Raw genomic sequence first — 71,837 nt, 5'->3', positions numbered from 1 at the left:
GCCGACCCAAAATCTAGCGAACCAACTTCCCCAAGCTGGATGGCGGTAATCGACGCTCCAAGGAAACATCAAATTAACCAATCCCCAATGCACTGTTTCGTGAATTCACAAGTGGAATCCCAAATTGGTTTTCCTTAGCATCTAGGGTTTGCTCAATGCACATGGTAACAACAAGATCCGCAAGAAACCGTTCGATTAGATTGGAAAACGCGTTTTGTAGATCAAAGAGCGGCGTTCACCTGTCGGCCGCGGTGACCTTGCTGCGGCGTGTCCCCAGCTGTGTCCAGTGGCGGCCGGGGGCGCACACGGCAGGGAGATGCACGGCTGGCGGCGGCAGCAAGCTGCAGGGGGCGCTGCAGCGGCCAGCGGTAACCTCGCCAGCTAATGAACTCGACGGAGACGGCGCTTCCCGTCCGCCCCGCGGCTACAGCGCGCCCGCGCGACACTTGGCTCGGAAGCGACGGTGGTGGCGGCGGACCGGAGGCGCGGGCGGTGGCCCTTCAGCCCGTCCCCGTCCCCCTCTCTCGCGAAGGAAGAGTATAGGATGCGGTAGAAAGGCAGCGCGCAAGAGGAAAGGCGGAAGGAAAGGAAACAAGGCAAAAAGTTTCATCAATATACTACGGTGTTTATACGTGAGATATACTATACGAGAAAAAGAAATGCATGCAAAATATGGGCTTATTTTTTGTGGTTTTGGGCCCGAATTTTTTCTTTTTGTGCAGCGTATAATATCTCGTAGTACTAAGAGAAAATCTATTTGTCTCAAAAAAAAACTAAGATAAAATCTATACATGTCCATGTAAAAAAAAAGTCAGCTTTTTTTGAAACTTTTAACTATCATCTTGTAGCCTCAAAAAAAACTAAGATAAAATCTATACATGTCCATGTAAAAAAAGTCAACTTTTTTTGAAACTTTTAACTATCTTGTAGCCTTTCAAAATAAAGTGATCCAATGCACCCATGCGAAAGGATACGTACTTATTTGTTTGGTCCTTTTTGGAATGCAAGGTGGGATAAATGCAGGAACTGAATGTTATTTCTTTGACGTTTTTTTATAGCGTTTTGAACGTGAAATAGCAGGTCGTGATTGTGTGCATACTCCATAAATTTTGCAAGAATTTATTTTTAAGGAGATAGAAGAGGAAAGATAAACACAAGTGTCGAACTTCTTAAAGGCAGTGAAAGCATGAGGTTTGAGCGGAATACTCCAAAAAGGTGAAGGAAAGAAAGTATTCATATAGGATTTTTCAAACCTTTAGAATACTCGCAGATATCTTCTTTTATTTAGGGTAGTGGGATTACTTTAGTTGGGGATGTCGGGGTATGTCGGGTACTATTGACTTGATCCTCGCAAGAACTCACCCAAGCGGCGCTATCTGAGGCGGCTCACCGAAAGATTGTCGCAACTGAGGCCGTCAAGGCGGCCTTCACTTCTCTTCCCACCATAAAAGGGGCTTCTGCGTTGGTGGAAGGCGACCAAGGGGGTCCCAGCGCACCCAAGGCTATCTTTAAATTCAAGCCAGAGTTGCTCGGCACCAAGGGGGTGCATATTAGAAGAAGAAATATCCTTCAATGAAGACTTTTTTCTAGAATATTCGGAGATTTGGCCATACAGGGCGCCGAACCCAACTGAAGCTTATATTGTTAGCGAGAACATATATTGCATTGCTCTCCAAAAGCATCGAGATTGATTTTTCTTTCTTTGAGTTCAGAACCATTGATCCTCTTGAAAAAAATGACTGGCAATGGGTGTTGGCTAATGGCCATTCAGGAGGCCTTCTACTAGGCATCAGCAGATAGTCCTGTAAGGTGTCGTGCTGGATCTTGGGGAGTTTCTTTCTTAGTTCTTCCATCAAGACAATTGCCACACATAAATCTTGGGAGTCTTTCGAGTCATCCACTCACTTTCTATAGCCTTTTTGGTGGAAATCAAAACCAAGATTAATAGCTCAAACTTCTCAGTGATCGTGGGCGAGAATTTTAACCTCATTAAGGAGGCAGCAGATAAGAATTTGAACAACATCTACTAGTAACACACCAACAGGTTCAATGCGGCCATTGCTAACTTGGCCCTCGGAGAAATCCATCATGCGGCGTGGGGATTACTTGGACAAACATGCAACTTGCCCCAATTCGTTTGGTCATGGACGGAATTTCTGTCTATGCCAACTGGGAAGTCGATTACCCTCTCTCTTCAAGAAGGAAACAATGTTAAGCGTCAATATCATCAAATTCAACCACCAGATCCTGGATTCTAGGTTTTCACCCTAAAGAGCATCCCTAAGCATATTCGAGCAATATCTTTAACATGATAATGATGCAAAAGCATCGCCATTATCAGGTATAACCAACTTGGGTCAGGCCTAGGGTTTTCACCCCATAGCTACAGACTAGATACTCGAGAAGCACCACAAATAGAAGTTGAGTGTTCTCACCACCACTTTTTCGCGATCCCATTAGCTACATGTGTTGGGCTAGAAATCCCACTTCCTCCATGATACGTCTCCATCGTATCTATAATTTTTGATTGTTCCATGCCAATATTATACAACTTTCATATACTTTTGGCAACTTTTTATACTATTTTTGGGACTAACATATTGATCCAGTGCCCAGTGCCAGTTCCTATTTGTTGCATGTTTTTTGTTTCGCAGAATATCCATATCAAACGGAGTCCAAACGGGATAATAACTGACGGAGATTTTTTTGTAATATATATGATTTTTGGGAAGAAAAATCCACGTGAGACGATGCCCGAGGGGGCCACGAGGCAGGGGGGCGCCCCTGACCCTCGTGGCCACCCCGTAATGCGGTTGATGCCCTTCTTTCGCCGCAAGAAAGCTAATATCCGGATAGAGATCGTGTTAAAATTTCAGCCCAATCAGAGTTACGGATCTCCGGGAATATAAAAAACGGTGAAAGGGTGGAATCTGAGAACGCAGAAACAGAGAGAGACAGAGAGACAAATCCAATCTCGAAGGGGCTCTCGCCCCTCCCACGCCATGGAGGCCAAGGACCAGAGGGGAAACCCTTCTCCCATCTAGGGAGGAGGTCAAGGAAGAAGAAGAAGGAGGGGGGCTCTCCCCCTCGCTTCCGGTGGCGCCGGAGTGCCACCGGGGGCCATCATCATCACCGCAATCTTCACCAACAACTTCACCACCATCATCACCAACTCTTCCCCCCTCTATGCAGCGGTGTAACCCCTCTCTTACCCGTTGTAATCTCTACTTAAACATGGTGCTCAACGCTATATATTATTTCCCAATGATGTATGGCTATCCTATGATGTTTGAGTAGATCTGTTTTGTTCTATGGGTTATTTGATGATCGTGATTGGTTTGAGTTGCATGTTTTATTATTGGTGTTGTCCTATGGTGCTCTCCGTGTCACGCAAGCGTGAGGGATTCCTGCTGTAGGGTGTTGCAATACGTTCATGATTCGCTTATAGTGGGTTGCGTGAGTGACTAAAACACAAACCCGAGTAAGGGGGTTGTTGCGTATGGGATAAAAAGGACTTGATGCTTTAATGATATGGTTGGGTTTTACCTTAATGATCTTTAGTAGTTGCGGATGCTTTCTAGAGTTCCAATCATAAGTGCATATGATCCAAGTAGAGAAAGTATGTTAGCTTATGCCTCTCCCTCATATAAAATTGAAATAATGATTACCGGTCTAGTTATCGATTGTCTAGGGACAAATAACTTTCTCGTAACAAAAAGCTCTTTACTAAAACTAACTTAGTTGTGTATTTATCTAAATAGCCCCTACTTTTTATTTAAATGCTCTTTATTATCTTGCAAACCTATCCAACAACGCCTACAAAGTACTTCTAGTTTCATACTTGTTCTAGGTAAAGCGAACGTCAAGTGTGCGTAGAGTTGTATCGGTGGTCGATAGAACTTGAGGGAATATTTGTTCTGCCTTTAGCTCCTAGTTGGGTTCGACACTCTTACTTATCGAAAACTGTTGCGATCCCCTATACTTGTGGGTTATCAAGACCTTTTTCTGGTGACGTTGCCGGGGAGCCATAGCGTGTGGTGAATATTCTCGTGTGTGTGCTTGTTTGCTTTATCACTAAGTAATTTTTATTTGCTGTTCTTAGTTGTTCTTTATCTTTAGTTATGGATATGGAACACGAAATACCAAAAAAATTAGGTGTACTTTCTGCTCATGGAGATGGGGAACCTCCTAAAACCCTCGATGCTGGTTATGTGAAAGATATTATGTACTACTTTAATAATCCTGAGAAAACCCCATTCAATTATGTAATGGGAGTAATGTTGGATCAACGTGAATACTTTAGGGATTACCGCTTGACTCAAAAAGGGAAACTATTATGGGATCAAATTCATATATTGAAGTGGTATGCTAGGCAACTATGCTTGAGATATGATTATACTTGTTGCTCTAGGATGAAGGCTCCACACCTTCCCTTTTTATGCGAATTTAATGATAATAAAACCTTAGCTTCTCATGCTAATGGTATATATGATTACTATGATGTGGAACAAATAGAAGAATTTGTTGCTTTTATGGGTGCTTATGAAATTGAATCTATGTTTAAAGAGTTTGAAGATTTTGATGATTCGGTTTATAGACCTGAAAATTTAGATATCCTTAAATATTGCTATGAGAATTATGAATACAATTCTGATATTAATGCACTTATTGAGAAAGTCTCTGCTGTCCAAGAAGAGAATAATATTTTGCAGGAATCTATGGAAGAAGAAGTTGATGAAACTGTGAGATCACTGGATGAAAAAGATGAGGAGGAGATCGAAGAACAAAAGGAGGAAGAGCGGATTGATCACCCGTGCCCACCTTCTAATGAGAGTAACTCTTCAACTCATACATTGTTTAATTCCCCTTCATGCTTACCGAAGGATGAATGCTATGATAATTGCTATGATCTCGTTGATTCTTTTGAAATATCCCTTTTTGATGATGCTTGCTATGCTTGTGGCCAAGATGCGAATATGAATTATGCTTATGGAGATGAACTTGCTATAGTTCCTTATGTTAAACATGAAATTGTTGCTATTGCACCCACGCATGATAGTCCTATTATCTTTTCGAATTCTCCCAACTACACTATATCGGAGAAGTTTACCCTTATTAAGGATTATATTGATGGGTTGCCTTATACCGTTGCACATGATGATTTTGATGAATATAATATGCATGTGCTTGCTGCTCCTACTTGCAATTATTATGAGAGAGGGACTATATCTCCACCTCTCTATGTTTCCCACATGATAAAATTGCAAGAAACTATTTATACTATGCATTGTCCTTTATTTTGTGTGCATGAATTGTTCTTTTATGACATGCCGATGCATAGGAAGAGAGTTAGACTTCGTTGTTGCATGATATATGTTACTTTGTGAAGGAAATATGCCCTAGAGGCAATAATAAAGTTATTATTTATTTCATTATTTCATGATAAATGTTTATTATTCATGCTAGAATTGTATTAACCGGAAACATAATACATGTGTGAATACATAGACAAACAGAGTGTCACTAGTATGCCTCTACTTGACTAGCTCGTTGATCAAATATGGTTAAGTTTCCTAACCATAGACATGAGTTGTAATTTGATTAACGGGATCACATCATTAGGAGAATGATGTGATTGACTTGACCCATTCCGTTAGCTTAGCACTTGATCGTTTAGTTTGTTGCTATTGCTTTCTTCATGACTTATACATGTTCCTATTGTTGGAAATATGACCTAGAGGCAATAATAAATTGATTATTATTATATTTCCTTGTTCATGATAATCGTTTATTATCCATGCTAGAATTGTATTGATAGGAAACTCAGATACATGTGTGGATACATAGACAACCCCATGTCCCTAGTAAGCCTCTAGTTGACTAGCTCGTTGATCAATAGATGGTTACGGTTTCCTGACCATGGACATTGGATGTCGTTGATAACGGGATCACATCATTAGGAGAATGATGTGATGGACAAGACCCAATCCTAAGCATAGCACAAGATCGTGTAGTTCGCATGCTAAAGCTTTTCTAATGTCAAGTATCATTTCCTTAGACCATGAGATTGTGCAACTCCCGGATACCGTAGGAATACTTTGGGTGTGCCAAACGGCACAACGTAACTGGGTGGCTATAAAGGTGCACTACGGGTATCTCCGAAAGTGTCTGTTGGGTTGGCACGAATCGAGACTAGGATTTGTCACTCCGTGTGACGGAGAGGTATCTCTGGGCCCACTCGGTAGGACATCATCATAATGTGCACAATGTGACCAAGGAGTTGATCACGGGATGATGTGTTACGGAACGAGTAAAGAGACTTGCCGGTAACGAGATTGAACAAGGTATCGAGATACCGATGATCGAATCTCGAGCAAGTACAATACCGCTAGACAAAGGGAATTGTATACGGGATTGATCGAATCCTCGACATCGTGGTTCATCCGATGAGATCATCGTGGAACATGTGGGAACCAACATGGGTATCCAGATCCCGCTGTTGGTTATTGACCGGAGAACGTCTCGGTCATGTCTGCATGGTTCCCGAACCCGTAGGGTCTACACACTTAAGGTTTGATGACGCTAGGGTTATAGGGAATAGATATACGTGGTTACCGAATGTTGTTCGGAGTCCCGGATGAGATCCCGGACGTCACGAGGAGTCCCGGAGTGGTCCGTAGGTAAAGATTTATATATGGGAAGTCTTGTTTTGGTCACCGGAAAAGTTTCTGGTTTTATCGGTAACGTACCGGAACCACCGGGAGGGTCCCGGGGGTCCACCAAGTGGGCCACCAGTCCCGGAGGGCTGCATGGGCCAAGTGTGGGAGGGGACTAGCCCTAGGTGGGCTGGTGCGCCCCCCCCACCAAGGCCCAAGGCACAAGGGAGAGTGGAAGGGGGCAAACCCTAGGCTCAGATGGGCCTAAGGCCCACCTAGTGGTGCGCCCCCCTCTCTCCCCCCTTGCCCGCCCCCCTAGATGGGATCTAGGGCTGGCCGCCACCCCTAGGGGTGGAAACCTAGGTGGGGGCGCAGCCCCTCCCCTCCCCTATATATACTTGAGGTTTTGGGCTCCCATACACATGAGTTCCTCTCCTTCTTGGCGCAGCCCTACCCCTCTCCCTCCTCGTCTCTTGCGGTGCTTGGCGAAGCCCTGCTGGAGTACCACGCTCCTCCACCACCACCACGCCGTTGTGCTACTGTTGGATGGATTCTTCCTCAACCTCTCCCTCTCTCCTTGCTAGATCAAGGCATGGGAGACGTCACCGGGCTGTACGTGTGTTGAACGCGGAGGTGCCGTCCGTTCGGCACTAGGATCTCCGGTGATTTGGATCACGACGAGTACGACTCCTTCAACCCCGTTCTCTTGAACGCTTCCGCATAGCGATCTACAAGGGTACGTAGATGCACTCTCCTTCCCCTCATTGCTGGTTTCTCCATAGATAGATCTTGGTGACACGTAGGAAAATTTTGAATTTCTGCTACGTTCCCCAACACCTATGACTATGAGATTATGCAACTCCCGTTTACCGGAGGAACACTTTGTGTGCCACCAAACGCCACAACGTAATTGGGTGATTATAAAGGTGCTCTACAAGTGTCTCCAAAGGTACTTGTTGAGTTGGCGTATTTTGAGATTAGGATTTGTCACTCCGATTGTCGGAGAGGTATCTTTGGGCCCACTCGGTAATGCACATCACTATAAGCCTTGCAAGTATTGCAACTAATGAGTTAGTTGCGGGATGATGTATTATGAAACGAGTAAAGAGACTTGCCGGTAACGAGATTGAACTAGGTATTGAGATACCGACGATCGAATCTCGGGCAAGTAACATACTGATGGCAAAGGGAACAACATATGTTGTTATGCGGTCTGACCGATAAAGATCTTCGTATAATATGTAGGAACCAATATGGGAATCCAGGTCCCGCTATTGGTTATTGACCAGAGAGGTGTCTCGATCATGTCTACATAGTTCTCGAACCCGTAGGGCCCGCACGCTTAATGTTCGTTGATGATATAATACTGTATGAGTTATGTATGTTGATGATCGCATGTTGTTCGGAGTCCGAGATGAGATCATGGACATGACGAGGAACTCCGGAATGGTCCGGAGATAAAGTTTGATATATGGGATAATAGTGTTTGGTCACCGAAGGGTTCCGGAATTCACCGGAAGGGGTTCCGGATGTTTCCCGAAATGTTTGGGTACGAGAACACTTTATTTGGGCCAAAGGGGAAAGCCCACAAGGTTTTTGGAAAGCGCAAAAGGAAGTTTTGCGGAGTCCAGGGGCCAGATGCTAGGGTCCCTGGCGTCTGGGTCCAGACGCCAGGAACCCTGGCGTCTGGCCCTGGAGTCCGAGAAGGACTCTTGCCTTTCGGGTGAAACCGACTTTGTGGAGGCTTTTACTCCAAGTTTCGACCCCAAGGCTCAACATATAAATAGAGGGGCAGGGCTAGCACCCAAGACACATCAAGAAACACCAAGCTGTGTGCCGGCAACCCCGTCCCCTCTAGTTTATCCTCCGTCCTAGTTTTCGTAGTGCTTAGGCGAAGCCCTGCGGAGATTGTTCTTCACCAACACCGTCACCACGCCGTCGTGCTGCCGGAACTCATATACTACTTCGCCCCTCTTGCTAGATTGAGAAGGCGAGGACGTCACCAAGATGAGTTTTCTGTTGAAGTTTTGTGTGGATGAAGTGTTCGATGATCGAGAAGGTCTCGATGTGAGAAGAAGGAAGAGAGGCAGGAGCTCAAGCTTGGGGATGCCCGAGGCACCCCAAGTAAATATTCAAGGATACTCAAGCGTCTAAGCTTGGGGATGCCCCGGAAGGCATCCCCTCTTTCTTCAACAAGTATCGGTATGTTTTCGGATTCATTTCGTTCATGCGATATGTGCAATCTTGGAGCGTCTTTTGCATTTAGTTTTCATTTTTATTTTATGCACCATGCTGGTATGAGATAGTCCTTGGTTGATTTATAGAATGCTCTATGCACTTCACTTATATCTTTTGAGTATGGCTTTATAGAATGCTTCATGTGCTTCACTTATATCATTTGAAGTTTGGATTGCCTGTTTCCCTTTACATAGAAAACCACCATTTGTAGAATGCTATTTTGCTTCACTTATATTTGTTAGAGCGTGGGCATATATTTTGTAGAAAGAATTAATCTCGCTTTCTTCACTTATATCTATTTAGAGAGATGACAGGAATTGGTCATTCACATGGTTAGTCGTAAAATCCTACATAAAACATGTAGATCACTGAATATGATATGTTTGATTCCTTGCAATAGTTTTGCGATATAAAGATGGTGATATTAGAGTCATGCTAGTGGGTAGTTGTGGATTAGTAGAAATATTTGTGTTGAGGTTTGTGATTCCCATAGCATGCACGTATGGTGAACCGTTATGTAACGAAGTTGGAGCATGATTTATTTATTGATTGTCTTCCTTATGAGTGGCGGTCGGGGACGAGCGATGGTCTTTTCCTACCAATCTATCCCCCTAGGAGCATGCGCGTAGTACTTTGTTTCGATGATTAATAGATTTTTTCAATAAGTATGTGAGTTCTTCATGACTAATGTTGAGTCCATGGATTGTACGCACTCTCACCCTTCCACCATTGCTAGCCTCTCTAGTATCGCGCAACTTTCGCCGGTACCATAAACCCACCATATACCTTCCTCAAAACAGCCACCATACCTACCTATCATGGCATTTCCATAGCCATTCCGGATATATTGCCATGCAACTTCCATCATCATCATATACATGACTTGAGCATTTATTGTCATATTGCTTTGCATGATTGTAAGATAGCTAGCATGATGTTTTCATGTCTTGTCCGTTTTTTATGTCATTGCTATGCTAGATCATTGCACATCCCGGTACACCGGCAGAGGCATTCATATAGAGTCATATCTTTGTTCTAGTATCGTGTTGTGATATTGAGTTGTAAGTAAATAAAAGTGTGATGATCATCATTATTAGAGCATTGCCCCAGTGAGGAAAGGATGATGGAGACTATGATTCCCCCACAAGTCGGGATGAGACTCCGAACGAAAAAAAAGAGAAAGGCTAAAAAAAAGAGAAGGCCCAAAAAAAGAGAAAATAAAAGAAAATAAAAAATGAGAGAAAAAGAGAGAAGGGGCAATGTTACTATCCTTTTACCACACTTGTGCTTCAAAGTAGCACCATGTTCTTCATATAGAGAGTCTCTTGAGTTATCACTTTCATATACTAGTGGGAATTTTCATTATAGAACTTGGCTTGTATATTCCGATGATGGGCTTCCTCAAATGCCCGAGGTCTTCATGAGCAAGCAAGTTGGATGCACACCCACTTAGTTTCAGTTGGAGCTTTCATACACGTATAGCTCTAGTGCATCCGTTGCATGGCAATCCCTACTCACTCACATTGATATCTATTGATGGGAATCTCCATAGCCCATTGATACGCCTAGTTGATGTGAGACTATCTTCTCCTTTTTGTCTTCTCCACAACCATCATTCTATTCCACCTATAGTGCTATGTCCATGGCTCACGCTCATGTATTGCGTGAAAGTTGAAAAGGTTTGAGAACGTCAAAAGTATGAAACAATTGCTTGGCTTGTCGTCGGGGTTGTGCATGATGTGAATATTTTGTGTGGTGAAGATGGAGCATAGCCAGACTATATGATTTTGTAGGGATAACTTTCTTTGGTCATGTTATTTTGAAAAGACATGATTGCTTTATTAGTAGGCTTGAAGTATTATTGTTTTATGTCAAATGATAGACTATTGCTTTGAATCACTCGTGTCTTAATATTCATGCCATGATTAGATATGTGATCAAGATTATGCTAGGTAGCATTCAACATAAAAAATTATCTTTTTTATCATTTACCTACTCGAGGACGAGCAGGAATTAAGCTTGGGGATGTTGATACGTCTCCGTCGTATCTATAATTTTTGATTGTTCCATGCCCATATTATACAACTTTCATATACTTTTGGCGACTTTTTATACTATTTTTGAGACTAACATATTGATCCAGTGCCCAGTGCCAGTTCCTGTTTGATGCATGTTTTTTGTTTCGCAGAATATCCATATCAAACAGAGTCCAAACGGGATAAAAACTAATGGAGATTTTTTTTGGAATATATATATGATTTTTGGGAAGAAAAATCCACGCGAGACGATGCCCGAGGAGGCCACGAGGCAGGGGGGCGCCCCTGACCCTTGTGGCCACCCCGTAATGCGGTTGATGCACTTCTTTCGCCGCAAGAAAGCTAATATCCGGATAGAGATCGTGTTAAAATTTCAGCCCAATCGGAGTTACGGATCTCCGGGAATATAAGAAACGGTGAAAGGGTGGAATCTGAGAACGCAGAAACAGAGAGAGAGAGAGAGAGAGAGAGAGAGAGAGAAATCCAATCTCGGAGAGGCTCTCGCCCCTCCCATGCCATGGAGGCCAAGGACCAGAGGGGAAACCCTTCTCCCATCTAGGGAGGAGGTCAAGGAAGAAGAAGAAGGAGGGGGCCCTCTCCCCCTCGCTTCTGGTGGCGCCGGAGTGCCACCGGGGGCCATCATCATCACCGCAATCTTCACTAACAACTTCACCACCATCATCACCAAATCTTCCCCCTTCTATGCAGCGGTGTAACCCCTCTCTTACCCGCTGTAATCTCTACTTAAACATGGTGCTCAACGCTATATATTATTTCCCAATGATGTATGGCTATCCTATGATATTTGAGTAGATCTGTTTTGTCCTATGGGTTATTTGATGATCGTGATTGGTTTGAGTTGCATGTTTTATTATTGGTGTTGTCCTATGGTGCTCTCCGTGTCACGCAAGCGTGAGGGATTTCCACTGTAGGGTGTTGCAATACGTTCATGATTCGCTAATAATGGGTTGCGTGAGTGACTAAAACACAAACCCGAGTAAGGGGGTTGTTGCGTATGGGATAAAGAGGACTTGATGCTTTAATGCTATGGTTGGGTTTTACCTTAATGATCTTTAGTAGTTGCGGATGCTTGCTAGAGTTCCAATCATAAGTGCATATGATCCAAGTAGAGAAAGTATGTTAGCTTATGCCTCTCCCTCATATAAAATTGCAATAATGATTACCGGTCTAGTTATCGATTGCCTAGGGACAAATAACTTTCTCATAACAAAAAGCTCTTTACTAAAACTAACTTAGTTGTGTCTTTATCTAAACAGCCCCTACTTTTTATTTAAATGCTCTTTATTATCTTGCAAACCTATCCAACAACACCTACAAAGTACTTCTAGTTTCATACTTGTTCTAGGTAAAGCGAACGTCAAGCGTGCGTAGAGTTGTATCGGTGGTCGATAGAACTTGAGGGAATATTTGTTCTGCCTTTAGCTCCTCGTTGGGTTCGACACTCTTACTTATCAAAAACTGTTGCGATCCCCTATACTTGTGGGTTATCACTCCACTAGACAACCATACCCGATTCAAACTCAAGACCTCATGTATTGCCTGACACACAGCTTACCACCCCACCTACACAGCACATGTGACTTTGGATGGGATGCTTTCCTTTTGAACAAGCCAATGGAGGACTTTTAGTCCGGGTTGGTGTTATCAACCTGGACTAAAGGTAGACCCTTTAGTCCGGGTTAGTTTTATCAACCAGGACTAAAGCGTCGAGGCCGTTAGTCCCGGTTGGTATCACCAACCGGGACTAGAGGTCACAAAAGAACCGGGACTAAAGGTGGTCGTGCCCCCGTCCGCTCCTAGCCATTGGGACCGAGACTAGTGGTCCCATTAGTCCTGGGCCAGATACCAACCAGGACTAGAGGTCACAAAAGAACCGGGGCTAAAGGTGGTCGTGCCCCCGTCCGCTCCTAGCCATTGGGACCGAGACTAGTGGTCCCATTAGTCCTGGGCCAAAACCAGACCGAGACTAGTGGTCCCATTAGTCCCGGGCCAAAACCAGACCAGGACTAGTGGTCCCATTAGTCTCGGGCCAAAACCAGACCGTGACTAATGCTCGAGATGAAAGGCCTATTTTCTACCAATGACCATTGAAGGCAAACTGAACGAAGTGAGAGCCACCAAAGCACACAAAGGAGCCTTTCGATTGCATCCCTCAACCTTGCCAGTGCAAGCCACCAGTTGCGGTCATCGGATCCGGATAGAGGAACCCTCACAAGGACCCTTCGGTGGCCACTGCAATCTTCAATTTGAGAGGACGGTCAGTGATGCGGTCTGTTGCGGGGCGGCGCAGGCCACATGGAGGGAGCCACCTGATAGTGACCCGACTAGGGGGTCTCTCACCATGTCAACTCCCGACCTAGTGGGCCGGGCCGAGGATTCCCTTTGTCGGTTCCATCCCGGGCCACTTTGGGTGGCCCATGGTGATCTACAAGGACAACCAAGAAGTCGTGTCGTTCAAGACAAGGACTCCTTATCCATGGAGGACCCCTCTCCACCAACGTAATCTCTTGGACTCCCTAGGCCTCCGGTAACTTATATAAACCGAGGTTGGGCTTAGTCAATATAGAACACAATCTCAACACACAACGATCTCGAGGTAGATCATCTCTACTTTGTATTCCACCCAAACTCAATAAAACACAAAGCAAGACGCGGAGTTTTATCTATCCGGAGAGCTGGTGGGTTGTTGTAGTAGTACTACCTATCCAAACTGCCCCCTCTCCCCCCCCCCCGTGTCGCTCTCCCGAGGGCGACTCGGGGGCGACCTAGGGTTCCCTCACGCCACCACCTCCCCCTTTCCCCCCTCCTCGCCACTGCCGGAGGCGGTCGCCGGGGCCCCTTGAGTGATTACTTGAAAAGAGATATTGCACCGGTAGAATTAAATGGCTTGAATGAGATAACATCCTCGAAAGAGCTTGAACGAAAGCAGAGTGGAAAACACGAATCATCGAGATATCTTGAGCACTCCGGAACAATAGAATAACGAGCGTGGAATGACTGAATATAAGGTGCACTGGCATGAGAAAACATTTGAAATACGGAAAAGAATATGAACAACACCGAAAGCTTGAATTGGATCCACCGGGGAAGAAAAAGAACAAATAATGATAACTTGAAGCTCCGTTAGTATCTTCTTGAGAATCACCGGATAAGAACATTGACGGAAAGAACGAAGATACTTCACAACCATAAGATGGATACTTGATAAAGAAATCTTAGTCCTTGAAGAAAAAGGGTGGGTGGGCGGGAAAAACAAAGGCAACTTGGAGACGGATGAAACAAACAACGTTGAGAGCTTAGATTGAATCTTGCAGATGTTGAAAATGGACGGATCCACTTGAAGAGAAGCACACCGGTTGAAAATGATTGGCAAGACAATCTCGATGATCAAGAAGGATTAGTATTCACATAGGAATATGAGAACACCACTTAGACAAGGGATGGAATCAACATTTGACTTCGAATCAAATCGAATACCACAAATCAAAACAAAACAAAGGATTGGCTTGCAGAATAAGCCGGAACAAACATATGATAGAGATTTCGTCCGAAGTTTTCGTGGTGGGGCCTACACGGGCTCGATCGTACAGCACCATCATGTACAAGGCAGTGCACATGACATACGAAGCGTCCCCGAGTCGGCATAGCCAAGGACTCTTTAGGACACAACGAGACCACTGTAAAACCAACCATGGATAGGCGGAGCACTAGACGTCGAACCCCAATATCATATCATACATCTGTCGGAAAGATATCCTAAGAGCTACTTGAATTCCCACTTATAAACTCCCGAAATTTTCCGGTTATGCAATCAGGTGTTGGGGATACAGGGGAAGCACAATATCTCACCCAAAACTAGCAAATCCTACATCCAGCTGTATCCATCCTTCAACACATAACCAAGAAACCTTCGGAAATCGTTTACCTCAACCTTCGAAAAGCATCCGTTATACGAGTTATGGCAATACTCCCGAACTCCCGCCCCAGTACTGGGTGGCGTCGAGGTTATCTCACTAACAACTGCATAAAAGAGATTTTCGATGTCGGTGAAACTAAACTCGGGTATTCCAGAACTGCAACGATAAAATTGTGACGACAACACCTCGGAGCTCAACTCCCCGAGACACTGCCACAACCCCTAAATGTCAGGAGGCACCAAGAACAATGTTCTCGTCACAAAACCATCGGAACGATTCCAAGATACCCGCGTGATCCTAAATTTTTTTTAGTGAAATTTGAGAAGAGAAGAGTCAAAACTATACGTCAGGATGCCTCACCAGAGCGACGAAGGGACTGAGGAGTAAAAAGAATTCCTAACTCTCCGATATATATAATTCATGAATGACTCAAAACATTTTTCTAGACTCAACAATGCCAGTGATTCGATCAAGCAGGGGGCTCCTAAGGTCGGGGAAGGCTCTGATACCAACTTGTAATGCCCTCGATGCGGCTATATCTCCCACGTGTCGAAGCACGACTTAGAGGCATAACCACATTGAAAGCAATGTCGCAAGTGAGGTAATCTTCACAACAACCCCTGTAATACATAAGGGAAGGAGATACATAGTTGGCTTACAATCGCCACTTCACACAATTACATGAATAAAGCATTACATCATCCAAATACACTCAAGGTCCGACTACGGAACCAAAATAAAAGAAGACTACCCCAAATGCTACACAGATCCCCGATCGTCCCAACTGGGCTCCACTACTGATCAACTGGAAAACGGAACAACATAAAGAACAAGATCTTCATCGAGCTCCTCCTTGAGCTTGGTTGCGTCACCTGCTCGGTAACACTGGCACCTGCAAACTGGTTTTGGAAGTATCTGTGAGTCACGGGGACTCAGCAATCTCACACCCTCACGATCAAGACTATTTAAGCTTATAGGAAGGGTAAAAGGTATGAGGTGGAGCTGCAGCAAGCGACTAGCATATATGGTGGCTACCATACGCAAATGAGAGCGAGAAGAGAAGGCAAAAGCACGGTCGAACAACTATGATCAAGAAGTGATCCTAGAACAACCTACGTCAAGCATTACTCCAACACCGTGTTCACTTCCCGGACTCCGATGAGAAGAGATCATCACGGTTACACACGCGGTTGATGTATTTTAATTAAGATAAACTTCAGGTTTTCTACAACCGGACATTAACAAATTCCCATCTGCCCATAATCACGGGCACGTCTTTCGAAAGTTCAAATCCCTGCAGGGGTGTCCCAACTTAGCCCATCACAAGCTCTTGTGGTCAACGAAGGATATTCCTTCTCCCAAGACAATCCGATCAGACTCGGCATCCCGGTTACAAGACATCCTCGACAATGGTAAAACAAGTCCAGCAACACCGCCCGAATGTGCCGACAAATCCCTATAGGAGCTGCACATATCTTGTTCTCAGGGCACACTCAGATGGGACATCCTACGAGTAAAACCAACCCTCAAGTTGCCCCAAGATGGCCCCACAGTCTACTCAGTCGGACCAACACTCAGAGGAGCACTGGCCCAGGGGGGTTTAAATAAAGATGACCCTTGAGTCTGCAGAACCCAAGGGAAAGAAAAGGCTAGGTGGCGAATGGTAAAACCAATGTTGGGCATTGCTGGAGGAGTTTTATTCAAGGCGAACTGTCAAGGGGTTCCCATTATAACCCAACCGTGTAAGGAACGCAAAATCCGGGAACATAACACCGATATAACGGAAACTAGGGCGGCAAGAGTGGAACAAAACACCAGACATAAGGCCGAGCCTTCCACCCTTTACCAAGTATATAGATGCATTAATTAAATAAGATATATTGTGATATCCCAACAAAATATCCATGTTCCAACAAGGAACCAACTCCAATCTTCGCCTGCAACTAACAACGCTATAAGAGGGGCTGAGCAAAGCGGTAACATAGCCAAACAACGGTTTGCTAGGACAAGCTGGGTTAGAGGCTTGGCTTAGCAACATGGGAGGCATGATATAGCAAGTGGTAGGTATTGCGGCATAGGCATAGCAATAGAGCGAGCAACTAGCAAGCAAAGATAGAAGAGATTTCAAGGGTATGGTCATCTTGCCTGAAATCCCGCAAGGAAGAAGAACGAGTCCATGAAGAAGACAAACGGACATAGTCGAACGGGTCCTCACAAACGCGACGTTAACGAAACCAACCCGAAGAAGCAACACCGGAAAGAAGCACACAACATAGTAAATAACCAACACATGAACATGGCATGATATGCGGGATGCGGTATGTGATGCATATGCATGATGTGCAAAGGAATGAGTGCCACTGGAAAGGTGAGGTGATTTCGGTCGAAATCGATATAAAGATCACCGGAATCGGATGCACGGTTTGGAAATGGCAAGCAAAACAAATATGGCACCGGTCTACGATAAACAGAAAGTAGCCATCTAAATGCATCAAGATAAATATGCTACAGCACTCAAACATAACAACAAAATACATGGCAGGGATCCACTCAAGAAGCTTAACAAAAGATGAACACTGAGCTACGGCAAATTCATCCATTAACAGGTTCAAATAAGTATGGCAAAAGTGCAAATGATAACAGGTTTCAGACTTAGTGAAATTAACACAAGTCTGGAATTTATCATCAGGAAGCACAGCTTAGAGCATGAAAACTACATGCTACAGGAACTTAACATGGCAAATCAAGGCATGGCATGAAGCTACTCTAAGCATATAACAAAAGTCCCTTAGTGACCATGAGCCAGAAGGGATCAAGAATACAATTGCAAGCATGTGTACAAAGCAAAAACATAAACAGATTCAGACTGAGTGAAAAACTGGAGCATGCAAAACAGTTAACAAGTAGGCATGTTTACGAGCTCGATGCACTCACTACATAGCATGGCATGACAAACTAAACATACACCCATCAAGAAGACATAGCATAGAAGCTAGACATGGCAAGAACAACAACATATCATGCACGGATCAATAGCAACTGAAGGAAATATGCCCTAGAGGCAATAATAAAGTTATTGTTTATTTCCTTATATCATGATAAATGTTTATTATTCATGCTAGAATTGTATTAACCGGAAACATAATACATGTGTGAATATATAGACAAACAGAGTGTCACTAGTATGCCTCTACTTGACTAGCTCGTTAATCAAAGATGGTTATGTTTCCTAACCATGAACAAAGAGTTGTTATTTGATTAATGGGATCACATCATTAGGTGAATGATCTGATTGACATGACCCATTCCATTAGCTTAGCACCCGATCGTTTAGTATGTTGCTATTGCTTTCTTCATGACTTATACATGTTCCTATGACTATGAGATTATGCAACTCCCGTTTTCCGGAGGCACATTTTGTGTGCTACCAAACGTCACAACGTAAATGGGTGATTATAAAGGTGCTCTAAAGGTGTCTCCAAAGGTACATGTTGGGTTGGCGTATTTCGAGATTAGGATTTGTCACTCCGATTGTCGGGGAGGTATCTCTGGGCCCTCTCGGTAATGCACATCACATAAGCCTTGCAAGCATTGCAACTAATGAGTTAGTTGCGAGATGATGTATTACGAAACGAGTAAAGAGACTTGCCGGTAACGAGATTGAACTAGGTATTGAGATACCGACGATCGAATCTCGGGCAAGTAACATACCGATGACAAATGGAACAACGTATGTTGTTATGCGGTCTGACCGATAAAGATCTTCGTAGAATATGTAGGAGCCAATATGAGCATCCAGGTTCCGCTATTGGTTATTGACCGGAGACATGTCTCGGTCATGTCTACATTGTTCTCGAACCCGTAGGGTCCGCACGCTTAAGGTTTCGATGACAGTTATATTATGAGTTTATGAGTTTTGATGTACTGAAGTTAGTTCGGAGTCCCAGATGTGATCACGGACATGACGAGGAGTCTCAAAATGGTCGAGACATAAAGATTGATATATTGGACGGCTATATTCAGACACCGGAAGTGTTCCGGGTGATTTCGGAGAAAACCGGAGAGCCAGAGGGTTACCGGAACCCCCCCAGGAGAAGTAATGGGCCATATGGGCCTTAGTGGAGAGAGAGAGGGGCAGCCAAAGGTGGGCCGCGCGCCTCCTCCCCCCTGGTCCGAATTGGACTAGGAGAGGGGGGGCGGCGCCCCCCTTTCCCTCTCCATCCCCACTTCCTTCCCCCTCCTAGTAGGAGTCCTACTCCTACAAGGAGGAGGACTCCTCCTTGGCGCGCCTATAGGGCCGGCCGGCCTCCTCCCCTTGATCCTTTATATACGGGGGCAGGGGGCACCCCTAGACACACAAGTTGATCCACGTGATCATATTCTTAGCCGTGTGCGGTGCCCCCTTCCACCATAGTCCTCGATAATATTGTAGCGGTGCTTAGGCGAAGCCCTGCGACGGTAGTGCATCAAGATCGTCAACACGCCATCGTGTTGACGGAACTCTTCCCCGACACTTTGCTGGATCGGATTCCGAGGATCGTCATCGAGCTGAACGTGTGCTAGAACTCGGAGGTGCCGTAGTTTCGGTGCTTGATCGGTCGGGCCGTGGAGACGTACGACTACATCAACCAAGTTAACGCTTCCATTGTCGATCTACAAGGGTATGTAGATCATACTCTCCCCCTCTCGCTGCTATGCATCACCATGATCTTGCGTGTGCGTAGGAATTTTTTTTGAAATTACTACGTTCCCCAACAGTGGCATCCGAGCCTAGGTTTTATATGTTGATGTTATATGCATGAGTAGAACACAAGTGAGTTGTGGGCGATATAAGTCATACTACTTACCAGCATGTCATACTTTGGTTCGGCGGTATTGTTGGACGAAGCGGCCCGGACCGACATTACGCGTACGCTTACGCGAGACTGGTTCTCCCGACGTGCTTTGCACATAGGTGGCTTGCGGGTGACAGTTTCTCCAACTTTAGTTGAACTGAGTGTGGCTACGCCCGGTCCTTGCGAAGGTTAAAACAGCACCAACTTGACAAACTATCGTTGTGGTTTTGATGCGTAGGTAAGTTTGGTTCTTGCTTAAGCCCGTAGCAGCCACGTAAAACTTGCAACAACAAAGTAGAGGACGTCTAACTTGTTTTTGCAGGGCATGTTGTGATGTGATATGGTCAAGACATGATGCTAAATTTTATTGTATGAGATGATCATGTTTTGTAACCGAGTTATCGGCAACTGGCAGGAGCCATATGGTTGTCGCTTTATTGTATGCAATGCAATCGCGCTGTAATGCTTTACTTTATCACTAAGTGGTAGCGATAGTCGTGGAAGCATAAGATTGGCGAGACGACAACGATGCTACGATGGAGATCAAGGTGTCGCGCCGGTGACGATGGTGATCACGACGGTGCTTCGAAGATGGAGATCACAAGCACAAGATGATGATGGCCATATCATATCACTTATATTGATTGCATGTGATGTTTATCTTTTATGCATCTTATCTTGCTTTGATTGACGGTAGCATTATAAGATGATCTCTCACTAATTATCAAGAAGTGTTCTCCCTGAGTATGCACCATTGCGAAAGTTCTTCGTGCTGAGACACCACGTGGTGATCGGGTGTGATAGGCTCTACGTTCAAATACAACGGGTGCAAAACAGTTGCACACGCGGAATACTCAGGTTATACTTGACGAGCCAAGCATATACAGATATGGCCTCGGAACACGGAGACCGAAAGGTCGAGCGTGAATCATATAGTAGATATGATCAACATAGTGATGTTCACCAATGAAACTACTCCATCTCACGTGATGATCGGACATGGTTTAGTTGATTTGGATCACGTAATCACTTAGAGGATTAGAGGGATGTCTATCTAAGTGGGAGTTCTTTAAGTAAATTAGTTGAACCTAAATTTATCATGAAACTTAGTACCTGATAGTATCTTGCTTGTTTATGCTTGATTGTAGATAGATGGCTCGTGCTGTTGTTCCGTTGAATTTTAATGCGTTCCTTGAGAAAGCAAAGTTGAAAGATGATGGTAGCAATTACACGGACTGGGTCCGTAACTTGAGGATTATCCTCATTGCTGCACAGAAGAATTACGTCCTGAAAGCACCGCTGGGTGCCAGGCCTGCTGCTGGAGCAACACCAGGTGTTATGAACATCTGGCAGAGCAAAGCTGATGACTACTCGATAGTTCAGTGTGCCATGCTTTACGGCTTAGAATCGGGACTTCAACGACGTTTTGAACATCATGGAGCATATGAGATGTTCCAGGAGTTGAAGTTAATATTTCAAGCAAATGCCCGGATTGAGAGATATGAAGTCTCCAATAAGTTCTATAGCTGCAAGATGGAGGAGAACAGTTCTGTTAGTGAGCATATACTCAAAATGTCTGGGTATAATAATCATCTGATTCAATTGGGAGTTAATCTTCCAGATGATTGCGTCATTGACAGAATTCTCCAATCACTGCCACCAAGCTACAAGAGCTTCGTGATGAACAATAATATGCAAGGGATGAATAAGACTATTCCCGAGCTCTTCGCAATGCTGAAAGCTGCGGAGGTAGAAATCAAGAAGGAGCATCAAGTGTTGATGGTCAACAAGACCACTAGTTTCAAGAAAAAGGGCAAAGGGAAGAAGAAGGGGAAATTCAAAAAGAACAGCAAGCAAGTTGCTACTCAAGAGAAGAAACCCAAACCTGGACCTAAGCCTCAAACTGAGTGCTTCTACTGCAAGCAGACTGGTCACTGGAAGCGGAACTGCCCCAAGTATTTGGCGGATAAGAAGGATGGCAAGGTGAACAAAGGTATATGTGATATACATGTTATTGATGTGTACCTTACTAATGCTCGCAGTAGCACCTGGGTATTTGATACTGGTTCTGTTGCTAATATTTGCAACTCGAAACAGGGACTACGGATTAAGCGAAGATTGGCTAAGGACGAGGTGACGATGCGCGTGGGAAACGGTTCCAAAGTCGATGTGATCGCAGTCAGCACGCTACCTCTACATCTACCTTCGGGATTAATATTAGACCTAAATAATTGTTATTTGGTGCCAGCGTTAAACATGAACATTATATCTGGATCTTGTTTGATGCGAGACGGTTATTCATTTAAATCTGAGAATAATGGTTGTTCTATTTATATGAGTAATATCTTTTATGGTCATGCACCCTTAAAGAGTGGTGTATTTTTATTTAATCTCGATAGTAGTGACACACATATTCATAGTGTTGAAGCCAAAAGATGCAGAGTTGATAATGATAGTGCAACTTATTTGTGGCACTGCCGTTTAGGTCATATCGGTGTAAAGCGCATGAAGAAACTCCATACTGATGGACTTTTGGAACCACTTGATTATGAATCACTTGGTACTTGCGAACCGTGCCTCATGGGCAAGATGACTAAAACACCGTTCTCCGGTACTATGGAGAGAGCAACAGATTTGTTGGAAATCATACATACAGATGTATGTGGTCCGATGAATATTGAGGCTCGTGGCGAATATCGTTATTTTCTCACCTTCACAGATGACTTAAGCAGATATGGGTATATCTACTTAATGAAACACAAGTCTGAAACATTTGAAAAGTTCAAAGAATTTCAGAGTGAAGTAGAAAATCATCGTAACAAGAAAATAAAATTCCTACGATCTGATCGTGGAGGAGAATATTTGAGTTACGAGTTTGGTGTACATTTGAAAAATTGTGGAATAGTTTCGCAACTCACGCCACCCGGAACACCACAGCGTAATGGTGTGTCCGAACATCGTAATCATACTTTACTAGATATGGTGCGATCTATGATGTCTCTTACTGATTTACCGCTATCGTTTTGGGGATACGGTCTAGAGACGGCCGCATTCACGTTAAATAGGGCACCATCAAAATCTGTTGAGACGACGCCTTATGAACTGTGGTTTGGCAAGAAACCAAAGTTGTCGTTTCTGAAAGTTTGGGGCTGCGATGCTTATGTGAAAAAGCTTCAACCTGATAAGCTCGAACCCAAATCGGAGAAATGTGTCTTCATAGGATATCCAAAGGAAACTATTGGATACACCTTCTATCACAGATCCGAAGGCAATACTTTTGTTGCTAAATTCGGAAACTTTCTGGAGAAGGAGTTTCTCTCGAAAGAAGTGAGTGGGAGGAAAGTAGAACTTGACGAGGTAACTATACCTGCTCCCTTATTGGAAAGTAGTGCATCACAGAAAACTGTTTCAGTGACACCTACACCAGTTAGTGAGGAAGCTAATGATGATGATCATGAAACTTCAGAACAAGATACTACTGAACCTCGTAGATCAACTAGAGTGAGATCCGCGCCAGAGTGGTACGGTAATCCTGTTCTGGAAGTCATGCTACTAGATCATGATGAACCTACGAACTATGAAGAAGCGATGGTGAGCCCAGATTCCGCAAAATGGCTTGAAGCCATGAAATCTGAGATGGGATCCATGTATGAGAACAAAGTATGGGCTTTGGTTGACTTGCCCGATGATCGGCAAGCAATTGAGAATAAATGGATCTTAAAGAAGAAGACTAACGCTGACAGTAATATTACTGTCTACAAAGCTTGACTTGTCGCAAAAGGTTTTCGGCAAGTTCAAGGGATTGACTACGATGAGACCTTCTCACCCGTAGCGATGCTTAAGTCTGTCCGAATCATGTTAACAATTGCCGCATTTTATGATTATGAAATTTGGCAGATGGATGTCAAAACTGCATTCCTGAATGAATTTCTGGAAGAAGGGTTGCATATGATGCAACCAGAAGGTTTTGTCGATCCAAAGGGAGCTAACAAAGTGTGCAAGCTCCAGCGATCCATTTATGGACTGGTGCAAGCCTCTCGGAGTTGGAATAAACGCTTTGATAGTGTGATCAAAGCATTTGGTTTTATACAGACTTTTGGAGAAGCCTGTATTTACAAGAAAGTGAGTGGGAGCTCTGTAGCATTTCTGATATCATATGTGGATGACATATTACTAATTGGAAATGATATAGAATTTCTGGATAGCATAAAGGGATACTTGAATAAGAGTTTTTCAATGAAAGACCTCGGTGAAGCTGCTTACATATTAGGCATTAAGATCTATAGAGATAGATCAAGACGCTTAATTGGACTTTCACAAAGCACATACCTTGACAAAGTTTTGAAGAAGTTCAAAATGGATCAAGCAAAGAAAGGGTTCTTGCCTGTGTTACAAGGTGTGAAGTTGAGTAAGACTCAATGCCCGACCACTGCAGAAGATAGAGAGAAAATGAAAGATGTTCCCTATGCTTCAGCCATAAGCTCTATCATGTATGCAATGTTGTGTACCAGACCTGATGTGTGCCTTGCTATAAGTCTAGCAGGGAGGTACCAAAGTGATCCAGGACTGGATCACTGGACAGCGGTCAAGAACATCCTGAAATACCTGAAAAGGACTAAGGATATGTTTCTCATATATGGAGGTGACAAAGAGCTCATCGTAAAAGGTTACGTTGATGCAAGCTTTGACACTGATTCGGACGATTCTAAATCGCAAACCGGATACGTGTTTACATTAAACGGTGGAGCTGTCAGTTGGTGCAGTTCTAAACAAAGCGTTGTAGCGGGATCTACATGTGAAGCAGAGTACATAGCTGCTTCGAAAGCAGCAAATGAAGGAGTCTGGATGAAGGAGTTCATATCCGATCTAGGTGTCATACCTAGTGTATCGGGTCCAATGAAAATCTTTTCTGACAATACTGGTGCAATTGCCTTGGCAAAGGAATCCAGATTTCACAAGAGAACCAAGCACATCAAGAGACACTTCAATTCCATCCGGGATCTAGTCCAGGTGGGAGACATAGAGATTTGCAAGATACATACGGATCTGAATGTTGCAGACCCGTTGACTAAGCCTCTTCCACGAGCAAAACATGATCAGCACCAAGGCTCCATGGGTGTTAGAATCATTACTGTGTAATCTAGATTATTGACTCTAGTGCAAGTGGGAGACTGAAGGAAATATGCCCTAGAGGCAATAATAAAGTTATTGTTTATTTCCTTATATCATGATAAATGTTTATTATTCATGCTAGAATTTTATTAACCGGAAACATAATACATGTGTGAATATATAGACAAACAGAGTGTCACTAGTATGCCTCTACTTGACTAGCTCGTTAATCAAAGATGGTTATGTTTCCTAACCATGAACAAAGAGTTGTTATTTGATTAATGGGATCACATCATTAGGTGAATGATCTGATTGACATGACCCATTCCATTAGCTTAGCACCCGATCGTTTAGTATGTTGCTATTGCTTTCTTCATGACTTATACATGTTCCTATGACTATGAGATTATGCAACTCCCGTTTGCCGGAGGAACACTTTGTGTGCTACCAAACGTCACAACGTAAATGGGTGATTATAAAGGTGCTCTACAGGTGTCTCCAAAGGTACATGTTGGGTTGGCGTATTTCGAGATTAGGATTTGTCACTCCGATTGTCGAAGAGGTATCTCTGGGCCCTCTCGATAATGCACATCACATAAGCCTTGCAAGCATTGCAACTAATGAGTTAGTTGCGAGATGATGTATTACGAAATGAGTAAAGAGACTTGCCAATAACGAGATTGAACTAGGTATTGAGATACCGACGATCGAATCTAGGGCAAGTAACATACTGATGACAAAGGGAACAACGTATGTTGTTATGCGGTCTGACCGATAAAGATCTTCGTAGAATATGTAGGAGCCAATATGAGCATCCAGGTTCCGCTATTGGTTATTGACCGGAGACATGTCTCGGTCATGTCTACATTGTTCTCGAACCCGTAGGGTCCGCACGCTTAAGGTTTCGATGACAGTTATATTATGAGTTTATGAGTTTTGATGTACCGAAGTTAGTTCGGAGTCCCGGATGTGATCACGGACATGACGTGGATTCTCGAAATGGTCGAGACATAAAGATTGATATATTGGACGGCTATATTCGGACACCGGAAGTGTTCCGGGTGATTTCGGAGAAAACCGGAGAGCCGGAGGGTTACCGGAACCCCCCGGGAGAAGTAATGGGCCATATGGGCCTTAGTGGAGAGAGAGAGGGGCAGCCAAAGGTGGGCTGCGCGCCTCCTCCCCCTGGTCCGAATTGGACTAAGAGAGGGGGGCGGCGCCCCCCTTTCCCTCTCCCTCCCCACTTCCTTCCCCCTCCTAGTAGGAGTCCTACTCCTACTAGGAGGAGGACTCCTCCTTGGCGCGCCTATAGGGCCGGCCGGCCTCCTCCCCTTGCTCCTTTATATACGGGGGCAGGGGGCACCCCTAGACACACAAGTTGATCCACGTGATCATATTCTTAGCCGTGTGCGGTGCCCCCTTCCACCATAGTCCTCGATAATATTGTAGCGGTGCTTAGGCGAAGCCCTGCGACGGTAGTGCATCAAGATCGTCACCACGCCGTCGTGCTGACGGAACTCTTCCCCGACACTTTGCTGGATCGGAGTCCGGGGATCGTCATTGAGCTGAACGTGTGCTAGAACTCGGAGGTGCCGTAGTTTCGGTGCTTGATCGGTCGGGCCGTGGAGACGTACGACTACATCAACCAAGTTAACACTTTCGTTGTCGATCTACAAGGGTACATAGATCACACTCTCCCCCTCTCGTTGCTATGCATCACCATGATCTTACGTGTGCGTAGGAATTTTTTTTGTAATTACTACGTTCCCCAATAGCAACATCCTCGGCAAAATCGCTAAACATGTCAACAATCTGTCAGGATCATTCTATAGCAAAAGTAGAGCTCGATTGACTCAAGCTAGGGTGCTCCTTAATTGCAAACAGAGACATGGATGGATAGAGCACCACAATATTAACAAAACATCCTTACTAATCATCCTCAAAAGAGGCACGCATCCCTAGGAAACAACATGAACATATGGCATAACAACAAAATCAAGACAAGGACTTAGAGAAATTCGAAGTCCCTGAAATCAGCATCAACGATTACGCTACTTTGCAAGCTTATTCTAGTCACCACAAACATCACAAAAATACATGGCATACACCCCTGTAAAGATGGCATGGCATATAACAAAACACATGTAGAGCTCAGGATCATAGCATGCACACAATAATCATGGCAAAAATGACAAAAGGCCATTTGCTGAAACAGATCTGACATAATCATCACATAGCCCTCTTCCAACAGCATTTCGGGCATCAAGATGAGCTCAAATGAAAATTATGCAATGAGATGAAAGGATGTACTCGCCGAGGCGAACATTTTGATATGCTACACGCACGAATCGGAGCTACGGATGCGGAGTTATGGCATGTCAAAGATGCCCAAAATACTGGGGACTTAGTGAAAAATTATACCCTCCGAGAAGTGGATGGGGAGAAGCGGGACGAGACGATCTGGGACGGGCGGCGACGCGTTTGGTTCGTGCACCCGATGGATCTGATCCACCCGGGCCGGATCTAGCCGGTGTGAACTCCGGCGACGCAGGCGATTCCGGCGAGGGGGCGGAGCTGGGCGGCGGAGCAAGGAGGAGCTCGGCCATGGCGGGCGGCGAGCCTGGCCAAGCGGCGGAGCACCCGCGGGGCATGGCGGCGACCAGGGCCGGAGCAGGGCGGCGTGGCGCGCCTTGGGCAGTGGCGGCGCGGCGTCATGCTGGGTCGGCGGCGGGGCGAGCTCGCCGACGAGCGCAGGCACGGCGGCGGAGAAAAGGAGGCGGCGGCGGAGGGAGGCTCCGTGGCGTCCGGCAGCGAGGGAAGGCGCTGGCCGGCGGAAGCCGAGGCGGCGGCAGGGAACTCCGGCGAAGGAGCGGCGGGGCGCGGGTCTCCTCGGGCCCGGCGCGGCCCGGGGTGGGCCGGAGATGGGCTCCGCGGGCCTAGCGGCGCGGGGACGGCGGCGGAGGCAGGTGGCGGCTTCTGATTCGCTGAGGGGCGGTGCGGACATGTCCGGCGGCGGGGTGGACATGTCCGTCGGCGGGATGGACATGTCCGTCGGCGGGAGGAGGACGAAGTTAGGGTTTGCACCGCGAATTTCGGAGGGGATCACATATTTATAGGTAGAGGGAGCTAGGAGAGTCCAAATGAGGTGCGGTTTGCGGCCACGCGATCGTGATCGAAAGATCTATATGATGGAGGAGGTTTAGGTGGGTTTTGGGCCACTTTGGAGGGGTGTTGGGCTGCAACACACACGAGGCCTTTTCCGTTCCTCGGTTAACCGTTGAAGTATCAAACGAAGTCCAAATGGTACGAAACTTGACAGGCGGTCTACCGGTAGTAAACCAAGGCCACATGACAAGTCTCAGTCCAATCCAAAATGTTTAACACCCGCACACGAAAAGAGGTAGAAAGGGACACCGGATGACATAGGAGCGCTGGATTACAAAACGGACAACGAGGAAAATGCTCGGATGCATGAGACGAACATGTATGCAAATGAAATGCACATGATGACATGATATGACATGCATGACACGCAAGCAATGACACGACAACAACAGCGAATAACTGGAGGACACCTGGCACATCGGTCTCGGGGCGTTACAGCGCTGGTCTTGGCGCGAGGAGGCCCCGGGCTCCCCTCGTCAGATCTGAGGCGTTCTGCTCCGCTCGTGACGCATGACCTCCGGCCGGCCTGGATCTCCGGCGTGCACGTGCCTGCTGATGCTGTGGCTGGTTCGGAGGTGGCGGCAGGGTGCTTGGTCGGGGGAAACCCTTGGCCGTCGGTTGCGGTCACGGCATCGATGGCGTCCCGGACGCCATTCCCTCCTTGGTGGCGGCGCCGAGGCTCAACTTCCCCTACCTCCCCCCTTCCCCTGCGCCCGGGTGAAAACCCTACACCGGTGGCTAAGCGGCGGCGGCGCTACAGCGTCGTCACCTTCTTGAAGGCGCCGACTTTGGCATGGGGATGTTGGGCGTGTATGGCGAGCTTGTCTGGTTCCTGGTGGCGGCCCGTCCGACCGTGTCTCCGATGGGGACCTCGCCCTTCCTTACCTTGTACCTGCCGTGGTGGGGCAGTACTTCATCTCACACATTGATGGCTGCGGAGATCGGCGGCATGGCGCTATGGAGGCTCGGCGTCCGATGCGCGGAGATGGACTCGCGCAGGAGGAGGTAGTTGTCTGGCGTCATGGTGACGTCGATGGCAGAGTGGCCAGACAAGGTAGAAGCCTCAATATTATCTGAAGACGGACCTGTGGAAGATGGCTGCGACGACACATGAGTGCGTCTGACCGGATTGTGCCCCAGACCCGGTATGTGGCTCGGCTGGGGCTTCCGGCTTTTGATGTTAGGTTTAGGTGAGTGGTTTGGGTAGTGGCCCAGCTAGCATCCCTTCATCATATGGATAGGAGTAGCGGCATATGTTGCCAAGATGGTGGATTCAGGTATATTGTTTGTAGTACTTTGTAAGGTCCTCGAGAATAATCAATAAAGTGGCCGTATGCATCTCCCAGATGCAGAGGCCGGGGGTCATCCTCCTTTTCCAAAAAAAATCTATCCGGAGAGCTCAAACCTAGGTAAAAACTCATGTCCTCGTTACCATCATCTCCAAACTCTTAGTTCGAGACCCGTTACCCGAGAGATTTGCCGGATTTAGCTCTGTCACCTGGCCGCACAAGCTCTAGGCCGAAGCCCTCCATGTCAGCGTATGGACACGAGCAATGATGAGGCTTCACACGTACCCACACCAGGCCGAGCACCCCATCAGCGTGTGTTTCGTCCATATATATCACCTCCGCCGAGCGTCGAGATCCGTTGTCAGGTCGCTTACCCTGTTACCCACATGTTCGCGGGAGAAACCAGACGCTGACGAGGGCCCCCGCCGCTATTGTGGACCGCACGAGCTTTTGCTGACGGCAGTTGGAAGGAAGGAGGGACTGGGAGGGGGAGGTTGTGCTAGAGGGAGGCGATGTCGCCCGAGTTGCCTGGGGGGGGGGGGGGGGGGGGGAGAGTAACACTCTCTTTAGGCCTTGAGTGTTCTAAATGGGCAATGGATTATCCTGCTCAAGTGTCACGTAAAACTTTTTTTTTTGTGAGGGAAGTGTCACGTAAAACTTAGGGCCATTAATGCAATAGAACCATTTTTCATTAGTACAAACAATGGTGGACATATCCTGAAAATTTTGCTCGCTTCAGTTGAATCCAACAAACAATTCCAATAAGTTGGAGAACAAGGGGAAGAAGAAGTCACCTTCGTCTTCGTCGCTGTTGCACACCATCATAATCTGCTATGTCATCCCGGTTTATCGGTTCATTCATACCCATCCGGTCACGGGAACGCAAGTACGAGAAGAGAATGGGGTTGCTCACTCTTTCGTCTCATGGCTCGTCTGTTTTCGCTAACTGACTGTATGTAGACGTACGTACTAGGTACGTGGTCTCGACCCCATGCATGGAAAGACTCCATGGAACTCTCCAGGTTTTTCTGACTTTTATTTATGTCTTCGTCCTCTCGTGCGCTGGTGCGCATGGCACTTCAATCAATAGTACGACACCGTACATGAAATGATGTGAACAGCTAGCCCTGGTCCAAATCGAATTATACATACGGTACACTCATTTGTACTCGTAGGCAGTATATAGTACTCCGAGCGATGGCAACGGAGTGGTGAGCCGGATCAGAGGCTCAGAGCCTGCCGTCGGCGGAGGTCCACCTGTCGAGCATGGCGAGGCACTCCTTGGGGCGGTACTCGGGCGCGGTGTGGCCGCCGCCCTTGACGGTGGCGAAGGTGAGGTTGTGGGCGTACTCCGTCGTGAAGCCCGCGACCTGCCGGTTGGCGTACCACGGCCGCCACGGCGCCACCGCGGGGTACCCTAGCGTCCGGATCCACGCCTGCGTGCCCACGAAGGTCATGTCCATGTCGTGGTCGCCGTTGTACACCAGCGCCCGGTAGCCGCGCCGCGTCAGGTTGGTGTGGTAGGGCACGGTGCTGGCCACGTCGTGCCGGAAGTGCGTCAGCGTCACGCACCGGCTCCACGCGCCGACCGACCCCTCCCGGATGCCCAGCGTCGCCCTCACCTCCGCGTCGTCCGCCCAGGCGTACGACAGCCGGTACCCGTTGTCCCGGCACTCCACCGGGAGCGCCAGCCGGTCCGCCTCCTGCACCAGCAGCCTCGCCGACCGTCTCCTCGTGCCCGTGGAGAGGATGCTGCTGATCGGGGTCGGAGGGCGCAGCGCCAGCCCGCACATGGGCTCGAGGATGTGCACCGGGTTGACGGCGAAGGTGGCCATGGTGATCGCCATCAGCGCGTTGGCGCACTGCGCGTTCCGGGGCGTCGTCACGAAGTCCCCGCCGCAGCTACCCTTCGCCGCCTCGTAGAGCTCGTCGGAGATGAGCCCCATGCCGTGCATGAAGGGGATCTTGCCGCCGGAGTCGTACTTGTCGTCGGTGCCGGCGTTGCCCACCAGGTAGCCCTTGAGGTTCAGGCCTCCCTTATCCGGCTGGTCGGCGATCTCGAGCGCGGCCACGGGGACGGTGTACCCGGAGTAGGAGTCGCCGCCGATGTAGAGCGGGTTGGAGGCGAACTCAGGATGATCCGCGATCCACCGCTGCAGGAAGACCCGGAGGTGCGTGCCGGTGCCGGTGAGGCTGACGTCGAGGCCCTCCTCCTCGCGCGCGTAGGAGAAGCCGGTGCCGACGGGCGCGTCGAGGAAGATGACGTTGCTGACCCGGGTCCACGAGTCCTCGAAGTAGACGAGGCGCGGGAAGCCCTCGGTGTACCCCGCCACGTCGAACTTGAGGGGCCCGATCTCGAAGAGGAGCCCGGAGAGCGCGGAGCAGCCGGGGCCGCCGGTGATCCAGAGGATGAGCGGGTCCTCCCGCGGGCTGCGCTCCGACTGGATGAAGTAGTAGAAGAGCTCGGCGCCGTGCGCCTCGTCCACCTCCACGTACCCGGTCTCCAGGGCGAAGGGCAGCGGGCCGTCGAACCCCTTGACGTGCGTGATAGTGTTCCTCTCCTTCCCCGCCGCCGCCGCCGCGTGGCCGTGGCCGGCGGTGACCACGAGGAGCAGCAGCAGCAGCAGCTTGGCCATGCCCATGCACATGTCCATCTCGAAGCAAATCAGCTGGACAGCGGCGCTAGTGTGCGGAGGAGTGGAGGCAGCTAGTATGTTGCAGCGTGCGAGTGCAAGTGGCGACGCCGTCCGTCCAGATGTAACAAATCTGCCGGCGTGAGCGTGAGGACCTAAGTGGGTCTTATCGAGATGAACGGCGCGCACACGACATATGTACGAGAGGTGCGGTGCGGTCACTGATCACGTAAGCTACTTGGCTGGTTTCCGGAGAGCCCGATCAACAACCTCGATCGACAATTCATAGTACGTCCGCTTGCCCGAACGGTGATGAGAAGTAACCTCGCGACCGCGACAGCATACTACGCCCCGCAATTTTCTCCGTATGATTCCAAAGATGCGATCCTGACCGTTTAAAAACACTTCACTTCCCCCGCCATATTCTAATTAAGTTTAGTCTCTCTCTCTCTTTTTTTTTGCGGGTGAAATTAAGTTTAGTCTCTCGACTCGTCATCTTCTTTTTTGCGAGTGTCGGCTCATCTATTGTATTATTCACCTGCAGAGTGCAGAGTGTAAAAACCGTTTGGATTTTTGGCCCTATGTTCAGACTGAAAACAGTTTGATACAGAGAACCAAATAGTAATAATTGGATGGTTAGAAGAACTCCAATAGCTCTCCAACCCTTCGCGTAAATGTCGTTTTACTGGATGTCCGTGTAATTTAGGATAAGTTGTCTCACAGCTATTTTTCTCAGTTCCGCTCTCTAAAGTCATTTTTTCTATTTTCCTTTAAACAAGCATACAAATGGCCTAGGGCCCGCGTCAGTGACAGGGGCGAGCAACGACGCGGCTTGGGGAGGCACGATGGTGAGTGGTGGTGCAGGGCGGCGCGTATCAGCGGTGGTTCGGCGAGTGGTGTCGCGTTGCGGCGGCGACACGGCATCGGGACGAGGCTCGCACCCTAAACTTTCAGGCGGTTTTCTGCCCGCCTAAATATCTGGAAAGGGCCATCTTTTCGCGAAGCTGAGAGAAGTTGGGGCAGGATCCCCTAAAAACAGGGGTTTACGGGATCTCTTGTAGGGCAATTTTTGCCTCAACTTCCCGATAGTTTTTCTTACAAATAGAAAAGCTATTGGAGTTGCTCTTAGAAGGGCGGTCGTACCCCGGGCTATCAGGGGTCAAACCTCAGGTAATGCACATTAATTTATTTTCACCTAAAGGCAATGTCCTTGTCAATAGCTAGAGTATGTGGTGACTTCATCAATTCTGAAGCTCCACAACTCCGCCCCCATCCTCCTCGGCAGGTGTTGTGTGTTGTGTGAGTGTATGCATGTGTGAATCTACCTTGTAACTCCTTGGTGTTTCTAAAAAAACACTGATGCATATGATCGTCTAGTCAACAAGATGAGTTAAGAAACTCAGCAAACGAGGAAAAGATTGATAATTTTCTTTGTCAAAAACAAAGATAATTGAAAAGAAAACTAGGGGGAAAATCCTTTGTGGAAAACTAAGATAATTTGAAATGGAAACTAGGAAAAGGTCATTTAAAAAAATCTATGCGACCAAAAACAAGAAACCAGTTTTGTACAAAACTGCAAGCTTACAGAAGGATATTTTGACTTGAAATTGATAAGAAACATCTATATTGATAAGATGTTAAGAAAAATGTGGAACAAAAAGATTCTAAAAGTTTTGAGAACTTTTAAAAATAAAAAGTTGCTTATATCTAGTCCGATGTTCAAACTAAAAATAGTATGATAATATCACGACGCCATGAGTTGTGAAACTAGGGCAAATGAAGTAGAAAAGAAACAAAAGAATGAAATATTGAAAAAGAAATCTTTTGTCGAAAACTTAACTAACTCAAAAAGAAAACAATGAAAACTGATGTTAAAATTTATAAATATATGGAAACAAAAACAAGAAACTAATCGTAAACAAATGTATAAAATTATAGAAAAAGGATACTTTAAAACTAAAATTGTCTAGGAACATCTATAAACATATCAAAATTTCAAAAAGTTTTAGATAATGAGGAATATTCCAAAATACGAGTACAAATGTAAAAAGAAATGTCTACATGGATTGTTTTTGTCTAATTCAATTCTTTTTTAGAATATACGTGTGTTAGGCACAAATTCCTAGGAGATCATTACAATCTCTTATACTTCCTACAAAGTTAGTACAAAGTTGGGTCATCTATTTTGAAACAGATTGAGTATATTTTAGCTCCTTATTAGTCTTCAAGTATCTTGTTTTCCCAACATTTTGTTGGCTAATTGTATGTCTTTTGCGTGAACATGCGGCTGCGACCTCGTCGTCAAAAGGAAAAATAATTGGGTAATTGACCAACTTCTAGGCATTTGTTAATGTCTTCAGAAACAAGAATGGCCAATGCAGAGTTGGGACACCAAGCCAATAAGTTGAGAGCCTGCTGGCTACTACCAACCTCAGTGAACAAAAACGGAATTATAACAAGATGTTTAACGTGAGAGAGGGGTGGGGGAAACAATGCTTTCTTATTTGTGTACACTCATATGGAGCATCTGTCCTACAATGGGAAAAGGAAGGAGAAAATTGTTTGTTTGGTTCTGTCGAGAGGAGTAGAGAGAAGCGTGGGGACAACAAATTGTATACGGCCGGCGGGGTGGGTGATGAAAACTAGGAGCGAGAGATCGTTCGACGGCGACCGGGATATGCATGTATGGCCAGGGACAGGGTCAATCAACAGATGTTGCAGGACGTAGTGCATTTGTTTTGGCTTCTCCGCTTGTCCTTTACTCCTTCCTAGGCACTAGGACGCGTACTCTGCCTAAACGGCACCGCTAGCATATGTTCGTCGGATAGCTAGCTAGCGCCACTGGTGGATGGACAGAGAGGTTCGCGTTCCGTATCCATCACTGCCATCTCCTGCCGAGCTACCTACCGGCTACCGAGACCTTTCGAAACTTGGAAAAATCATGGAGCGGATCACTTCTAGAATCCTGGCGATAGACGATTTTTAGTACTCCTTTCGTCTCATAATATAAAAGTGTTTTTTATACTATCATAATATTAAAAATGTGCGCCTAGATATAAATTGACTGAGATTTAACCAAGTCTCAATCAAATGACATAACATGCAAGAGAAAAAAAACTGAAGAAAAAATTTACACAGATCTCGATATAAAATCTTATGGATACACATTGACTGAGACTTGACGAAGTTTCAGTCGACTAATATTAGCAAGACTGATATAAAAAAACACTTTTGTATTATGAAACGGAGAGAATACACTAGTGAAGCATCCGGACTCGGAGGATTGAGATGTCAACAGAGATATGATGCCATATTTCCCGCAAAAAAAAAAGAGATATGATGCCATATGAAGAGGCAGAGCGTTGGCATGCTAAGAGGCGACACATCCAACAAATGAATAAGCCCCCTCAAAAAGAAAATGAATGAGCATCCTTGATATGCGAATGTTAATACGGACGTGTGGCAGGAAAACTACGTGGCAAGGTAAGGGTGGCACGGACTAGAGAGAAGTTTATCTAACACCATCGTTAATTGGATATTTTAGTGAAGATACCACAAGCATAATCTTTTTCAATAAAATCGTCACATAATAAATCAACAAAACCTAAAGTCGTTTCAGTTACCCTTCTAACTTACTCCCTCTTCTAAATACAAGTCTTTTTTAAAGATTTCCAGATTATATGCGGATGTATAACTTACTCCCTCTTCTAAATACAAGTCTTTTTAAAGATTTCCATACTATATGCCGATGTATATAGATGTACTCCCTTCGTTCCGACGCAGGTATGGATGTATCTAGATGCATTTTAGCATTTTAGTTCTAAATACATTCATTTCTACGACGAGTAATTTGGAACGGAGGGAGTATTTTATAGCATACATTCACTCATTTTGCTTCATATGTAATCCATATTGGAATCAATCTTGAAAAAGACACAGATGGAGTGCCTACTTTAAGTGCATCTTCCCCCGCCTCAAAGGACGCCCCCCAAGACAACTTTTTAGGCTCGGACTAGGCTTTTTGCCGAAAAACGGCCCAGTCACGCCCCCAGGGCGTCGAAATAGCGGCGGCAAACCCAAGCGAAACCCAGCGCGTTGGGGGGCTCTTGGGGGCGCCGGTGGAAGTTTCAGCGAATCGTATCACCTCACATGTCCTTTTTTTGGCTCACTTAATCATTTCCCTCACAAACTTTTGGTTGGGGTGAGGTATGGCTGAAAAGATGCCTCCCCATGCACCCCTATTTCGCCGGATGAAGCATTTTGGCCCCCAAGACACAAACTTTTTTGCTTTGGTGGTATTCTTGGGGGCTCCAACGGCTAGAGATGCTCTAAGTACATACGGCCCAAAGAAAGGCAGCTATGATACAAATGAGTAAGATTTGTGTTGTTTTCTGGATCGCATCTTTGAACAAGCAATGATATATTTTGCTCATCTGAATCACACACAAGGAGCAGTTTTTTATTCTTAAAACCTCCTCAAACCAGTGAGGCTAACAGACATGACCAACATGAGCAAAGCTAAAGCGCCACATCTTGAAAATCATACGCAAGTAGCACTAGCAACATGAACAGCACCAGCAGTGCAACAGCAGCAGTTATAATCCCACATCACACAAACACCAGCTGCAGCCACAGCCACAAAAGACGGTGATATTTTGCCCCACATGATCAGGTCAAACATGGGTGCTTCTTCGAAACCCAGACCCAAAGCGCGGCCCATAAAAAAAAGGTCAAAAGCAGCGTTAGTGGGATGACCTGTTTCCTCAAGTTCATATTTTCAATAGAAAACTGTAAATATCAGGTTTTACTTCCACAAATGTTCAGACCAGCAGAGAGTCAAAACGAAAATTAACAAAACAAACATGGCACGCGAGCTAGTGTTCAGTAGTCACCTTTGGCATCATGCTAGTGACATCCGCTGCATATGAGGCATGCAGAAGATGTTTTATTCAGGAACCGCGCCGCTCTCTTCATTTGGCGCAGCTTGATCCGAAGATACAGGTGCGTGAACCGCGTCACTCCCTTCATTCGAGACAGCTTGATCTGAAGATACAGGTGCGTGAACCGCATCACTCCCTTCATTCGAGACAGCTTGATCTGAAGATACAGGTGTGTTCCCTACATCTACACTTGTAGCAGCAGCCGCGAGAACATTTTTTCCCTCTTCCTGGCTACCAGCATCAATATCCATGCTACAACTGGTATTGTCCTGACCATCTAATTTGGATGAATCGACCTTGTCAATGGCTCCCTCATTCACAGTAACGGTGTCACCACTCTGAGCATTAGAAGTACTCTGTTCAATTGAAGCCCCATCGTTATCCACTTGAGTGTCAGGCAATGGAGGAATTGGACCTACAAGTTCTCCAGCTACATCAGCATTGTCCATATCCATCTGATCCCCTTTGCTTCCTGCAGCTTCTTCATCGGTAATTGTAGTCATCTTTCCTGATTCCTCTTCAATGTCATGATTCTTCCTCTCATTTTCTTCCTCAGCAGCACGATTTCGAGCTGCAGCTTCCTCCTCCTTAGCACGGGTTTCTGCCTCTAATGCCTCCTTAGCACGGTTTTCTGCCTCTATTGCCTCCTCCTTAGCACGGTTTTCTGCCTCTAATGCCGCCTCCTTAGCACGGTTTTCTGCCTCTATTGCCTCCTCCTTAGCACGCTTTTCTGCCTCTATTGCCTCCTCCTGTAGCTTAAGTAGCCTCTTGTGCTCCTCAAGTTGTTCATGGATGCTCTGGTAACCAGACAACAGATCACCATAGCGGCTCTGGAGAGTCTGTTCTAGTGCTTTCTGTTTATTCACTTCTTCAGACAAATTTCTCACACGATAGGCACCAGCCATCTGTTCTTGTTTCTGCAACTCTTGGAAGCATTCAAGTTCTGTGGCTGCAGTGTTCATCTGCTTGAAGGTGTCCTGGATCTGTGACCCCAATTTTGCAGCTCGTGCCTAACAAATCAAATAACAAGTGAAGCAAACCATCAGCACTGCAAATCGACATGGAAAAGCTAGAAACAATATCATACAATATTGTTTCAGTAGAACTAGTCCAGTAGGTATCAAATGAAAAGCAAAATAAGAAGATCACTAAACTGTTGCATTTCTTTGCAAATTATGCAAGTTTGGTTTGGGGCAACCGGATAATCTTTCAAATTATGGGTTGGCTTCCACATGGTGCATTTTTAAATGACAGCAAACATCAATGGGGCAGAGATGTTAGGGAGGTGTCCTCATACAAACTAAAGAGAAACGTTTAGCATAGCCAGACTGTATAAAATGTTGTCTGGAGAAAAGTTAAAATTAATATAGGCATACCACAAAGATGAAGCATCATCCCCAACTAACCTGGTATCCTTGTGTCAGCAGTTTGATCTTCTGCTCAAGCCGAGAGGCTTTCTTTGCCTCATCGTCCATTCTCTTCTTCACCATTTCAAACTCATGTTGCAAAGCAGAAATTTTATCAGCATTTCCAGCAACACTAGCAAGGCCATAGCTGTTGTTAGCAGGGAAAAACATAAGGTCCTCTTGGCATGCATCATGTGACTTTACAAAATCCTCAAAAGATTCATTTTCATGGCCCATGGCCACACGAAGATACTGAATCTCCTCCTCAACCATAGAACTTGCCTGTCAACAAATAAATAAGTGATTTTAAAAACTTTCTCCATCATTACAATTAAACTAAAGGAGGCAAACAGGACTGACACAAAGAACCATAAAAAAATGTAAATAAAGATTCGGCACGAAACCAACTCTGTATACGGGTACAGAAAACCACCCACTCATAAGTCATATAACACACAGTCTTCTACTAAAAAGCAAAAACCTGCATTCACGGATGATATGCTAGACAACAACCCACTTAGTCAGGCTAAACAAAAAGGAATAGATGGCTATAAGTGATTACTACATTGAGGAAGTATTTCAGTAATCCAATATACGTGCATTTGAGTTCTTATGCAGAAAGAATACACATCTCAAACTTTGTCAATACTATTGTGAAGAAATACTGCACAGTTCTCTGCATGGGGTGTGCCCATGTGCATAACATAACAATTCTAACTAACACATTACTTGTAGATGATAGCATCCTTTACACTCCGGACGGACAATTTTTAAACTGTAGAATGCATATATTCTTATCTTGATATTTCAGACTTTCAACCACGGTTTTCAAATTCGTTTCAGCTTTCAATCCTTGTTTTTCAAGCAATCTTGTGCACTCATTGTCTATCCATGACAGTGTCACATCTAAGTGATGCATGCTTAACGTGATTAGTGCCCACTTGGATTTTTGAGCATTCATTCATTTTCCAGAAAAACAAGTATCCTAAAAACAGGGTAAGTGCATAAAACCTAGCATAATTCTTCTATGAATCCTACAGCCAAACAGTTATCTTGTTAGTGATGTGCTGTATACAGCTTCCACTATACAAAATAAACATGTTTTCCTTCCCTTGCCATCTCCAGGATAGCATTTAATGCCAATGGATTAGCTATAAAAATAATTGGCTATCAGAAGTAAGATCACAAAGGCTGCTAGAGGAATGGTTTAGACCTGCTGCTCTCTTACATATATACCTTACAGACGCCTTAAAAACATAGGTAATACTATATCAAATTCAAAATATATGTTATCAAGTAAATTGGATATACAGTTCAACGTCAAATACCAATAATAAAAGAGGGGCAGAAAGGAAGTATACCTCTTTTAGCTCATGCTCATCAAAACCTTCGATTTCAGGGACGAAAGCTGACCCATTTGTCTGACGCTTGCTCCCTTTCTTTTTCTCTCTTTGAGTTTGTTCATCAAGAGGATATTTAGCATTATCATGCTCAAGGAGCCTAAGGAGTTCCTCATTTATTAGCTCGTCAGCTTGTTCAAGTGATGTAGGAGGCACAAAGGTACTTCTGCTTTCACCACCTTTAATAAGAGATTGCCGGAGAATCTCCACTGAAGCAGCAGGTGGCCTAGGCAAACTCCTCTGCAACACTTTGGACCTCTTTCTGAGCAATGCCTCCTGCCTTGCTTGTTCCTCAGCCCTTTCTCGTGCTAACCTGTCTGACATATCCTCTTCAATTCTCTCTTCAGCTTCTTCCTTCTCCTCTGTGATAGGTGGCATAACTATCTGGTACTCATTCTTAGGCTGTGGAATAGAAGCAAAACCAGACCGCAGACCTCTTCTTAACTCTGCTTGCCTACGAAGCTCAAGCTGAGCGCTGTCCTGCATTTCCACCTCTTCATTTATGTGAAGCTCATCCCTGAAAGGGGTTCCTTTTGGAGTTAACCCAAAGGAATTTCCATCTCTGGACGGTGTCAAACCAATCCTTGGGGTAACACCAGGGCCAGGGCTAGCCAGAGGCGTTGCCATGGGATTCGGAGTCTGTATCTCTTTCTTACGTGGTGTAACGCCTGAGAAATCTGATGGGTGAAGCTCTGGGTTATCACCTCCTAAAAGAGGTGTTTGTGATTCCCTTAAACGTGCAAGATTCTCTGCCTCCATCATAATAGCATCACCTTTCCCACCTGGCGTTCGTTGCGGCGTTCGCAATGGTGTCATACCAAGCCTTGGAGTCTGGGAATAATTTGCAAGCAGTGTCCTGGTGGCAGTACTTCCTTCACCAAGCTCCTCGGCTAGAGCAGGATCACCAGCATTGCCCATCTTTGCAATCTCCTCCAATTCATGATCAGAAATTTGGGGTGGTGGAAGCATTAGTTTGGACCTTCTCGTGACAGCTTCTGGGTCATTGAGTTTATTTGCTTGCATTATTGCGGCAGGAGCATCCTGCCTCTGCAGAATCTTGTTCTTGGCAATGTCTTGCTTTCTCAATTGAGCCTCTACATCCACTCTTCTCCTCCCTTCAAGCTCCTCAATCGTAGTTGGAAACTGCACATGCTCAAGTGGCCTGTCCTCACCCACTGTATCATAAAAGCCTGGAGGGGGTCTCTTTTCAAAAGGGATCTCGGCATTATAGTCAATTCCCTTTCTCTTTCTTTTTTTGTGCCGGTTGTCAATACCAGCTGCCTTCAGTTCTCTCCTTTTTTGCAGTGATGCAAGCCGCCTCGCCTCTTCAAGCTGTTTCTCTCTTGCCTTCCGTTTTGCCTTTTTACCCCTGGTGTTAGCTAAGCGAGCCCTTGCCTCAGAAAGCATTTCCTTTTCATCTTCGTCCATGTCAACAGGATCTGGACGTGCAGGTTTTGACTCGGGGTTTGGATCAATCTCCCCAGGTCGCAACTTTCTTGGGTCATCATTAGGCTCATAATTCTCATCCTTTGCACAGGCAGCATCAAGCAATTTTTCATAACGCTCGAGACACTGGGATGGTGTTCGACCCACAATAGGTGCAATAGTCCTCCATTGAGTAGGCATCAGCTTAGCAAGATGGAGCAGCTTCTCATCCTCTTCCCTTGTCCACTCAGTCTGGAGTCAATGGATACAGGTTAGTTAAGTGATATAAATGACAGAACCTCTATATTACAAAGACAGCTGAAAACTGAAAATGGAGCGGATCTATGTCACAATATACTCCCTCCGTTCCTAAATATAAGTCTTTTTAGAGATTCCAATATAGACTACATACGGAGCAAAATGGTTCATATTGGAATCTCTAAAAAGACTTATATTTAGGAACAGAGGGAGTAACAGATATAGCCAATTAAAAGAATCATTAAGCATCATATGACAGGTAAAGATTGACGGTTATTTTGGACAAGTCAATTCAATTAGAATGTGAATCACACAAACCGAAAGTACAGTTCAGTTAAGTTTACTTGGTTTTTATTAGACGCGTAAGTTTTAGAATTACATGACAATGCTAATGAAGCATTAAGCATCCAATTTAGAGTTCTCGACAAAGGTGTTAACAGCATAACATCATGCAAGCTGTAATAGTCATAGCCAAAAAATAAGTATACGGCGGCAACACAAAGATGACATAATGTGTTCATTATATTACCCTTTCTAACAAGAACATTCCATTGCACAGACAATTAGTCAGCTCCGCTGGTGGAAGTTGGTCATTCAATAACGTACGGGTCACAATCAGTGCATAGGATCTCTTTTACCATGGTATAGCATGAAGAGAGAATAACATAACCTCAAAACCAATATGTAGGTTGTTAAATATGAGCATTTCAAAAACATGTAGAGCAATTCACAACGAAAAACGCACACTAGATAGTACAAACCAAATAGCGATTCCTCGAAACTGTACACGGTGTAGCATTTTCAAAACACCACATGATAACCACGGATCCTCTAATTTCTACTCATTCCGCATCACAATTACAGATCCTCTATAATCCTTTCATATCAGCATCTAATTGCAGTTCGCTCGCTAACAGAACACTAGCCATGGCAAAATTTACAGAGCACGTGGCGCCGCAAGCAACGGAGGGGTGGGTGGGGGGCATTACCTTCTTGATGGAGGGGTCGAGCCACTCGTACCAGCGGGCCTTGCACTGCTTGGCGGACTTGCGGACGAGCAGCGAGGAGATGCGCGCCCACTGGTTCTTGCCGTACTTCATCACGGCGGCCTTGAGGATCTCGTCCTCGGTGTTCTTCCACACCCCGCCCTTGATCATGATCCTCATCTTGCCCGCTCCCTTGCTGCCCCGCGGGGCCTCCTGGACCTCTTCTCCTCCGCAGAGGGGATCCGGGGCTCCGCTTCCGCCGCGCCCCGGCGGGGCGGCTCCGGCGAGACCTGGTCCTTTCCTAGGGTTTGAGGGGGAGAAGTCTAGGGTTTAGGATTGGGTGGGTGGGTGGGGCGGGGTGGCGGGACCGTGGCGATGGGGTGGTGCGGCCACGAGGGGACGAGAGAAGCGGGACTGCGGGTGAGGGCGGGGTATGGAGGCGGGGAAGTGGGCGGCGGGGAGGGCCAGCCGGCGGCGGGGGGCAGCGGCGGCGCTCCTCTCACGGGACGGATTGGCTCGGGCTCGGGAGACGGGACTTGTCCTGGTGAGGTAACCCCGATGACGTGGCATGTAACGCTCAGTCAAAACCAGTCAACCGGTGGAAGGAGTGGTTTTCTTTACAGAGTGATGTCTATTTTAAACCTGGAATTCATAGTGATAGTTGAAATCAAACCCTGACGGCTTCTCTGGATCGCATAAACAAAGGAATAGGAAAAATGAAAGATTTGATTGCCATGACATAGCCAATTCTATGGATTTTTTCCAGAGCTCGGACCTCATGTGTAAATTTCTATGGAATCAGTATTTTGGCGACCCAATCCTAAGGAATTTTAATGACCCAATCCTATGATCCAAAGCCGTTTTATAAGAAACAATCCTAAGGACTGATATCCCGTGAGAATCCTGTGAAAAATCCTCCAATCCAAAGAAGGCGTGAACTCTTGATCCCTGAAATCGATACCCTAAACTCACTGATCCCGGTCAACCCCGACCCTAGATCCATGTAGACTAATTTGGCAGGCTAGAAAAATAACAATCCCGGCCGGGATCGTACTCTGCTGTCACTGACTATATGGGCCCACATGTCAGATTCATCCTCTCCAACGATCCCTCGCTCTCTCTCCAACTGTGGCAGTCGTTCGGCAAACTCGACGGCTGGCGTATGTGTGGTAAGCTCAATCAGCTAGCATACACATACGTGCCCCTCGTCGTGCCACTGTCCAGCATCCACGCCCACTGCTATACAAGTCCAGCGGAGTCACCACAACCCGCCGCGTCATGTCCACTGCCTGGCGCAATACGTATCCCAGATGGAGGCACAGGCACGCAAATAGGGTAGTTGGCCGGTTTCTAACATGAATTCATGGTCAGCTCGGTCGAAGCGAGCTCAGAGGCGAGGTGAGCTGCAGGGGAGTGCATGCACACCACCTGTTCGACAGAATGGTGGTGGGTATCAGGAGATCCTTGTGCAGAATTGGAGCAGTGGGTTAGAGACAAGGGGGTTTCCGAGGGCTCGATATCACGCTCCCGACGGCCACGTCGGCGCCGGATCATCCCGGGACAAGTGGGTCACCGTGGCCATCATCTTGCCGGGGTCTCGGTAGCTGCGTGGCACTATGGCGTCGCGCTGCGTTCTTTGAACCGAGTAGCTCACTACAATGTCCATACAATGTGAGCAGGACGTCTAGCATGTCCGTTTTCTGTGAGGTCAAGCACGTCTGATACCTTCATACCCGTCATCCGCGCCGGCCACTGGGAGCTCAAGCACGTTCGGGCGTGGCCACCAGCAGCGCCACTAGCAGCATGCTCCTAGCGCTCGCCCTGGAGTGGACGTAGACGACGGAGCCGGCACTCAGCGGTCTCACGGACGCGGCGGCTACGAGCGTGTGGGAGACGGGAGATGGCGGAGGACAAAACAACATGGATGCTAAGCAAGCTGGGTGCCTTGCAATATTCGTCGAGGCACAGATGCTAAGCAAGAAACTCGTATTAGTCTGTTCGTTGCGTTACGAAGATCCATGCCTATGTGTCTTACTAGTAGTATCCGTTCCTATTGCTACTTGAGTTTTAATTCAGTTTGGCTTTTCATCTTTGATAAAAGGAGGAAGAAATGAATATGACATGTAGGCCCACATAGTAAGTGAGAGAAGTGAATGATCCCGGTCGGGGTCTTTCTGTTCCCGGTGCGGCAAACGTATGTAGGGTTGAAATTAAACGGGATTAGCCAATTCAGGGTGCCGATTTTAGAGATTTAGAGTTTAGGATTTAATTCCGACAACGCATACTACTTCAAGGTTTAAAATAGACTTTACCTTTTTTTACATGGACGAGAGTGAATTTTTTTTAGGGAGACTCTCCTTTGTTTAATCCCGCCTGCAAATCTCAAAGCGGTGATAGCGTGGCAATCCTGAAGGCGCATCGTTTACTTGAAAGCATGTATGGCACTCTTCATATTAAAGTCTTTTTTAGAAACATACTGCTTAATACACACACAAACGCTTCCGTACACGCGCACACGGCTAGTATACCTTAACTCTATTAGCATCTCTATAAGAGACGAAATGGCACATTTCAAAATTGATGAAGTTATTATAGGTGTCTTGACATGGACGTCTTCTCTCAATAAACGAACATCGATAGAAAGTCTAAAATAGAATCAAAAGAACAAAAGCATTCATACTAAGTCTAGGCTTTAAACCCAATAGGCTAGTTCCACCACAAGTCAACAAGAAGCCTAAAGTGTTACAAACTGCTTTTAGAGTTCGGGGAGAGAGAATTGAACCAAACGAAAGTTTGGGGTAACAATATAAATACTATATTCTAGAAGAAAGAAGTGTATGTGTATCTTTGGTTTGGTTTGTTGCCAATATGCACCTTATCAATTTTTGTCATGACCAAAACTTTGGTCTTACTTTGGATGGTTGCCAACTTTTGGCATACCAATGGCTTCTTATCAACTCTAGTTGGTCAACTTATGGGCACCCAGAATATTGGGTCTTAAAATTGACAAAGTCACCACAGCCCTCAGTAAAAAAGGTTGTCACCACAGGTGGCTCACTATTGACAAGAACATCGCTGAAAAGATAAATTATCTTTATAAGAGAGTGCACTATCGACGGTAATGTCGCCTTCCACTGAAAGAATAATTCGTCATCTTTAGTGCTTCGCCGGCCATGAATAATTACACCTTTTAGGGCATGAATCCGACTGCTAGTCCAGGCCGGATGGGTTTAATCCTAGTTTCTACAAAAAAAATCGGGCACACCGACAAGCCAAAAATCAGCAACCTATTATAAAACTGCCCACATAGCACTACTACCCAAAAAAGAGCAAGCCCGCATCGCAGGCGCGTGTCCTATATCGCTCCAAAACTGCCCTATCAAAGCTGTAGCCAAACAATGACAAATAGACTCAAATCTACAATACCATAATACATATAGGGGCCGACAAATCAGTATCCTTCTACGTTTGCAACTCTTGTGTCAGCGACGAAGGAAGCACCAAACGTTTCTTTTTGCCCAGCCCAGGAGAATCGGTTTCCAGCAACACACCTGTGAATTCTGCACAGATACTGAAGTTTGGTATAGAGATTTATCACAGACTTGCAATGGATGTCTTTTGAGCACTGAGAAGATATCTCCTTTTTGGCTGCTGACTAGCTCACATTTTGACACTACGGTTGTCCTATACACATTGGATGACCCATAAGGACAGAAAATATATCCTTAGTCTTTTAAACTGGAAACCACGCGTTCTTCAATCTTTTCAGCGTAAACGCCGTGTGTTTCAGCCACTCTGAACTGCAACCTGCGTTTCAGTGTGTTCTCGGCGTTCTTCTTTTCTCTGCTGTTCTAATCATCTTCGATTTCCTGCTGCCGATCATCTTACTACGGCAATTCCTTCATGTAGTATTTGAGCATGGCTAACCAATATGTGATTCTCTGATGAATTCCACACACCAAAGGTGCCGCGCAAAACCAAATGATAATAATTATGCACCGCAACACACAGTATTTCTCATTTCTTCATCCAACAACTGAATGATATCGCATATTCTATGTGATGGATCAAGTTCCTGCCCACCTGATGCAAACACCTTAGCAGCACCCTTCACATGGATCCAGCTACAGCCAGGAGACTTCTTGACACCATGCTCTGCCATGGCTCTCCTCACCCCCTCCGCCTCCTTCCACTGCCCAGTGGCGCACAACAAGTTGGACAGGACCACATAGCCGGTGTCTCTCACAGGCTCCGTCGACACCATGCTGCTCCCCACCTTCCTTCCGATTCTTGTGTCCAGGTGAACTGATGAGTAGGCACTAAGCAGAGACTCGTGCATATCGCTGCTATGCGTATGAACCGTGTCAGAGTATTGTTCCAGCATCTCAATGGCTTTTGCGATGTTCCCAGATCTAGCATACATGTCGAGAATGCAAGCTAAATGCTCTGGGGTTGGCTTCAGTCCATGGACAGACACCATCGACTCAAAAAAGGTTCTCCCTTGCTCCAGGAGGCCAGAATGGCTGCAGGCTGTGAGCAAGCCTGTGAACGTGACTTCATCGGGGCAAACATCGTGGGACAGCATCCTTTCATACAGCGCAAATGCTTCCTTTGCCCATCCATTTATCGCGAACCCAAACAGCATGGTGTTCCACGAGACAGAGTCCTTTTGAAGAACGGCATGGAACACATTGCCTGCACCCTCGACATCGCCACACTTGGCATACATGTCCATCAAGCTGTTGGCCACATACAAGTATGAAGCAAAACCACTTTGGAATGCACAGGCATGGATCATCCTTCCATTGGCCAGAGAAGCAGCGGTAGCGCAAGCATGAAGCACAGCTCCAAAAGTGAAATCATCGGGACGGATATGCTCGTGTGCCAACATCTTGACAAATAGTGCAAGGGCCTCATCTACGTAGCCATTCCTCGCAAAACCACCAATCATCGAAGTCCAGGAGATGTCATTGGTCTCAGGAGCACTTTGAAACAGAGCAGCAGCTTGTTCAATGTGGCCAAGCCTGGTGTATGCATCGATCAGTGAATTCCAGGACACAACGGTTCTACTCTCCATAGACTCGAAGATCTTGACGGCATGATCTAGCAAGCTGAACTTACTGTAGAAGGAAATAAGTGAGTTATTGACCTCAGGGACCGCATTCCAGCCACTCTGCACAACGATCTTGTGGACTGCAACGCCGGTGGATGGGTAGCGCAGCTCCGTGCAAGCGTCGATTAGAATGCAGAGCGTTGCATCGTCGCAAGACAGTCCCGACACCCGCATCTCGTTGAACAGAAGCAGACACTGCTCGGCATTGCCACTGCGGGAATACCCCGTGAGCAGCGTGTTCCAGGCAACACTGCTGATGCTTCCAGCGGGCATTTCGTCGAACAGCTCGCGCGCGAGCGCCATACGGCCCGAGGCGACGTAGGCGTGGAGGAGCGAGCACCAGGACAGCGCGTTGCGGCCGCGCATCTCCCGGAAGGCGCGCGCGGCGTCGTCCGCGCGGGCGCACCTGGCATACATGGCGACGAGCGCGTTGCCGACGGGGAGCGGCGCGCGCAGGCCGATGCGGAGGAGTCGGGCGTGGAGCTGCGCGCCGGCGCCGGGCGAGCGGAGGGCCGCCGCCGCGGAGAGCGCTGCGGTGAGGGAGAAGGCGTCCGGCGTGCCCATGCCGGCGAAGAGCGCGAGGGCCGCGCGCGGCTGGCCGGCGCGGGCGTAGGCGGTGAGCATGGCGTTCCACGCGACGGCGTCGCGGCGGGGCATCGCGTCGAACACGGCGCGCGCCGCGGCGGCGTCTCCGGCGCGGCCGTGGGAGGCGATCCTGGAGGTGGCGGCGGCCAGGCCGGCCAAGGCGGAGGGGGCTCCATGCTCTGCCGCGCGTGCCGCGGCGCGGCCCGCCTGTGGGTTTATTAGGCTCATCAAATGGGGCAGGCGATGGCGCGAAAGAGCGGCACGCTCGCTCGCTGGTGCTGAAATGTAGTAGTGAGTTTTTCTCGAAAGTCATCTTCTGCTCGCCAGCTCATTTGAGCTCGTGATGAATAGTAAAATCAAAAAAATATTAGAAGAACAAATTGAAAATTGATTTTTTTGTGGCCAACTTTGGTGAGTGTTTTAGGTGCCTGTAAAGTTTCCTAGAAGTCATGGCAAAGAAAATAAAATCAGCACTTCGAAATGCTTTCGAAAATAACATTTTTGGAGCATTGATATTTTTCCCATGACGTCCACAAATGTCATTCCATGACTCAATACATTTGTCAATGTTTGTCTCAAAATAAATTCAGAATTTGTATGATTTTGTTATTATTATTATTTTGGATTTTATTGTTCACCGAGCTCAATTGAATTCAAGCTCAGAGACACCACGTCCGCCTTTTGTTTCTTAGCAACTTAACGTTGACAGTTACTCCCTCCTTTTCGGTTTGTAGGGCTCATTTCAAAAAGTTTGTTTTTCCGTTTTACAAGTCTCAGTTCTACTACTTCCTCCGTCTAGGTGAATAAGCCACCTTGCGAAAATTAGATAGTCCCAAAATGTTTAGGCGCCGTACATTAATTCTCCATCTCGATGCCCGCCCTGTCTCATTCGGCGGCGAGCGCTTCCACCTTTGCCTCGCTGCCTCCCGTGAAAACCCCTTTCCTCCGATTTTTTTGCTCAGGCAAGGATCAATGCATGCAGCACGTCCATGCGGTTATTAGGCAAGAAATCAAAGCGCTTTTCATGATATGAATTACGAGGGCCTGCATGGGTAGCTAATAAGGCCCTCTTAACTGTTGTGATTAAATATTGTGTTTAGAAGATAGACGTATTCTTCTTTTCCACCAATCTGTTTGCACCTAGGTCGTGATGCACCTTCTAATATGACTTACTCATCTAGACGGAGAGAGTATTTACGATCATATGTTCAGATTTCAAAGTGTATTAAATCACTGCATGCAAAGATGAAGAAAAAACTCACCAATGCATGTAGAAATTCTTGGTCATTAAGTGCTCATGCATGTATGTGGTGCAATCAATGCATTGGTATACACAAATTTTTCAAAAAATGAGAGTACTAATTAAGTATTTTTGCAAACTGCTGAATTAATTTCATCATTCATCATCTACCTTGGTTGAAAAGATTTTTAAATTAAACCCTATAAACTGAAAAGGAGGGAGTAAGACATAAATCCCTTTGGCACCGCCGCCGCAAAAAAAACTCTCAGTATCGTAATCAGCAAGCCGTTAAGCTTAGTACAATATATACCCTTAGGGGAGATTATCCTTAATTAATCCTAACAGTAACTAAATGCAGTGACAGAAATGTTTTTGCTATGACCAATGATGGTAATTGTAGACTAATAGTCTGGTAGGATTAGTGTCGTAAGATACACCAAACATATACTCCCTCCTTTTCGGTTTATAGGGCTTATCTCAAAATCTTAGTTTTTCCATTTTATAAAACTCAATTTGATTGTTCCATATCACAAGTTCATATTCCAAGATGCATTAAATCATTGCATGCAAGTATTAAGAAAAAATTAACCAATGCATGTACGCATTGCAATTAATACATTAATAAACATAAATTTTTAAGAAAAACAAAAGCATTAATTGGGTGCTTTTGCAAATTACAAAAAGTATTTCATCACTCACCATCAATCTTGATTGGTGAGAATTTTAAATTGAGCCCTATAAACCGGAAATGAGGGACTATATATCAGAGGTTACTGGCTACGGCACAGCAATGGGTGCAGCAAATGTGCAACCAGAGTTTTTTTTTCGACATGAAGTGTGCAACCGCAGTTTTTTTCGACATGAAATGTGCAACCACAGTTAATATACTGTGAAGATGTTTCGTAGCAAGCAAACATAAAGTTGACCCTGAAAGAATATAGAGCATCACTCACAGTAACTTGACCTAAAAACTGACTAGGGAGATCTTATGACATAATTATATCTAGACCCGCAACAAAAACATAATTGTCTCACTAGTGTTGTTGGTACGCAAGCACATATGAATGACATATTCACAGAATTCATACATACAAAAACAAATTGGCGACGCCAGCAGTCATTGAACATTTCTATAGTCGTATAGCTTTGCTTTATGCCCATACCGCTATTCGGTATGAGATCACACGAGATGACGCCTCATGCAGATATCAAGCCATCAGGAAGAGAGAGACCCTCCTCTGCATCTCCAGATAAAAATTTCCGGCACGCGTAGAAGATCGCCGAGTGGAAACCCACAGGGTTATCTATAAACACAAAATGTCCTCCCTGCATAGCAGTTAAGGTATACGTTGTCAATACAGTAGAAGTATCTTTTAGCTGTACACATACTGCCAGAAAGGAAAACTGACCTGTGGGACTCTGATGATTTCGCAAGGAACTTTCATGTCCTTGCGTGCTTGCTGCGCCCCTTGGTAATTCATCCAATCGTCATGACCATATATGAAAGTAGTTGGCACTTTCCAGTCGGATGCACTGTTGCAAGTTAATAGGCCAGTTAGAAAAATATAAATATATTTATGATGCATGATTCATTATATCTGGTATTTTTGGTCAATAAATTACTGCATCTACAAGATCATTTACCTTATCATGTACTCCCTCCGTCCCAAAATAAGTGACTCAACTTTGTAGTAACTTTAGTACAAAGTTGAGTCACTTATTTTGGGACGGAGGGAGTATATTAAATATATGGACGAACATTGGTAGTATAGTTATTTAGTTAGTTATAAGCTAATACTCTCTTTAAGAGAATGTGGACGATTAAAACGTAGTGTAGATTAGGATGATCTCTTGCCCCCAACAGATTTTATCAACTAAAGTAGTTTCACGACGAGCAATTTCTGTCCAAACAAGGGGAGAATTCTTTATTTAACACCGTGTCTAAAATTTATGCCCTATTTGACATCGACAAATAATTTCTTCCCTATCTAACAAAGAATTTAAATTTTATGCCTTTTATAGCACTTTTGTCCATTTCAAACCTAAATGACACCTGAAAAGACTCTTTTGCCCTCATGTGGTATGTTTGTGTGATGTTGCACGCGTGCGTGTACGTGTACCCGTGTGCTACTGCTCTGTGTGTGTGCGCGCGCGCGTGTGCGTGTGCTGCTGTGTGTGTGTTTGCTAGTGCAAGTGTACGTACGTGTGTGTCCTGTTACGTGCATGTGTGTTTGCTAGTGCATGAGTTCAAATTTTTTGGGTTGAAACTAGGCCCCTATGACCAGACTCTGTTTTTTCTTTTCAATCCCAGCCATCTATACGACTAGATGCATGTGTGTACCGGTATAAAAGCTTTTGCACCGCGTCCTCCGCCTGTGTTGTGTGTTGTGTGCGTCTGTGCTGCTGTGTGTGTGCTGCTGCTGCCGCCGCTGCCGCGTGTGTGCGCGCGCGCTACGCTCGTGTGTGCTGCTGCCCGTGAGTGTGTTGCGTGCGTGTGTGCTGCTGTGTGTGTGCGCGCGCGTGTGTGTGTTGCTGCGTGTTTATGTGCTGCTGTGTGCGCTACTGCCTCACACTGATGTTGCATGTGTGCTACTGTCCTCCACACACATATGCCACATGGGGGTAAAAGGGTCTTTTCAGGTATCATTTTGACTCAAAATGGACAAAAGTGTCATAAAAGGCATAAAATTTAAACTCGTTGTTAAATAGGGAAGAAAAAGTTTTTCAGTGTCAAATAAGGAAACGAAATTTAAAATAGTGTTAAATAAGGAATTTTCTCCCAAACAAGACTGGGCAATGTGATGCCATGGGAGTAAAAACTAATGCGTGGTTCAATTGCATCAGCTTGGTACTAAATTCTTATCAAGCATGAAGCATGTGAGGAATATTTTAAGCTTTTGAAATTATAATCTGGTAAAGGAGTGCATCCAGGATCGATGACATTACGGAACTAATGTCAGAATACATGACAGGATTGCAGAGTAAGATGTTCAACTTTTCACTACATAGACCATGCTGGAATTTGAATCTATGCATGGTAAACAATAAGAGGTTATTGGCAGCCATAGTTATCTACTACAGTACCTCTGTAAAGTAATATAAGACATACTAGTTGAGTAATATAAACCGTCTTATATTAGTTTACAGAGGGTGTACTTGACTAATGCTATAAAGGGAGAAGAAATTAACAAGTATGTCAGGGAAGAACATGAGAACAAACCATATCATGTCCGCTAAAGATTTGAAAGCCACAATCAATGAAAGTGAATTTTGCTCAACTAGTTGGGTCCACACACTCCTTTTTGCTTTTTAAAAACAGTTTTAGATAATACTCCCTCCGTCCCAAAATTCTTGTCTTAGATTTGACTAGATACGGATGTACCTAATACTAAAACGTGACTTGACACATCCGTATTTAGATAAATCTAAGACAAGAATTTTGGGACGGAGGGAGTATAATGGAAGGGAATCTTATGTTAAATTCTTAATCATTACTAAGAAGCATATCTATTGTACCTGCTATTAAGATCACCAGGGAAACAGTTCCCAGAAACTAACTACATAGGAAGAGGAGCTAACCTGTGCAGAAGTGGTTTCCTTGCAAATGCCCCCAAGGAAAAAATATGTTTTAAGCACAGCTCTCCACTAGCTTTGGCAGCTAAAGTGTGGTAAATGTAATCTTCATATACAAGAAAGCAACAATAAGGTTCAGTCACAAGAATCATCCAAGAAAATGAACTTACTGGATTTAATGTAACAATGAATGTTTACCTGTCAGCAAGGAGGACTCGTTTTCTGTTAGTAATTCACCTGTTGAATGTGAGCCAAACCTAGCAGTGGTATATCTCCGAACTAAATCTGGGCCCCAAGGACCTAATCCTCTGTTTAAGTAAAATAAATGAACGTCAGTACAGAAGGTACCAAAGAGGTAGCTTAGAAAGGAAAAAAGACTCAATCGTATTTATAAAAAAACACAGCAGAAATTCGATTGCTTTTGCATTGTTGCAGCTATCTGCACTTCATTTTGAACATAGTACTCATCTACTTCAATAGAAGGAGCAATCCGGTCCTTCCATCCATTTTAACTGACTGAAGCATGACGTGGTTGTTATAACCCCAGCTGTGACTGCCAGTTCAGAGTATATATGATGGCTTCAATGACTTCTAAGTCAGCAAAAGGAATTTGATTGCGATTTTTGTTAATTTGTGTTAGTACTTTGGAGAACAATTGGTACTTTTCTATTTGATAGAAAAATAGTAGTGGAGCTTCCGTTCACTTTGCTTTTGCTGTTTTCCCAACAAAATCATGCTGGCAGGTTTGGTCTGATATGGCTGTCACAGCTGGCCACATAATAATTCCATCAGTTAAAATGGGAGTGATGGATTGCTCTGTTTTATAAGGTACGTGCACTTTGCAAACTTAACTAGACGTGGATGATTGCTAACAATGAAGCGGAGAGGCTTAGATTTCCATCTTGTCTTCATTTGCATTTTTAGGTAAAAAATGAAAATACAAATAGAAGAAGCCCTAGCCTTACCTCACAATTCTCTGAGGAGTGAAATTGGACTCCCAAAGATGGTTTACTAGCATGCCTTTCCACGTTGCACGGAACTTGGTTAACCACTCAGAACTATGATCTGTTTCTGACGAAAAGCCAGCAGAACCAACCAAAATCAAGTGCTGAACATGTTCAGGATGCTGAAACAAAGCATACATTTTAGTATAATAATCATAGGCAACAGTCGAGTAGCTTCACTTGCTAAATTTATTATAAATATACCTGTAAGGCATACTTTGCCGCAACATATCCTCCGAAAGAATGACCAAGCAATATAAAATTACTGAGGTTTTTTGCTTTGCGCCATTCCTCAAAAGAATCTATGAACCAAGCCTCGGTTTCTGTTTACAAAGTTGACCAAAATAAAAAACGGAAGGAAGCCTGTTACTCATTGTTTCAAAAAAGCATATACCAGAAACTACATCACAAAGCAATATGATGGAACAAATCTACATGGGTTTCTGATAGTAGCAATTGCTCGCAGGATTGTCAAAAATCGGAAAAAAGGGGGATGTTTCACCATAAAATTTGAGGCCAAGGCATGGTCAATAACAGACATGATAGTGGCAGTTGAGGGGAACCAGTAGCATAATAAAATATCAACAGTACCTTACAAAGTCATGCAACAAATAAAGTATCTGTATCTAACCTTCAGTACTTCTACAGTCAAAGTCAGGTCTGCTTGATCCACCCCAACTGCAAAAGGGTAGGAAAAATTCAACAGTATGCAACATCAAAGAATGTGGAGTAATTACAAGAACAGTATAAAAAAAATTATCATGCATGACACATATCCTAACAGCAGGCAAACATTTGTGTATCGTCAGACTAATTTTCCTTACCTAGAGGTAAAAGGACGTGCGTGACTCCTCTTAACTCACAGTATGATAACATTCAATTTCTAACATATATCTTGAACTCTACGATCAATGAATCTACACTAATATTTTTCTTTCTTTACGTCAATTACAAGAACGAGTAACATTAACACCGATAATTGTAAACAATCAAAATTAGATTTGTGGCATGTGAACAAGCCATGAATCATATCCTAGTATTTTGTGGGTATGCAGACATATTGTGTACAAATATTGCAATGCACAAAACTGTTCAGACCAATATCCCTTTTCTACATGCGTCAAGGACAATTGTAACAATTAAGAAACATTGAACAAAGGAATGGAAATATAATTACTTCAATCGCCACACTTAAGGAATATAAGTCACAGTAGTCTTGATTTTCTTAGAGCTTACCCAAGCTGGTCAATGGCAATCACCCGGAAACGGCTTGCAAGGGCATCAAAGTTTCTAAAGAAGAACCCCTGTGACGCACCATAACCATGGACCATGACAAGGGTGGGAGCATTCTCCTTGCTATCAAATGTCACTGTATTGATGAACCTTGGCTCATCACTTGATGATCTAAACCATTTTACTTTTGACCCAGGTGGAGCAGAGCCAATGTTAACTTGTTCTTGGACATACCCAGTTCTGCAAAGATAAAAGGTTACGTCATGTATCAGAACAATGAAAATTTTAAATCTTCTACAATAAAATAAAGGAAGACCTGGAATATCTACTAAAAGCCAAGTAAGCGTAAAACTGGGGATATCCCATGTCAGTACTATAATACAATGCTATATGTTGGAATGAACACATATCATAATCCCTCGAGGAGTTAAGGACTTAAGACAACGGAAAATGTTCTTTAAATGCCCTTGTTACACAAATCGAAACAGAGTAATATATTGACCAAGCTATCATGCATTGGATTTGGAATGAACGACTAGATCGACAACAAACACAGTTCTCTCTTCCTTTCACCATGCAGTTCATGATTATATTTTTTAACACGGTATATAGAAAGACCAAATGGACAAAGTCCAACTAACTTATGGTCAAGGATGCTTCCAAAGTACTAACATTATCAAACAGTACAATATATGGTATTACTGATGTATGAGCTTCATGAGACCAAACAGACACTAACCGGCAGACAGAACAGCCCTCAACTCCATGCTTAAACGAAACTGAGTGTTATGCACAACAATCGAACAGTTCAAATTAAATAATAAATCCAGGCTTTAGTGATCCCAAAGTGACACGCTGCTCTGATATGGTCTCAGATTTAAGGTACTATAGTAAGTTCCACATCACAATTGGCTCCAGAACCAGTAATCGAGCGAGATGGTTTTAGCACAAACAGACAGCTGTAGTATTCACACCCGCGATTAGCGAATTACAGCCCTACAAGTAGAGCAACCCCCAAAATTGCGATACATGGGGAAGTCAATCAACTCTTACGACTCGATAGATAGTACACCGAAGACGCGGGAACAACTAATCGTCCGCCTACCACTAGTAATCGTCGACCAAAACAACTAATCGTGCTCCGGGAGAGGGAGGGATAGGGGTAGGGGGAATAGATACTAACTTGAGGATGGAGAGGAGTCGCTTCTCTGCGGCGATGATGCGTTCCGTGGAGGTGGGGATCCAGCGCAGCGCGGAGGGCCAGACCCGCGCCCACCGGGAGCCCGCGGGGGCCGGCACCGACGCGGACGCGGCCTCGGCCGCCGTGGCGGCCGCGGACGCCTGCCTGACCTCCTCCGCCGCCATCCCGATCCTGATCCTGGTGGTGGCGGCGGCGGCTGCCCGGCGCATGCAACGCGGCGCGAGCGAGCGAGCGTGTTCCCCCCGCGCCGGCTCTGCTGGGCAGATTGGTAGGAGTAGTCACACGAGTAGGCTCTGCCGCGATTGTTTTTTTGGGGGCGGGGGATGGGGGAGAAACCGGGCTGGTTCTGGAGGAGTTTTTATGCGAGGGAGAGGCCCCGACCGCACGTTGTGGTGGTGTGGGCATGGGGTTCTCTGATCCGCGTTACGTCAGGGCTGGCGTTCGCGTGGCCTGGAGCGCAAGCAAGGGAGGCGCGCGACGAGACGAGTCGACTAGTAGTAGTAGCAAGCGCGCCACCGTTGACCCTGCGCGGTGCGGTCAACGTGCGTCTTCTTTCACGGTGCGGTTTTCCGAGAAGAGAAGAAAGCGCCTGGTGACTGGCAACGCCGCGGCCGGAGCGCGTGGCGGTGCGACTGTCGACGGCGGCGAACATGTGCAGCGCCGTTCTTATGCTCATCACACCGTGCGTCACAGCGTGAATGGCCTTAAAAAAACATGGTACAAAGACATACGTGCGCATACTCGCTCTTGTGAACATGCCAAAAAAAAAAACATGCACACACAGTTTATCCATATGAGCGTCTTTGAGACCAAGGCAACGTCGGAAAGCATGAAATAAATCCAAAAAAATGTGACCATTTATGCCAACTTGAATCTGAGTGGACATTTTTGATTACCTTACTACGCACACACCGGAGGTGCCACTATCACTAAAGATCATCACCAAGCTCATGCACGCATACGCCTACCCAGAAACAACGACGTATGGGGCACTTCTTGATGACACCAGAGGCTCAAACATATAGAGCTAGAGACATGGTAGTAGAACATGCGCCTCTTCTTTCTGAATTTGTGCGTAAACGCTTGTACCCGTGGGTTTAGTTACTTGGTTACCTAGTTATATCCCATAGTTCTTTTGATCATGTATAAGCCAATTTGATACATCTTTAAAGATGTATGTTTTCAACCATTTTAGGAAATAATCCTTCATGTCGAGACACATAACACTAAACTTACAGTGTGTTATGCCTTCAAACCAATAGTGACAAATCGCACATGTGTCTCAACTTGTGTAATGTACTCCACTGTTTTCTCTTTGGGTCTCTTTGGATTGATACAAACTGCAAACCGAATACAATAAAAAATGTGAACCGTTAACTAGTTGATACATATTGGGGGGGGGGGGGGGTTCTTCACCTTTCAATTTATGTGCCCGGGTTGTCTCAATCATATTTGGCAAACATTAACCAAAATTTGACATCTTAATAATATGATGGCTGTCGTGGGTTTGTCACGGCAGATGTCCTTGTGAAAGGACTTAGTCGTGGAGTCATTGCTACGGGTTAGGTCAAAGGGGTTAAACCGGACAAGGGGACACGGGGATTTTATACTAGTTCGGCCCCTTCAAGGAAGGTAAAAGCCTACATCTAGTTGTGATTAGTATTGCTAGGGTTTCGAAGGCCAGGGAGCGAATCCGCTTTGTCTGGCTCTCGAGTTGTTGTCTGTCCCTAAACCGCAGCCGGGTCGTCTCTTTATATACATAGGTTGACGCCCGCCGGGCTATAGAGTCCCGAAGCCGGATCATAAACGTATCCGGTTTGGTCTCTGTCCTTCCTATCTTATAATACAAGTTACATGACTAGATCGGTTACATTTACAGGCTTTAACCCGCCTTTGGGCCTTGGGCCTTCGTGAAGCGCCATCATCCTTGCATCTTCATGGGCTTCTAATCTTCAAGGAGTTAACCCCGCTACAGAAGGCCGGTTTACCTCCAGTAGTAATATCCCCAACATTAGGCCCCAGATTGGTTTGAACTTGTTCATGTCAATCTTCTACACTTAGAAAAATTCTTCCCTCATATTTTCACCTTGATCTTGTAAACCGCCGTGACGTCATACTCCCAGATTATGATAAACCGCCCTGGCGTCATCTTTCCGTTGATGTCGACGATTACCTTCATTTAATGTGTATTCAGCCACTGAGGCGACACCTTTATTAAATTATCCATTTTTGGGCTCCTCGATTCTCGCACTTGCCATTTTATCACTTTGCCTTATAAATAGGGGCAGATGACCCCTTTCTTTTCTTTCCGCTACCCATTCATCTCTTCTTCTTCTTCCTCTCGACGACCCCGCACTCGAGCGTCGCCGTCATCTTCGAACCTCGCCTCTGCCTCGCCGTCGGCCGCTGCATCAACCTGTTCGCACCAGAGTTCCACAACGCCCTTCCGCTGCTTCTGCGGTCGCAGTGAGTCCTTTCCCCTTCTTTCCTAGATCCATTAGGGTTTCCCTGTTCCTCGCGGCTCTTGCAGTTCATCGGAGCTTTTGGTGCTGTTCTTCCTTGGCCTGTACATGAATGCTTCGCATTTTATCGTATCCCTTGCCGTGGCTAATCTTATGTTACCACCATAAATCCATATGCGCAAAAGCTGATATAGTCCTTCATAAACTGTTTCGGGCCTTACCCTTTTTAGGTCAAAATATTTTTGCTTTCCTGTCTTATCTTAGATCCGAAATTATCATATGTTTATGTGAAATCTGTTTCTCCTCACGCCAACCTAGGCGGTTTAACTTTGTATAATCAATATGTACCATTAGTCCTCTGATAAACCGGAGGAGACCTTTACCTTTACAGTTATACTCCGGTTTAACAGTGTCTGAATACTCCTGTCCTTGTATTACCTTTTTCCCCTTATTGCGTTGGTCTCCGGTTTACGCCATTTCACATATCAGTATGTTTCTTGCTCCATTGTATCTTGCATATCATCATGCGTGATTTATAAACCGGCCTTTCATTTTCAGCTTGTTTGTTTCGCAATGGCCAAACAATTCACTGCTTGCAACTGGGCTCATTCCCGGGTTACTGAGACTCAGTTGAATGAGATGGTCAGCATCGGCTCCCTGCCTAAGAAAACTGAAATCAAATGGCGAGTTCCAGGAACAGAAAATCCTCCGACCCCAAGGCAAGGCGAGGTGGTGGTCTTTGTTGACCACATAGGCCGTGGCTTCAAACCGCCAGGATCAAAGTTTTACCGGGATGTACTTGCCAATTTCCAACTCCATCCACAAGATATTGGGCCGAATTCAGTATCCAACCTATGCAACTTCCAAGTCTTCTGTGAAGCATACTTACAGGAAGAACCGACTGCAGAACTGTTCCGGGATTTCTTTCACTTAAACCGGCGCACAGAGTTTGTAAATGGCCCGAACACAGAACTTGGTGGTGTCTCGATTCAAAAACGGAAAGAAGTTGAATTTCCTCATGCCAAACATCATAGCCACCCAAAGGAATGGAACCAAACTTGGTTTTATTGCAGAGACACTTCGCCTGCAGACGAAAATCCCCTTCCAGGCTTTCGTGAGCACCGGCTTTCCAATACCCATCTGATGCCGCAACGTTTGAGCTCCGCCGAAAGGGCGAAACATGCCCCTCAACTCGCCAAACTTCGGGCCTTTATGGCCAATGGCTTAACAGGCGTGGACTTTGTGCGCTGTTGGATATCCTGGAGTATCTTGCCACTAAGCCGGCGTTTCGGTTTAATGTGTGATTATACCGGTGAGGTTGATGACCCTCAACGCCATTGCAACCTTCAATTATCTGAGGAAGAATTTACTGAAGGTGTAAATAAGATTCTGAATGAATCGGAACTGGCCTGTAGTCAAACCGGTCTGAGTCCCTTCTATGCCAAGAACAAACCGCCTGCTGTAAGCATTATACTTCCTTTTCATCTCTAATATTTTTAGCTTATACAACCTGTAACCCTTCTTCTATGTATGCAGGGCGATGACCCCTTCTGGAAACGGAAAACCATAGAGAAAGCGGCAAAGCCCACTGGGGATAAAGTGGTCAAGCCATCCCGCCCCAAAACCAAAGCCGTAAAACGGACGTAAAAACGCAAAACGGCTGACCGGATCAACATGGAGCTTGATGACGACACTGATGATCCAGAAGTTGAGGTAGAACTTGACTCACTTGGCTCTCTTTTCATGCATCTCATTAACAATGATCTTCCTCAGGAGGACGCAGAAGCTAGTCAAGCTGATGATGTAGAGGTAATTACCCTTTCCTCCGGTTCAGACTGTATGCCAACACAAAAAACTCGCCAAGCAGTCCGGAAAGTAAGCTTTTCTCATCCTCTTGCTCACTTGGATCCAACATTTATTTTGAAGACTCGACAGCATGAAGCTCGCCGGACAACCCGACACAGTGGCCAGCAAGTCACTTCAGCCGGTTTACCTGATACTCCGGTTCGGAAGCGCCGGTCTGAGGTCTCTCCTACTTCTGACCATTCTTACCCCAAGGCAGGTTATTTCAGACAGCCTCTTAATCCATCCGATTCAACTTATCAGGTGACACCTCCTTCATCTTCTGGCCAATCAACAGCAACTCAACTCCCCCTTTGAAAACTGTGGCTGGGTAAGTTGTAAAAACTTTTCCTTTCAATGCGTCATAAATCCTTTGAATAGGATGTTAATCCTCTTTTATTCTGTTTGTAGGGCCAAAGCCAGACCCAGCAAGAAAGCTCGGGTTACCAATCGGCCCGAAGACCCGGTCACCGAAGAAGAAGAACCAAGAGGTGAATCGGAACAAACTCGTGAACCGGAAGGCCCTCATCCTGAAGCTACTTCTGATAACCCACCCCTTGAAGGCCAAAATACTGATGAACCAACAGACGCTGAGCCTGCTGTGCCCGATACTGAACCGGCAGAACCAAACCGGGCTAGTTCGGTGAAAGATGCTGAAATTCTAACATCATCAACCAAAAACCCTAAAGGCCAAGGTGATGACGTTATTATTACTGGAATAGGCCATAGCTCTCCTGGCCATCCTGTAGTTTTGACTCATCACAGTGCTAAGGAAGAGCAGGCTGCTAGAGAAAAAGGCAAATGGAGCAACGATTTGGCAAGTTATGCTCATCTCAACGCAGAGGAGCTTCACTCTGGATTCTTGAATCGCTTGCACGCAAACTAGGATTATGAAGCCGGTTTGGTAAATTTGATGAAGGGGCGATTGAAGGAAATATGCCCTAGAGGCAATAATAAAGTTATTATTTTATTTCCTTATATCATGATAAATTTTTATTGTTCATGCTAGAATTGTATTATCCGGAAACATAATACTTGTGTGAATACATAGACAAACTAAACGTCAGTCACTAGTATGCCTCTACTTGACTAGCTCGCTAATCAAAGATGGTTATGTTTCCTAACCATAGACATGTGTTATCATTTGATTAATGGGATCACATTATTAGGAGAATGATGTGATTGACATGACCCATTCCATTAGCTTAGCACCCGATCGTTTAGTATGTTGCTATTGCTTTCTTCATGACTTATACATGTTCCTATGACTATGAGATTATGCAACTCCCGTTTGCCGGAGGAACACTTTGTGTGCTACCAAACGTCACAGCGTAACTGGGTGATTGTAAGTGCATCTAGTGCCACCCCTAGTTGGTTTTGGAGGATTGACGACAAACCTAGTTGAGGGACTAATGTGTTTGTGAGAATTGCAGGATAACACAGGTAGAAGTCCCTCATTGATTCGGTTTTACTACCAGAGATGACCCCTAAAAATGTATGAAGACATTGAAGTCAAAGGTGGTATATGAAGATATTCACATTGAAGACTATGACAAGAGAAGACATGATATGAAGCCTATGGAGCTCGAAGACTTAGATCTTTCGTAGTTCTTTTTCTTTTGTGTTGAGTCATAGGAACCACCGTACTGTTAAGTGGGGTCCAGGAGAACCAGTCAGAATGACTGAAGTGATGCCTAAACCAAAAACCCATGTCTTCGAGTGAAGACAATGAGAGCGAATCTTGTCCAGAGTCAGACAAGTCAACTTTGCTTGTAGCCCAAGTAAAGTTGTCGTGTGAGTTTGAAATCTGACCGTTGGGACACGTGTCAGTTCCTTAGTGACCCAGGGTCATTTCGGACAAATCAGGTCGGGTTGCCAAGTGGCTATAAATAGCCCACCCCCTACAACCATAAACGGTTGGCTGCTCAGATTGAGAGTACGGCTTTTGTCGTTTGAGAGCAACCCACCTCGAAGCCTTTGAGAGAGAGAATTCCTTGCGAGGATAAAGCCCTAACCACCCAGAGCCAGAGAAAATTGGGCATCACTTAAGTCTTCTTGTCTGTGTGATCTGAAGACTTATTACACTTGAGGACTGTGCATCCTCCAGACGGTTAGGCGTCGCGTTCTGAGCATCCAAGAGACATTGTGGATTGCCAGTGAACGAAGTCTGTGAAGGTTTGGGAGTCTACCTTGAAGACTTACCAGAGTGATTGGGCGAGGACTATGTGACCTTAGCTCAAGGAGAATACAGTGAGGACTTGGTGTCCTGAGCTGCGTGTTCAGGACTGGGTGTCCGGGACTGTGTGTCCTAAGGTTTAAATACCTAGCCGCTCCAACCAGACGTACAGTTGTCACAGCAACTGGAACTGGTCCAACACATCATTGTCTTCAACGAGTCACTGGTTTCATCTTCACTTCTTTTTACTTACTGATTACTCATTGTGAAGTCATTGCATGTCTGTTCTATCTTTTGTCTTCACAACGTGAGTGTATGATCTGTTTGGCTTCATAATATCTTCCTACCTGATCCTTATTACACTGCAACTATTTGTCACTGTGCTTTCACTTTGTTGATACTTGACCATGGCTTGCCTAGTGTAGTCTACCTTCCGCTGCATAGTAATGGGCATATCTCTGCTTTTTGTCTTCATAACTTCCACGTTTTGAAGACTTTCATAAAAATCGCCTATTCACCCCCCTCTAGTCGATATAACGCACTTTCAATTGGTATTAGAGCAAGGTGCTCCCTTGTTCTGTGTGATTCGGTTTAACCACCTGGAGTTTTAGCTATGTCGACTGCAGGGATGATTAAAGTCTCCACTGCGTGCCCCGTCTTCGATGGAACTGAATATCCCTACTGGAAGAATAAGATGCGCATGCATCTTGAAGCCATTGACGTCGACCTATGGTATGTCGTCGAGAATGGCGTTCCCAAGGCTGGAGAAGGTGTCACTGCTGCTGATGTCAAGAAATTCGTTCAACTGGACTCTACTGCCAAGAACATCATCTGTGGTCATCTGACCAAAGGACAGTATGGCCGTGTGAGTGCTTTGAAGACATCCAAGCTGGTCTGGGACTGGCTCTCCAAGGTCAATGAAGGCATCTCAACCCAGAGAGATCAAAGAATCAGTGTCCTTCGCAACCTCTTCAACCGCTTCAAGCGAAATGACAATGAGAATGTCCAGCACACATTTGACCGACTCACTAACATCACAAATGAGCTTCAAGCCCTCGGCGCCACTGAGATTACCAAACACGAAGTCGTCAAGACACTGCTGAGATCACTTGATAGTTCGTTTGACATCCTGGCCCTGATGATTCAAGAACGTCCTGATTTCAAGACACTCGATCCGTCTGACATACTTGAGAGGCTCAACACACATGAGTATCAGCTTTCGGAGAAAAGAGAGATCTACGGTCCAAACTATGGGCGAACTCGTGCCTTGAAGGCAAAAGCTGTCTCCTCATCTGAAGAAGAATCTGACAGCAGTTCTGATGATGCTGAAGACATTGGAAGGGAACTTGCTATGCTTGCCAAGAAGTTCCAAAAATTCACCAAGAAGAAAGGCTTCAGAAAGTCTTCCCGATCAAGTTCAAGGAATGATGAAGCTCCTGCTCATGACTACAGGAAGAAAACATGTCACAAGTGCAAGAAACTTGGCCACTTCATCTCTGAGTGTCCACAGTGGGACAATGAGAACAAAAAGAAGAAGAAGAGCAAGGAATATGACTCTGACGACAAGAAGAAGAAGAAGAAATACTCAAAGTCTTCTTCCAAGTCTTCCTCAAAGTCTTCATCACACAAGAAGAGCTCATCTGGCAAGGCACGTGCGTTTGTTGGCAAGGAAATGGATTCAGAGGAGGAGTCTGCTTCTGAGGAGGCGGAGGTGGAGTCTGAGGAGGAATCTGACTCAGGCGTCGCAAGTTTGGCTACAGCATACGTTGCCAAGTCCATCTTCAACACTGAAGACAATGACCTCATCACCGACACCGATGCAAATGACAAGGACTACTCCGCGTCTACCTACTGCTTCATGGCACGCGGTGCCAAGGTAAACACACGCACTACTCACTATCAAACATCCAGTGACGATGACTCTGATTGTGGTTCAAAACCTAGCTACAAAACACTTGCTAAAATTGCAACTGAACAACAGAAAGCTATGGAACATATTCAAAAACTGTTAGACAGAAGCGATGACCTGTTGGTGCTGAAATGACTCGATCTGAATCCTTAATTGAAGACATAAAAAATCTTCATGTTAAGTATCAGGAACTTGAAAGTCTTCATGAAACTCTCTCAACAACTCATGAAAAGCTTTCCTATGATTATCTTCAAAGGAAGCAAGATCTTGAGAAATTGAGAGCGGTTCATGAAGATCTTCAAATGGAAAACGAGTCACTTCGCACCAAACAGATCAGTCCCGCTCAGGAAGGATTTGAACCACCATGTCTTAAATGCATTGAGCGTGATAATGCTACTTCTGTTGCTGAATGTTCTACTGCTACTGCTGTTGCAATATCTTCAACTGTTGATGCGGTAACTAACCCCTCTGTTGAGGATACCACCGCTATTGCTGATGAGAATGCTAGGTTGAAGACATTGCTTGAAATAGGGATGTACAAAAGCCTTAAAGGGCATCAGACGCTATGTGATGTCCTGAAAAAGCAGATTCTGAACCGAAACCCTAGGAAAGAGGGTGTAGGGTTCGTAAGGAAAATGAATGTAGATGGCTCTTACTGGAAACCTGAGCAGTACCCCAAAACCATGTGGGTTGCTGCAAAGGAATCTTTAGCAGATCCATCCAATCTATCTGGCTTCACTTGTGCTAACCCCATTATCATTGATGAATCCTTTGATGCAAACTATATACTGTTTAAGAATCAGAATGGTGAAGTGTTTGCCAGGTATATTGGTACTAACTGCAGGAATGGACCGCCGGTGAAGAAGATCTGGGTTCCGAAAAAGTGTCTGGAGAGTCTTCCTGTGAATGTCATCATGACACCTCACGTGAAGAAGACAAACCTCAGACCAAAGGCTTCATACGGTCCAAAGGCTTCATACAGACAGAGGACTCACCTGAGTCGCACTAACGCAAATGTGTTGCAGGAAAATCATACTCAGGCATATGAATATGAGAGCGGTTCATCAAACCGCCATGTTCATAAGACCAAGAACTATTCTGCCTATTCTTATGAGTACTATTGTCCGCCTGCAAGACTGTTTGCTAAGGCTTCAAAGCCAAAATTCTCAGATGCTGCACTTAGACTTATTGCTTCTAAGCCACCCTTGAAGATGTGGGTGGTTAAGAAGGCTTAACTCTCTTTTGCAGGGAAAGGTCTCCAGCAGAAAACCAAAATCATCTGACGCTATTGCTGGGGACCTTAAACATCTTGTAGGGCGCAAGATCAAATGCCCAAATGGTCTTACTATGTACTTCGTACCTGAATCACTTGCTACTCTCCCTATTAGTCCTAACCTGGATCTAAGCTTTCATAACCCACTGGTTCGTCAAATGTTTTTGCTTCACAATGCTCTTGGTGAAGCCTATCCCCCTAACTGCACTGTAGGGTACGACACCAGCGTCTTCAGAATGGATTATTGACAGTGGGTGTACAAATCACATGACTGGCAAAAGAAGTCTTCTTATGGACTCAACCTTACGTCCATCTGACAAGAGCCACATCACATTTGCTGACACTGGTAAAAGTAAGGTATTGGGTCTAGGTAGAGTTGCAATCTCAAGGGATCAACACATGGATAAAGTCATGCTTGTTGAATCCCTTGGCTTCAACTTAATGTCTGTCTCAATGCTTTGCGATTTGAACATGATCGTAATGTTTGGAAAATATCGTTGCCTTGTACTAATGGAATCTGACAAGTCTCTAGTGTTTGAAGGGTATCGAAAAGATGATTTGTACGTGGTAGATTTCTCAGCAAGGCCACAGCTTGCAGTATGTCTTCTAGCAAAGGCTTCAGAATGCTGGCTCTGGCATCGAAGGCTTGGACATGCTGGCATGAGGAACCTCCACACCCTTGCGAAGAAGAAGCATGTCATAGGCATCGAGAGCGTCAAGTTCAAGAAAGACCACTTATGCGGTGCCTGTGAAGCAGGGAAGATGACGAGGGCCAAGCATCCCTCGAAGACAATCATGACCACTACTCAACCCTTCGAACTGCTTCACATGGATCTTTTCGGTCCCACTCATTACTCAACTCTAACTACTACTGCTTGCCTCTATGGCTTCGTTATTGTTGATGATTATTCTAGATATACTTGGGTGCACATAATCCTTTACAAGACTGAAGTGCAGGATGTTTTCAGACGCTTCGCCAATCGAGCTATGAACAATTTTGGCGCCAAGATAAAGCACATCAGAAGTGACAATGGCACTGAATTCAAGAACACTGGCCTTGATACATATCTTGATACCTTGGGCATCACACATGAATTCTCATCCCTGTACACCCCACAGCAGAATGGCGTCGTCGAACGCAAGAACAGAACACTAATTGAGATGGCCAGAACGATGCTAGATGAATACAAGACCCCAAGAAAATTCTGGCCCGAAGCCATTGATACTGCATGCCATACAATCAATCGTGTTTATCTTCACAAGCTACTGAACAAGACACCTTATGAGCTCCTTACTGGCAAAAAGCCAAATGTCAGTTACTTCAGAGTATTTGGCGCAAGGTGCTGGATCAAGGACCCACATCACACCTCAAAATTTGCACCAAAAGCACAGGAGGGTTTTATGCTTGGATATGGAAAGGATTCGCACTCCTACAGAGTCTTCAATCTCTTTCATTACAAAGTGGTTGAAACAGTGGATGTGCGGTTCGATGAGACCAACGGCTCACAAAGAGAGCAGCTGCCAGGTGTGCTAGATGAAGTTCCATCCAGTGAGTCAATCAAGCTAATGGGAACTAGAGAAATTATACCTTCTGAAGCTCATCCTGAAGAAGAACTTATCATTTCAGCACCTGATCAACATGAAGACAATGCTCAGCCTGAAGACATTCCTTCCAACAACAACAATGAACAACAAGAGCAAAGTCTTCGCCCTGTACATCCTCGCATTGCCAATGAAGTGCAAATTGAAAGAATAATTGATAGCATCAATGCACCTGGTCCACTCACTCGTTCAAGGGCAACTCAGCTAGCAAATTTCTGTGGGCACTTCGCATTCGTCTCAATATCAGAACCCAAGAAAGTTGAAGAAGCCTTCATGGAACCTGAATGGATTCAAGCTATGCAAGAAGAGCTTCAACAGTTTGAGCTGAATAATGTATGGGAACTGGTTAAGCGTCCTGATCCACGGAAGCACAATATAATAGGCACCAAATGGATATACCGGAACAAGCAAGATGAGCATGGTCAAGTTGTCAGAAACAAAGCTCGTCTCGTTGCTCAAGGATATACTCAAGTGGAAGGCATTGACTTCGATGAAACATTTGCTCCTGTGGCTAGGCTTGAAGCCATACGCATACTGCTGGCCTATGCAAATCATCATAACATACTTCTATATCAAATGGATGTGAAGAGTGCCTTTCTCAATGGCAAGATTGAAGAAGTGTATGTTGCACAACCGCCTGGCTTTGAAAATCCAAAACATCCTGACATGGTATACAAGCTCAATAAGGCACTGTATGGCCTCAAACAAGCCCCTAGGGCTTGGTATGACACACTCAAATACTTCCTGAAGAGCAAAGGCTTCATACCTGGTTCCCTAGATCCCACTCTTTTCACGAAGACATATGATGGTGAACTGTTTGTGTGCCAAATATATGTGGATGACATTATCTTCGGCTGCACCAATCAGAAGTACAGTGAAGAGTTTGGATATATGATGCAAGAGCAATATCAGATGTCCATGATGGGGGAGCTGAAGTTCTTCCTTGGTCTTCAAATACGACAACAACGCAATGACATCTTCATATCTCAAGAGAAGTATCTCAAAGATTGCCTGAAGAAGTTCGGTATGCAAGACTGCAAAGGCTTCACAACACTAATGCCAGCCAAACATCATCTGGGTCCTGACGACAATGGTAAAGAGTTCGATCAAAAGGTATACCGCTCCATGATTGGTTCTTTACTTTATCTATGTGCATCTAGGCCAGATATTATGCTTAGTGTTTGCATGTGTGCTCGATTTCAAGCGGCACCAAAGGAGTCGCATCACTTAGCTGTGAAGCGAATTCTTCGATATTTGGCTCACACCCCAACTCTAGGATTATGGTATCCAAAGGGCTCAGAGTTTGATCTGGTTGGATTCTCGGATGCTGATTATGCTGGTGACAAAGTTGATTGCAAGTCTACATCAGGCACATGTCACTTTCTGGGTCGATCACTTGTATGTTGGTCTTCAAAGAAGCAGAACTGTGTATCTCTCTCCACTGCTAAATCTGAATACATTGTTGCTGGATCTTGCTGCGCTCAGCTTCTGTGGATGAAGCAAACACTCAAGGACTATGGCATTCATCTGAAGAAAGTGCCACTTTACTGCGACAATGAAAGCGCCATCAAGATTGCCAACAACCCAGTTCAGCACTCGAAGACAAAGCACATTGAAATTCGTCATCACTTTCTCAGAGATCATGTTGTGAAGGAAGACATTGATATGATACACGTCAACACTGAAGAGCAATTGGCAGATATCTTCACCAAGCCCTTGGATGAGAAGAGGTTTTGCAAGTTACGGTGTGAGCTAAATATCCTGGAATCCTCAAATGTCCTGTGATCAGGCACACATCCTAACCCTTATGCATATTGATGACTTAGATGTGCAACACACGAAGTGAAGTATATTTTCAATCAATGAAGACATACATTCTAAGTATGAATACATTAATGTGGAATTTGACTTCAGAGCACCACGATAATTGTGCGCCGTGTCTGGGTCTAACACTTCCTATACGGTGGGTAACGCCACGACCAAACGTTCTATTTTGAAGTGTTTCACTCATGGCGTTACCTTGCAATGTCCTCACATTTGGTTTGGCTTCGAACTCAACATATTTTCATGATTATCTTCACTATGTTGATTATATATATATATATATGCTAGTGTTCTGTCCTCTATAGCATTCACTTATAGCTATGTCTTCATGTTGAATCTTTTGAACTAAGTGAATGTGATCGGACCCCGACTTCTCTATGCTTTCTATCTCAAACTCTATCTCTCCAAGTCATATGCATTCTATTGAAACTGTCGAATGTCTTCACTGCGTCCTTGTCAGCTTAAGATACAGAGACAACCATTAAGTCCGTTTTCAATGCTCATTCCTCCACATGAAATCCGGAGAAGTAGGAACGACCACCCAATAATCCAGGCGTGCGTGGGACGTGGAACAAACCCCAAAATTCCGCAAACTGGCCACGTGTTCCTCAGATGCGAATCGCCAGGGGCACCTGTGTAATAGCATAGTGCCGCCCCTGTGCCTATAAATACACACTCACAGCGGTAATTATCTCTTCTTCCACCCTCGCACGAACCCTAGCGCCACCGCTAGCTCTCGACGATGCCGGGGACGAAGCGCTTCGCTGCCGCAACCTCTCCGACGCCGTCTTCACGCCGACCGCGGACATCGTCCTCTCCGCCGTCACCGTAGGTCTCCTCCGTCGCCAAGTTAGGGCACGAAAGAGTGAACTGCTCGGCCTCATCTCCCACTCCGTCTAGCAGTTCTCAATGTGGTAAATAAAACTCCCTTTTTACAGCACCGTTGATCCTATTGATCTGTCACTTTCTACCACAAGCAGTTTCTGCTCACACAAACTAGATCTCTCTCAAACTGCATCTCATAACATGCCTAGTATATTCACTTGTGCTTCACAAAGTAGTTAGATTCCTCACTTGTACTGATCTGTGGATTCGTACAAATCTGGAACCAACTTCTTATCTATGAGTGAATGTCTTTGCACGATGAGGTCAATGTCTTCTAAACTGATTTATCTTCAAAATCTTCTGAGAATGCATATGACCTCTTCCCCTTCCCTCGCACCTTAATGCTGTCACAGGTACATGTCCGTGGGAGAATCCTTTGGTTCTCATAGTCTGCATTCATTTGCAGAATTCTTACAGCATCACATAAATTCTCCTGAAGCCAGTTCCTGTTGGTCCAGCAAGAGAAAGCCGTTGAAGCCTTTGAACGTTTTGAAGCCTTTCAAGTTAAAGCTTATGGCTTCAGAGAAAGCAGCAAGGAAGGGGGGCAGACAACGTCGTGGCGGAACATCCAAAGATCTGCCTGATGAACTCGCAGAAATGTATAAGACAGATCCTGAAGAGGATTATGGTCAGCGCAAGACCCGAATCCAATGGATTCGACACTATTGGGCAGAACAATGGTTCAAATACCGCTTCACAACCCAAGAGTATGCTGAGAAAAGCGCCATCAAAAGACCGTGGGGAGACATCTTATACAAGAATCTTCAACCCAAGTCCAGAGATGAAGCTATTACCCAAAGCTTCTATCCATGCATGGTTCGTGGGCCACAGCCTGATGATGCACATCTGTCGTCACTACTCTGGTGTCGTGACGACAATCTGTTCAAGCGCAACTTCCAGTTTGCCCAAAACTCAGCGAAGCAGAACAAGAAGAAATTTGGGTTAGACTTCAACCCTGGTCCCTCTGCACCAAGGGCAGATGGCACACGAGAAGCAGAACCCAATGTCATCGGTCCGTATGCCAACCTTAAAGGCCTCATCACCTACATCTTGGTTCAAGGGACTGCAGTGAATGAGCCTGCGGCTGACACTGAGTCTGATGACGCGCCTGCAGTGCCGAAGCCAAAGCAGTTGAAGAAGCCAAAAGCTTCAAAGCCAGCCCCTTCACCAAAAATCTCAAAGGCGAAGCCATTGGCGACTGCACCTCCTGAAGACAGTGTGCAGTCTGAAGACTTATCACGCGTCTCAAGGCACCAGAAGGCCAAGATGCCTCTGTCTCACACTGGCAAAGAGCTCACAGCTGCTGCCATCCTGCGCAGTGAAGCCATTGATCTGTCAAGTGATGAAGATCTTGCAGATGACGCTCTTGAGCAGCTCATCAAGAGCAAAGAAGAAGCAGAAATCTTCAATAATCTGCCTCTCTTTGATGTCGCCATCATCCACAGCTTCATTGACGAGTGGTTTGACACGCCAAACATCAGCTTTGAAGATCTGCAGCTACCTATTGGCCTCAGTGTCGCCTTCCAAGGCGCCATTACTTCAGAACTTGCTATTGCCCAGCGCATAGTTGAACTGAAGCAGAAAATTGACTATGAAAA

General features: G+C 45.4%; 4 protein-coding genes and 1 pseudogene across 8 annotated transcripts in view; all 5 read right to left on the bottom strand.

Annotated features, from left to right (window-relative positions):
- Nucleotides 1–587, bottom strand: part of LOC125510091 (protein PARALOG OF AIPP2-like) — a 9,985-nt gene extending 9,398 nt beyond the window's left edge. For all 3 annotated transcript variants that reach the window (XR_015602488.1, XM_087521374.1, XM_087521375.1), the window contains exon 1: nucleotides 240–587. The gene's annotated coding sequence lies outside the window, so the exon portion shown is untranslated. The remainder of the gene's footprint in view (nucleotides 1–239) is intronic.
- A 29,680-nt stretch (nucleotides 588–30,267) lies between these two features.
- LOC125510089 (serine carboxypeptidase-like 2 pseudogene) lies at nucleotides 30,268–32,292 on the bottom strand (annotated as a pseudogene).
- A 4,013-nt stretch (nucleotides 32,293–36,305) lies between these two features.
- On the bottom strand, nucleotides 36,306–42,805 carry LOC125510088 (cell division cycle 5-like protein). Of its 3 annotated transcripts, none has more exons than XR_007284475.2 (5): nucleotides 42,321–42,805; nucleotides 39,610–41,325; nucleotides 38,249–38,530; nucleotides 36,795–37,852; nucleotides 36,306–36,591 (listed from the first exon to the last, which is right to left on the bottom strand). XR_007284475.2 is itself a non-coding variant. In XM_048675182.2 (4 exons), the coding sequence occupies exons 1-4, from the start codon at nucleotides 42,495–42,497 to the stop codon at nucleotides 36,848–36,850; spliced, it is 3,180 nt and encodes a 1,059-aa protein (XP_048531139.1). In that variant the 5' UTR covers nucleotides 42,498–42,805; the 3' UTR covers nucleotides 36,661–36,847. The 3 variants fall into 3 exon arrangements, 1 of the variants encoding a protein (XP_048531139.1); XR_007284476.2 differs by having other exon boundaries at nucleotides 36,306–36,588; XM_048675182.2 differs by lacking the exon at nucleotides 36,306–36,591 and having other exon boundaries at nucleotides 36,661–37,852.
- A 2,588-nt stretch (nucleotides 42,806–45,393) lies between these two features.
- Nucleotides 45,394–48,370, bottom strand: LOC125510087 (pentatricopeptide repeat-containing protein At2g36980, mitochondrial-like). Its single transcript, XM_048675181.2, has one exon. It carries the CDS (start codon nucleotides 48,241–48,243, stop codon nucleotides 46,309–46,311), a length of 1,935 nt encoding a protein of 644 aa, XP_048531138.1. The 5' UTR covers nucleotides 48,244–48,370; the 3' UTR covers nucleotides 45,394–46,308.
- Nucleotides 48,371–50,123: 1,753 nt separating this feature from the next.
- On the bottom strand, nucleotides 50,124–56,633 carry LOC125510086 (alpha/beta-Hydrolases superfamily protein). The gene is made up of 9 exons (XM_048675180.2): nucleotides 56,249–56,633; nucleotides 55,069–55,305; nucleotides 54,464–54,510; nucleotides 54,037–54,155; nucleotides 53,794–53,954; nucleotides 53,027–53,136; nucleotides 52,835–52,934; nucleotides 50,665–50,788; nucleotides 50,124–50,581 (listed from the first exon to the last, which is right to left on the bottom strand). The coding sequence occupies exons 1-9, from the start codon at nucleotides 56,473–56,475 to the stop codon at nucleotides 50,453–50,455; spliced, it is 1,254 nt and encodes a 417-aa protein (XP_048531137.1). The 5' UTR covers nucleotides 56,476–56,633; the 3' UTR covers nucleotides 50,124–50,452.
- Between the last annotated feature and the right edge of the window lie 15,204 nt (nucleotides 56,634–71,837).

Source organism: Triticum urartu, chromosome 5A (genome assembly GCF_056163025.1).
Source record: "Triticum urartu cultivar PI428250 chromosome 5A, HENAU_Tu73, whole genome shotgun sequence".
NCBI classification, from domain to species: Eukaryota; Viridiplantae; Streptophyta; class Magnoliopsida; order Poales; family Poaceae; genus Triticum; species Triticum urartu.
This window is presented reverse-complemented; position numbering and strand designations above follow the sequence as displayed.

Bases quoted from the DNA above. Each gene is read 5' to 3' on its own strand.
- LOC125510088 (XM_048675182.2), bottom strand. From the start codon at position 42,497: ATGAGGATCATGATCAAGGGCGGGGTGTGGAAGAACACCGAGGACGAG. The intron at 41,326-42,320 runs GTAATGCCCCCC...CATTGACTCCAG, and splicing joins TCGACCCCTCCATCAAGAAG to ACTGAGTGGACAAGGGAAGA. The intron at 38,531-39,609 runs GTATACTTCCTT...ATTTGTTGACAG, and splicing joins ATGAGCATGAGCTAAAAGAG to GCAAGTTCTATGGTTGAGGA.
- LOC125510087 (XM_048675181.2), bottom strand. From the start codon at position 48,243: ATGAGCCTAATAAACCCACAGGCGGGCCGCGCCGCGGCACGCGCGGCA.
- LOC125510086 (XM_048675180.2), bottom strand. From the start codon at position 56,475: ATGCGCCGGGCAGCCGCCGCCGCCACCACCAGGATCAGGATCGGGATG. The intron at 54,511-55,068 runs GTAAGCTCTAAG...ACCCTTTTGCAG, and splicing joins ATTGCCATTGACCAGCTTGG to TTGGGGTGGATCAAGCAGAC. The intron at 54,156-54,463 runs GTTAGATACAGA...CTTTGTAAACAG, and splicing joins TGACTGTAGAAGTACTGAAG to AAACCGAGGCTTGGTTCATA.